Here is a 69,742-nt window from a genome sequence, read left to right as displayed (position 1 = left end):
CAATAAAATATGAACGGCATCCTTCTGAAAGTTAATTAGCAGACCCGAGGTATACTGTACGTTTCTAGTATCATCTATAATATCATATCAACTCAAAGCACAGATGCACCTACCATGGGCCTTGGGCGGCAGTAGCTCAGTCTGTAGGGACTGAGTTCAAGTCCCGGTGCGGACCAAATATGGAAGTTGGTCTGGTAGCTGGAGAGGTGCCAGATCACCTCCTGAGCACTGCCGAGGTGCCCTTGAGCAAGGCACCAAACCCCCTCCCCACCATCAGCTCAGGAGCGCCCGCTGTGGGCAGCTCCGTCACTCTGACATCTCTCCATTAGTGCATGTCCAGAGGATCCTGTTTGTGCATGTGTGTGTATTTCAGCCTATGTGTGTGTTGCATGACTTACAGAGTGTAAAAACTGAAATTTCCACTTGCGGGGATCAATCTTAATCTTAATGTCACACCTACACACTCACAGATATACTCACATACACTGATGACGGGGATGTTCCCATTCATGCGCATTCATGGAGGTTACAATGGACATGTTGGCCGCAGGAGGCCCTTCATGGTAAGGGCGCCATCTACTGGTATTCCTTTGAACAGCAACAGAGAAAAATGTAGTCAAGTCCAGTTTATTTATAGGGATATATGCCTGCCCGCAGCATCTGAGAAGTTCATAAGCAAGAAAATAAAGAAGTTATTAAGAAAACAATCAGGAATTACACTGAAGAACATTCTTAAGAATCTTCCTAAGTTTTATCTTAAGACAATGTTTGTGAATCTGGCCCCTGAGTGTCTACAGACCCACAAAATGTGAAATAAACCCACCCAGTCCTTTCTTTGTGGTCTGCATGAATCTTACAACACAGAGAAAAATGCTCTATTTCAAATTTGCTCAACTTGTGACGTCACAGTGGGATTCTGGTTTAAAAAATCCTCTCCCCTCCCCTGGTATATCCACCCATGGACTCCACCCCCAGCCTAGAGCAAAACTTTTGTGCAGGTCCACCATTTTTATTCAGAGGAGTGAAGTCTACTGGGAAAACTCAGGGGGGTGGGGGGGCTCATCGCACTTAACCCTCTGAGGTCTGAGGCTGTTTTGGCCGTTTTGCTATAATTGTCATTTTACTTTTATCTGACTACATCAAAAATGTTCATCATATAAGTGCCTGGTATCATTTTTTTCAGCACAACCTCACCTTTATGATTTGACCATTCATTAGTCACCTAGAGATACTGTATCAACACACAGGACCCAAACACACACAAAAAAATAGAGAATTCGTTTTTTAAAATTGATTACTTTTTTATTCTAAAATACACAGAGTGCTGGACGAACTGTTTTGAATTGATAAAAATGAACTTCAAATGTATAAAAGGAAAATTTTGAAAAGAATAAGAATTGATTCAATTTTTTACAAAAACAGTAGGCTTGTTTTTTGTATTCTAGCTATGCCACTGCTCCAAAAAGTCCCTACCACTACTCAAAACTGCTCCTGGGAACTGTTTTGAGCAGTGACAAAGCTAAAATAATAATAATAATTATCAAAATAATAAATGGAAATATATAAAAGGACATTTGGTATTCAAATATTTACAAAAAAGCAGGTGTGTCCATAGGCGTTTTTTGTATTTTATCTCCCAAACACATTTCAAACAACAAAAACATATGAGAGAAAACAAACACAAGTCTGTCTAACCTTGTCACACATGTTGGTTGATGAATAATAAAAAGCATGACAGCATTTCCAATGTAGGTAAGACATGGGAAAATAAATTGAAATATAATATTTTCGCCATAGGAGGCTGAAATTTGGCATGGAGTTCAACAGTGTGTGTGTGTGAGTGGTCTGGCTGTGTTGCCTGAACTGTTGCAGATCTTTCCCGACAACGCGTTGCGCTCTGTCTAGCCCTCGTTGTAGGAGGAATGGATCTCCACTGAAGACCCCTCACAGGATCAACATTGATTGTTGGGTCCCTAGGCTGGTCATCTTCCTCTCTGTGGATGTAAAATGTTAAAAGCTGGTTTACAAAGAGAGCACTGAGCAAAACCATTTCATAGTAAAATAACAAAATAGCGAAACAACAAAACATTTGCACCAAAGCAACACCTTTTCCATCAGAACATTCTACATTCTATCTAAGAAGTACCAGGAAACGCAACGACCGCGCTAAATCTCAAGAAAATGTATGTAAGACTGGAAATGTTTCATTATTTGACCCTCAGTAGAGGGACAAACCCCTCTGTCCACAGCTGCATCAAAACACTGGACTTGACTAACATGGATACATGTTAGTGGAGCTGAGATTGTGGATAAGGTGTTCATCATGTGTTCCTGTGTGTCTATGCATGTCATGCAAGAAACATTGCATCCTTTGTCTGCTCCTAGCTCTAATTCAGGCCTCCAAAATAGTTTCTTTTAACTTCAAACTGAATTCATTTCCTGTGTAAAGTATTCAAGCTTTATTTAAAATAAGTTCTGTGCTGCATCTACAGTTGTGAGGCCTGTTAGACTCCAGTTCTAATAACTGATCTAGTGTAACGCCTACTTTTACCTTTTAAGGTCAGTCGGCTTTAACAGCTGTTTATGTCCCCACAAATATGCACTGTAGGCTATTATTTTATTTTTGTAGGCTTTACCTGATAACAAACACTTCAACACACACATGAAGAACAACCTGCAGTCTGCTTATAAAAAAAACATACAGACCATTTCTACACGCAATCACTTTTAATATTAAATTATTTATTAAATATTTATTTTTACTGATAATCTGATAGTGAAGTCTTTATTTTATAAACACTAAGGATATCTCGGGATTATTGAGAATGTTTCATTAGGCTCAAAATTCCAGCAAAACAGGATGCATAACATTTCCAAACCTTAAGATCATTAAGATCATTAAAGGAGCTATATGTACCTTTCAAAAATACTACGTTTGTAGTGACACTGCAGGCCGTTAGGCGAACTGCACCAGAAACCTGCGTGCTCGTCATACGTGCTCGTACGTACACAAACGAGCATCATCATCATCGGCCGTGAAACACTGGATATTTACCCTCATAATGTTTACAGAGGAGGTAAGTGGTCATACACATGTGAAAGTCTGTGAAGGAGTCTGTGTTGTGCTAGAGGCCGGTCGTTTATTTGTACTAACAGATTCCATATTAGATTCATTCTCCATCCTACAAACGACAGTCTCCACAGGCTGAGAGCAGGAGTGTGTGATGAGTTTGTACTGTTGATCTCTGTAAGCGGAGTGAGCAGGACGTCAATACGACCCGTGGAAACTTTTTATACAGGCAACACAGATAGACAGTGAACATCTACTTTTTCACATACATTTCTACATGTAAAAAGTTACATAGCCTCTTTAACGATCATGATGAAAGTAAAACGTGTTTCTGACTGACAAGACGACTCCCACTCTGTCAGTAGCGCATTCATACGAGCAATACCGGGTTAACTGTCTTGCCCAAGGACACAACGGATATGTTACTCAGCTGGGGATCGAACCCTCGACCTTCTTGCTCCCGCTGCTTCGGTGGTGGTGTAAGGATGGATTGGTGTTGTACTTACTCTCTGATGTACATAGCTTTGGATAAAAGCGTCTGCTAAGTGAGTTGTAACACTCCCCTGCTTGTTTACTAACTGTGTTTGACTGGTGTTATGTGTTGAGCAGACCAAAGTTGGGTTCTTTTTGCTAACAACAAACTTGATGGATACAGAAAAAAGCTTTAGCCATAAAGCTAGATGATTGGTACAGCTTCTCTCATGCACCAAGTTAACCAGTAAGGCACAATAGCTCAGCTGAACACTGACAACAATATCACTTCACCTTTATAAAAGATATCACTCCGCCAAACTTTAATTTACAAAATGGGAAATAGTGATGTGTAGTTCGTGAACGATTCGTTCAAAACGAACGAATCATCTGGGTGAACGAACTGAACTGAATCACTTACTGAAAAGAGTCGTTCATTTCTCAACTTCAGTTGCGCTCTCCTCTCTCCCGTCTCGTGTCTCTCTCTCCAGACTGTAAGAGTCGCTCAAAGCCCTCCCTCCCTCTCCTGTCATGTCAGTGATACATACTGAGTGAACCAACAGGACGGAGTCGGTCGGGAGTTCTGTGTCGCTAAAGTCCGCCCCTACTTCTCCCTCTCATGTCTCCAAAATTGAGGAAGTAGCAAATATATTATTTAACATTTAGGTGTCGCGAAAATGTATGTGCTTTTTATAGCTGCTGTCAGTTTGCAAACGGCTTTTATATCCAACTTAATTTCACTCAGCTGACTGTTTTAACATCCACTAACGATCGTGTTTCAGTCAGTACAGTGTGTGTGTGACTGAGGCTGGTGACTCGCAGTCTCGCTCGTTCACGTTCAGTCAGTGTTTCATTCACTGAACAAACTGAACGAGAGCTCCGCCTCCGAGTCTCTCTCTTCCTCTGCTTGTACTGAACGTACTGAACAGAACGGTCGGGGAAAATATATGTGATTGTTTTAGCAGCTTTCAGTTTGCAAACTGTAACTTTATCCAACTAAATTCTCAGCTCATTGGTTTATTATTCACCACCGGCTGTTCTCAGTACGATCGCGAGCAGAACTAAACGTTCGGCCATGTTTCAGCTTATTAAATTCTGATTCACAGACAGAGCTGCAGAGAAGTACTGAACGATTCAGTGAACGAATCTTTTGAACGAATCACTTTACTGAACTGATTCTACTGATTCAGTACACTGAAAAGAACTGCTTTTCCCATCACTAAAAGACAGAGAAACGAAACCTAAATATATTCAGGATGTTTTTCCGCATAAGCAGGAAACAAATGGAGAAGCAAGGAAACGAAACCTAACTTCACTTTGTTTCTTTTACCTTTTGGACCTGAGCCAATAGTACGACTGAAGCCTGACAAGCCTGGCGGCTCACCTGACCTAACCCAGTCATTTATAGTCCAGCATACAGCTGCTACTGTAGAGTCGTCAGCGGCGACAATTACTTTTATTTAACGTTTTTTTGTTGTTGTTGTCCTTTTTTATTTTTTTTAATTTGCAGGAGGCAAGAAAACATCACCATGAACACTCTGAACCAGCAGTATGAGGAGAAGGTGCGTCCCTGCATCGACCTCATTGACTCTCTTCGCTCTCTGGGTGTAGAGAAGGATTTAGCGCTGCCTGCTATCGCCGTGATCGGAGACCAGAGCTCGGGGAAGAGCTCCGTGTTGGAGGCGCTGTCCGGGGTGGCTCTGCCCAGAGGAAGTGGTGAGTATGTTATAGAGAGGTCATAAAAATATAAAGACATATAAAGCGTTTGTTAGCCTGTAGGGTGAATATGGGTAAAGTGGGACAGTTAAGATTAATCATGTTTATCTTCACATGTAAATACTTCCATAACTAAAAATCAACATTGAGCTAATCATAAGGAAGTATGTGATTAAAAAATAAAGTTTATGTGTGTATTCAGCAAGCAAAGAGGGGAGTAGGGGAGAGGGGAGGGGAGGGGAGGAGAGGAGAGGAGAGGGGAGGGGAGGGGAGTAGGGGAGAGGAGAGGAGAGGAGAGGGGAGGGGAAGAGAGGAGAGGAGAGGAGATGAGAGGGGAGGGGAGGAGAGGAGAGGGGAGGGGAGGGGAGTAGGGGAGGAGAGGGGAGGAGAGTAGGGGAGGGGAGGAGAGTAGGGGAGGGGAGGAGAGGAGAGGGGAGGAGAGTAGGGGAGAGGAGAGGAGAGGAGAGGGGAGGAGAGTAGGGGAGAGGAGAGGAGAGGGGAGGGGAGGAGAGGGGAGGAGAGTAGGGGAGAGGAGAGGGGAGGAGAGGAGAGGGGAGGAGAGTAGAGGAGAGGAGAGGAGAGGGGAGGGGAGGGAGATCTGAGGAGTGATGAGCGAGGATTGCCTACACGAGAGCAGATTTCAGGAAGTCTTTTTACTGACTGCTACTTTGCCGGTTATTATTAATTGAACGCTGTAGTGGATCCGACTTCAGTTAAACTTTACAACATCAGCAGAGTTTAATAACCCAAATAGGCACTATACGGAACTTTACATAAGCTATACGTCATGATTTGTTTTTGATTCACCATAAAAATCTGTTAATATATATCAAAAGATCAAATGGATCACAAACAACTCCTATTATTATAATATAGCCTACATATTCTTTTCACCATGTTTTTTCCTCTCTTCTATATTATATAGAGAATTATTATCAAAGAGTCCCTCAGTCAGTAAATCATATTCTTTACACATCATTATGGCACTAAAGTTTCACATTAAAAGGATAAATAAGTGTCTGGTGATTACTGATCATTATATTATCAATAAAAAATATTATTAAAGCAGCAGTAAATATAAATGCTAATAAGTAATAGATCATTTAACATAATAAGGCATTGTGTCTGTCTGTATGGTTTATTTCCTACTGGGACAATAACATTGATTTGATCTTATTACAAATGGATATCGCTTTCTCTCGTGTATCTTAAAACATATATCCTTGTTTCCTGCCTCTTTTGCTGAGTTGAGTGAATTGAGTTTGCCAAGAAAACATTGACATTACCTTTGACTTTCATTGTATCTTAGATAGAACATATTTTGAAGATGTAGTTTTGGTTGGTTGATTGATTGGTATTGGTCCTACCTTTAATCAAAATTTGGCTATGAAAAGATATTTGTATTTTTGGCGAGTTAGTGCACTGCTTTTACAGTTTTTCTTAGCACACTGGATTTCATTCAGAATATATCCTCTTTGTCTTTTTTCACTCTTTATTTATTCAGGCATTGTAACAAGATGCCCTCTTGAATTGAAGATGAAGCGAAAGAGAGAAGGAGAGGAATGGTTCGGAAAGATAAGCTACCAGAACCATGAAGAAGAAATAGAAGACCCTGCAGATGTGGAGAAAAAAATAAGAGAAGGTGCAGTGTACAGTATTATTAAACCCACAATTAAAAACCGGAGTACTGTATGATGGTTATACTTTGTGCCCTGTCCTTACAGCACAGGATGAAATGGCCGGGGTCGGCGTGGGGATAAGTGATGACCTCATCAGTCTGGAAATCGCCTCTCCTGATGTTCCAGACCTGACGCTTATTGATCTGCCCGGCATCGCAAGGGTGGCTGTTAAGGGACAACCGGAGAACATCGGAGACCAGGTGAACTTGTTCAGTGTCCCATAGGAAGCTAACAGCTGTTTTTGATAGACTCTTTGGTAGACAGTTTCTTCAAGAAGAATAAAATTGACAGTGAGGTCTGTGGATTAACTTGATTGGCCAGGACATAAATCCTAACAACCCATACACAACACCTCAGCAATGACTGAAGAGCAATTGATATTGCTGTGAAAATCTAAAAAGTAAACATGCCTTACATGGCCACTAGCAAGGGTAAAAGCTTTTCAGGGATATAAAATTAACATGTATGATAAAATATAGACCTGAGGACCACAGTGATTTCATAGCTGTGAAACGAATAGGGTCATTTATCACAGTGTGAATTTATATTTTCAGATCAAGAGGCTGATCCAGAAGTTTATCAAAAGACAAGAAACCATCAGCTTGGTGGTTGTTCCGTGTAACGTGGACATAGCCACCACAGAGGCCCTGAAGATGGCCCAGGAGGTGGATCCTGATGGAGAGAGGACTCTGGGTAAACAAAGCTGATTTTGCAACAAGAGGAGGAAAATTTGTATGTAGTCTATCCAACTCTTATATAGTTTCCACCGTTGTCCCTCTTAGGTATCTTGACCAAGCCTGATCTGGTGGACAAGGGCACAGAAGAGACAGTGCTGGACATCGTCCACAACGAGGTGATCCACCTCCAGAAGGGCTACATGATCGTCAAGTGCAGGGGGCAGAAGGAGATCACTGACAAGGTGTCTCTTCCTGAAGCGATAGAAAGAGAGAAAGCCTTTTTTGAAGAACATGTGCACTTTCAGTAAGTTTGTGCATTTTAGGTTAACACACACATATATATATATTATTATGTTTTTTTCTACAGTGCTGTGGTTTGCAATTTTGCAAAATGTACTTACTGTAGTGTTATTTTAATGTTACAGAACTCTCTACAATGAAGATCATGCGACTGTTCCTAAACTGGCTGAGAAACTCACACTTGAGTTGGTGCATCATATTGAGGTGATTTACTTTATTTGACAGTTTAAGGGCATTGGTCGCCTAATGGTTAGTTTGCCTCGTATACAGATGCTCCAGTCCTCAAAGCGAGCGCCCCGGGTTTGAATTCGAACTGTGGCTCCTTTTCCCCGCATGTTATTTCCTCCTCACTCTTTCGCCAGTGTCTGACTCTATCCACTGTCCTGTCGCTTAAATAAAGGCGTCAATTAAAAAAAAAAGAATTACAATATAAATCATGATATTTCACATTTGGAGTTAAAATTTTGACCCTTGTGTGATTTGCAGAAATCTCTGCCTCGACTTGAAGAGCAGATTGAGGAGAAGCTAGAACAGACCCGTGCAGAGCTGGAGAGATATGGAAATGGACCCCCATCTGAAGCAGCTGAGAGAATCGTCTTCCTCATCGATGTGAGCTCTGACACTTTGCACAACATTTTCCCAGCCACAAAGGCTATTACTCACACAGTGATGTGCAACTTGGATATAATGAAATACAAAATGTCACTTTAGATTCTCCTAGGGGAAGCACCCAATAACGGTACACCGTTTACAACAAATAAATGTTTAATCATGTACATAAAAAAAAAAATTCAACATTTATGGCCAAAAAAACAACTCACTGACTGGTTACCGAAGGAGGAGGAGCCTGAACGCTACAGGCCAAATGTCGAAGAGGATCACAGCAGTGCTGATTTACAGCACAACAACTCAACCTCAAGTGTCATAGTTCATAGTATACAGCAGTTATGTAAGCAGAAAATAGTAGTAAATCAAAAAAATCAGAAACAGGTTATTCTTTCACTCCAAAAAGTCAATTAGTAGAGTCTTCTGTTTGTCTTTGGGGTATGATATTGATTAATAAAGAAAAACACTGTCAGCTCTAAATGTAAACTTGAAGTATTCAAACCTCCAGGCTTAAACCTGATGTACACTGTACAATTTAAGGCCGATTTAGACCCAATTTTTGAGTCGCACAACTGATTGTGAAGTTAGGCTGAATTTCAGCCTGATTGCGCCTTGTTAGCATTAACAAGGTTCCTGTTTTAAGCATACATAAATATTACTATCTATAATTACACTGATTGAAAACCTGCCAACATCACTGCTCACTACCACGTAGGAAATACAGTTATTTATGTGAAAAATATAAAACACAGTTTCTGCCTTTTACTGTTTGCTGCAGAAAGTGACGGCGTTTACTCAGGACGCCATCAGTCTGACTACAGGGGAGGAGCTCAAGTGTGGAGACAGGCTCAACGTCTTTTCTACGCTCAGAAGAGAGTTTTGGAAGTGGAATGCCCACCTGGACCTTTCAGGACAAAAGTGTGAGTGTCTTATTTAGAACTGGTCTACAGCAGTCAATCAGCAGCAGAACTCTGAATTATGCTTTCATATGTTGCAGTCAACAACAGGATTGAGAGAGAGGTGGCGAACTATGAGGAGATGTACCGAGGAAGAGAACTGCCGGGCTTCATCAACTACAAGACCTTTGAGGTCATGGTCAGGGAGCAGATCAAACAACTGGAGGAGCCTGCTGTCAAGAGACTCAAAGATATAGGAGGTACATCAATGGATTACAGCTGCATGAATATATCATTTGAGCATGTGCAATCGTCACATCTCAGGACCTGCAATGTCCAGCAAATGATCTGAAACGTGTCAGTGTGCTTATTTTTAGAGGCGTGAAACTGTTCCTGGTTTTCTTTCAGTGAATTGCAAATGAATGCAAATGATGTCACGTTAGGCAGGAGTCACTGCAGCTAGTCCAGTGAGTGGCAGAGAGCACATACTTGTGTACAGTATGAAGGAAACAGTTTTTATTCAGTTGAAAAGTACCGTCCTTTTTGGTAAATATTTCTTGACAATGTTCTCAACGTTCCTCTTAAAGATCCTCAGCTGATCTAATTTGTTTATAGAAACATTTGGAATTGTAATGTTAATTTAATAAAGGCAGATTTAAGAGCAATGCAATAACAGTAGCACATTTCCCTGTCTGGCATTTTTATTAGATTGTTTTGGGGAAAGCAAATACCTTAAATGTCAGCAGATTGGTAATACAATAAAATAACGATGAGGACAAAGCATCTAGGGTCCACAGATTATGTTTTTGTGCTAACACAAAATTCTGCAAAGCTCAATTGACACAGCTAGTTTTTAAGCAAAAGATATTAAATTGATTAGTCCATATCGACTAGATTTCACAGGCTAAGGGCGCGGTCACACTGGTAATCCGTACCGTACTCAAGCACGATTGGTCCCCCGCCGCGCCATTCCCCCGCTTGCCGGCACAGCCCGGTCACACTGCACCAGGACTAACTGTGCCTAAGCATGATAATCTTGTACATAACGTCGTAATACAGCACATGCATGCTTAATGCTATTATGTAGCGTGCTCAGTTTACAAACAGGCGGACTGAAGAAGGAGAACATTTTTAAAAAGGTACGTGCAGTCGAGTCCCCATCTGCACATCGGAGAACAACACAGAGGGCTACTTTACTGACTTTGTGGCTTATTTTGAGTCACTTTAATCAGATACAGCCATAAATAAATTAAAAATAAAAGAGACGCGAGTCGGCGTCCGCACATCGGAGAACAACACAGAGAACAACACAGAGAACATGACAGCTACTTTGTGTCTCATATTGTGTCATGTTAGTCAGATACAGCCATGAAACTCTGGATTTCTCCATAATGAAGGCTGTCAGCGTTGTGTACCCGCGTGCTCGTGCTCGTGCATTAAGTGTACCGTGCCAAAGCACACCTCTCCAAAGTGTGCCAAAGCCAAGGAAGTGTACCGTGCCTGAGCACGATACGGAGAGGTCACACTGGTCAAACGAACTGGACTTCAGGGTTGAAGTGTGGTTGGGCACAATACGGATTGCCAGTGTGACCGCGCCCTAAAACAGTAAATTAACTTCACTTCTATTTGGCCAAAGACTTCAGTTATTTCCACTTATTCTTCATGGAAAGTATCCAACCAAATAACAGTTCCTTTCTATATTACTGAAATACGTTTGACCGTGCCTTTATTCTTGTGTATTAAATAACAATTTTAATACACAATTGATTGTGTATTCTCATTATTAGCGGCACCTATTCCCTTTGCTGTTTAATACAGTTGCGTTGTATAGGGGCTATAAAAGGAGTGGATGTACCACAGAGTGAACACACCAGCAGCGCATGTACAGTGTAGTGTTGTGTGAGTAACAATAGTAGTGCCATATGACTTTTCAAGCTTATTAAACATACATTTGAGCATCATTAGACACATGTTGATTTTAGTTATACAACTGACTATTCCTAAAGTTAATAAGAAGCTGACCCTCCACCTGTTCTCTCCACCTGTTCTCTCTCCACCTCTCATCTCCCTTCTTTTTAATTTGGGTGTCCCAGAGTCAAAGGTAGAGGGCTAAACTAAGCGTGGTAGAAGGAGGAGGAAATAGAGTTGAAGTCCGAAATAACTTAAGCATGATTGCTTATTTGTAATTCAATATATAAACAGTCATTGCTATTAGAATTTTCATCTGAAATGTTTCTTTCTTCAGAAATAACTTTTTTCTGTGTTATTGTGCAGCTCTAAAATAAATAAATGACAGATTTGTTTAAGTTTTATGTTTTACACATTGAAAATCAAACCCCTGTTTTACGTTGCTTTTCCATTTCTTCTAGAGGCTGTTAGGAAGGTGTTCGTACAGCTGGCCATGAGTAGCTTCACTGGATTTCCTAACCTTGCGAAAACAGCCAAGGTAGTCTGAACTTCATAATCACTTAATGTAGTTTGATATCCATTGTTGATTTTGTTGGCTCTAAAAATGTGATTAGCTGTATTTCTTATTTGTTTGTAGACTGACCAGAATCTTTTTCTTAGGCAAAGATCGAAGCCATAAAACAAGACAAAGAATCCACTGCTGAATCCTTTCTGAGAACCCAGTTCAAGATGGAGCTGCTTGTTTACTCCCAGGACAGGACCTACAGCTGCAGTTTGAGTGACAGAAAGAAAGAGGAGAATGAGGAGAATGATGATATCGCCATACCAAAACACCCCCTACCTTTTGGATATCAAAGTCTTGTGTACCGTACGGATAATCATGCTACACTTCAGGAGCTGATGTTGCACCTAAAATCATATTACAAAGTAAGCTTTAATATAGCAGGACAATTTAGAAACAAAAAATAAAAACTAATTTATTCAAACACTGATCCTTGCTTCTCAAAATGTTGTAATTTTCTTCCTTCAGATTGCGAGCCAGCGTCTGGCAGACCAGATCCCTATGGTGATCCGTTACCAGATGTTGCAGGAGTCTGCTGTCCAGCTGCAGAGGGAGATGCTGCAGGTGCTTCAGGAAAAGAAGAATTTAGAGTTCTTTTTAAAGGAGGACGCCGACATTGGCAGCAAGAGGGCCAATTTGCAGAGCCGCCTCAAACGCCTCATGAGGGCCCGTGCATACCTGGTGGAGTTCTAGAAAAGCCTTTTACCTCCTTTTACAGCAGCAAGAATGGTGCATAGGAATTCTGACCTTGAATCCGGTCTCATTTATTTAACCTCAATCCATGCAGATACAAGGTGCTGTTCTCTTGCTATGTTCGACTTTGTTCAACTAACTGGCTCATGCCCTGAGTCTTACTGTGCACTTGGCCCCCCCTTGTGGTTTCACAGGGAAATTATGTTTAAAAAAAAAAACCTGCATCGAAGCAAAACAAATTTTCTTTTACATATTTGGATTTTGTAGATTAAAAATGATCAATGCAATCAATTAGCACATGTAGTCTTTCACTCTCAGAAGTTCTGAATTCCAGACTAGTTCGCCACCAATGATTAAGACTTTCTTCTTTCAACCATTAAAGGCAGGGTTGGTAATTTTCTCCAGATACACTCTTCTTTAATAACTTGTTTTTGTAATAATTCTTTTATGAGTGTGACATCTCTTGTGTATTACCAATGTCATTTTAGAGGGTGTTTTATCAGATACCTATGGTAAGTGTATAATCTCAAATTGAGTGACACTAACAGGCATTACATTTACACGAACATACACACACCTAAAATGTCACCATGTTGGTTAATAAATTGAATGCACATGTGATTTGAGCAAGTCAATTTTATTCAAAAACTCATACAAAAAGTAGTCCTACACACATGCACATTTTGTTTTTTTTAAAGGTTTGATTCATTGTTCTTCAGTCAGTATCTCCACGACTTCATTCATCATTCCCAGCAGGGCTCCCCTGATTGTTGTCGTCATTGTCTGATTTCTCATCATCTGTGACAGACAAAGAAGGTTAGAGAGGTACTTGCAGATTTGCTTGACTTTACAGATTAACCACTTAATATTTGGAATTTCTGGAAGAATGAGCACAACACAAAAATAGCCTTTCAGACCAACGAGCACAACACAGGGACACTCACTATCAAGAGTCTGCTGTAGTTCCTGAATAGTACTGAGTAGCACATGGAACTGCTTCTTTCTTAACTCCATCTTCGTAGGAGAAAAAGGAGATTTCAAAATTAGATATCACAAGCGGTTCAAGAAATAACAGATTTGAATCGTAAAGAATAGAATATAGTTTTAGCCTCACCTTTGCATCTACATTTTCCTTGATTCGAGACAGTTGCTGGAGCTCTTTGTCAAGCGCCTCCAATTGTCTGTAGAGGATCAAACAAAATTAAGTACATAATCATAGACAAAACAGGTTAAAAAAAAAAGGAATACAAATATAATAGAGTGACTTACTTCAGTGTTTCATGTCGGTCCGGGTGTTGCTGGATAACCTTAGCTAAAGCATCATACTCTGAAAGGAAATAATGAAAATGTGAATGTGTGACACTAACCACAAATAATACAACTCTGTATTTATATTGTTAGCATTAAATCTTAACTGATTGATACATTTGGTTTCCAACAAGAATGAAAAAATCCCTGCTAAACACTCCAATTATTTTACCTTCTCTTAAATCTCAATCTGATTTCTCATTGTTTGGCTTTTGATGCATTGTCTCTCCATCTGTGATCACTCTTTAAATCTCCTGGGTATTTTCCTTTGGCTGTTTGTACAATGTGTTGTATACGGTTTGACTTAAAAGTACTTGTATGAATTACTATTGAATAAACTTTTCGTGAGCCATAACATCTGATGTTGCTGTTCTGTGTTAAATTAAATGTTCTGTGTTAAAATTCATGTTTACATTTAAGGAAAACATTAAACCATACTTTTTCAGATTATTTTCAGTAGTGATTACTCACTATTTTCAAGACTTATCTGAATTAAATTAGTAAATAATTGCAAAGGCAAGTCCCAATAGTTCAATATTATTGATCATTACCTTGGCGATTCTTTCTTATTCTCTTTGCCCTCTGAATTTCTTTTTTGCATTCGGTTATCTTCTCATGAGCGGACGTGATGTTTTGTTCTGAAATGTCAAGGTTGAGATGAGGTTAGTTTACCACACTGATACATACTGGGATGGTTACTATAGTGGCCCAGTTCTTCAAGTTAAGAGTGATGTAGTGCATAATGAAAGAACATGAACCAAACTGTTGAACACAAGTATTCAAATAGGTTAATGATAAGATGTTAATGTGTGCAGACTTAAACAAAAAGGGGTGTGTGGATGCTAAAGACCAGGGTCATAAAATCCTCATTTCCCACCTATGTCAGAGTAGATCTTCTCATAATTCTCCATTTCCCGAAGGTTCATGTCGTATACCATTAAAGTCTTCCCCATGGAGAATTCACACTGGGCCAGTGTGCCCAACATCCTCTGGTACTGCGTGAACCTGAGAAGAGAGGCTGTTTGTGAATCACTTTAATAGGTGACAAAGTCCAGGACTTAGGTCTCATGTAACTACTAACGTACCCTTCCTCAGGGGTCCCAGGCGAGTTGCACCATTTAGTGAAACTCTTGAGCAGCAAGTTGATTTTGCGGTCATCACCAGCCCCGTCTCCGTCAATAAGAAGACATTTTCGAATAACTTCATCTGAAAGTCGGGAAACAAACAACCTTTCAGATATAGCAGAATGCTAACTGTTAGCTAGCTAACATGGCTGCTGTTCTGTAAACAGGCTGCTTTAAGTGGTAATATTACCGTCTAGGATGTGTAACTGGGTGTATATAGATCCAACAGTAGCTTCGGCACACATTTATACCAATTTATTTTACAAGTGAGTTGAAATGAATTAGTTGCAAAGTAGCTTACCATCTGTAACAGCTCCCATTTCTATAGGTATTATAACTTTATTGAACAAAATATTGTAACAATCCTGCTGTCTTTTAAAAGTCAACTATATTGTCACTAATCTTATTTAGTGCGCATGGAGAGGATCGTCCTCAACAACCTCGGCCCCCTGGTGACTTCAAATCTGGATCCTCTGCAGTTCGCCTACCAGCCGAACATCGGGGTGGATGACGCCGTCATCTACCTGCTGCAGAGATCCTGGACTCACCTGGAGAACACCGGCAGCACTGTGAGGGTCATGTTCTTTGACTTCTCCAGTGCCTTCAACACCATCCAGCCTGCACTGCTCAGGGGGAAGCTAGAGAGGGCGGGAGTGGACTGTCACCTGGCTGCATGGACAACGGACTACCTCACCAACAGACCACAGTACGTGAGGCTTCAGGACTGTGAGTCTGACATGGTGGTCTGCAGTACAGGGGTCCCGCAGGGGACAGTTCTCTCCCCTTTTCTCTTCACCCTGTACACCTCGGACTTCTGTTACAACTCTGGGAGCTGCCACCTGCAGAAGTTCTCCGATGACATGGCCATCGTGGGGTGTGTGTCTAAGGGGAGCGAACAGGAGTACAGGCAGGTCATCATGGACTTTGTCGACTGGAGTGAGCTCAACGACCTTCAGCTCAACGCCAGCAAGACAAAGGAGATGGTGATTGACTTCCACAGTCACCCCAGACTGCACCGGTGAACATCCAGGGCTTGGACATCGAGAGGGTGGAGACGTACAAATACCTGGGTGTTCACCTCAACAACAAACTGGACTGGTCACACAACACCGACGTCCTGTACAAGAAGGGCCAATGTCGACTTCACCTGCTGAGGCGACTGAGGTCCTTTGGAGTGTGCAGGACTCTGCTATGGACTTTTTATGACACTGTGGTGGCGTCTGCACTTTTTAAAGCAGTGGTCTGCTGGAGAGGAGGGAGCACAGAGAGAGACAGGAAGAGACTGAACAGACTGGTCAGGAGGGCCAGTTCTGTCCTGGACTGTCCTCTGGACTCTGTAGAGGAGGTGGGTGAGAGGAGGACATTAGTGAAGCTGACATCCATCATGGACAACCCCTCTCACCCCCTGCATGACACTGTGGGGGCCCTGAGCAGCTCCTTCAGCAGCAGACTGAGACACCCACCCTGCAAGACAGAGTGCTACCGCAGGTCGTTCATCCCACCTGCAGTCAGACTGTTTAATCAGACTCTTTAACAGCATCACCACCTCATGCTACACACTGTTTGTTTTTTTAAGAACAAAACCCTTTCCTGTGTAGTTACTGTGTCATTTTACATTATTGTAGTATTTTATTTAACTGATGTAAATATGTTTGATTTGATTTTAACTTCTATTTTTATTTTTAATAATTATATTCCCGTCCCCTGTTTTCTGGAGCTGCTGTAATGCACAAATTTCCACCACGGGGGATCAATAAAGTTTATCTTTATCTTGATCTTTATGCGTCGACCGTCCAAGCAGTCCTGTTAACAGTCGCTATATGTCGCTAAACGAACAGCAGTTTAAGACTTAACCACAACTAAACTGAGTCATTATGGCATTATACCTCATTATAACATGATAAACAATATAAAAAATACAAAATTATAAAAATAATCAGTCTTGTCACTGATGTGCAGGTATGCTTTTTTTGTTATAAAGATTTGATGCATTAGTAATAATTTCAGCCTGTTTCATAACCAGCCTGAAAGTCCTCACAGGAGCTTTAGAAAAGATTAAGATGGGATGTAAGAGAGGAGAAAAATCATGGATTAACTTGACACCTTGAAAAAAAATCAAGATTAATTAATTGGAAAGTTGAATCCCCTTGGATGAATATATAATATTATCACTGTATCTAATACAAAATAATAATAATGTTGACCATATAAATTGCAAGTATGTCTATGGAAAGACATACTTGCTGAACGAACTGAACGAGAGCTCCGCCTCCGAGTCACTCTCTTCCTCTCAGCACGTTCAGTGAACGAAACACTGACTGAACGAGCGAGACTGCGAGTCACCAGCCTCAGTCACACACACACACACACACACACACACACACACACACACACACACACACACACACACACACACACACACACACACTGTACTGACTGAGGAGAGGAGGGAGGGCGGGCTTTGAGCGACTCTTACGGTCTAGACCAGGGGTGGGCAAACTTTTTGACTCGCGGGCCACAATGGGTTCTAAAATTTGACAGAGGGGCCGGGCCAGGAACAGATGGATGGAGTGTTTGTGTGAACTAATATAAATGACATGTAAAAGCCATTACATGAAAGGATTTGGCCTTTAACAGGTAGCAAAGCATGAATATGCAAGGCTCATTGTACAAATTGATTTCCAAATGCATTAATTTAATTACACTCATTCATGTGTGAAAATATGTCCACAGCAAATGCAAAGTCACAAAGCCAGTTCTTGTCGCTTAGCTCAGGAAATTCGTCGGATTTCCCCATTAACTCCAAAAATGCGCTGATCTCCTCTTTCAGCTCCCACACTCGTTGAAACACTTTGCCCAAACTTAACCAGCGGACACGAGAGTGGTACAGTAAGTCCTGATGATCCGCATCAGTTTCCTCCAGGAACATAATAAACTGACGATGCTGAAGTCCCCTTGCTCGTATAAAGTTAACAAGTTTTACAACTGGATTCACGACATGATTAAGCTGCAATACAGACTTACACAGAGATTCCTGATGGATGATGCAGTGAAGGAAAATAACATCCTGGTCAGGGTTTTCCTCTTTCACTTTATCCTGGATTCTTTTCAGCAGCCCAACATGTTTTCCAGTTAAATTTGGCGATCCATCCGTTGTGACATTGGCAAGTTTACTCCAAGGTAGCTTCATTCTCTCGATGACAGCAGACACCTGGTTATACAAGTCCTCTCCTCGCGTTTTTCCTTTCAGGGACTCCATGGTCAAAAACTCCTCTGTTATCTCAAAACTGTCATTAATCCCTCGGATAAAAATGAGGAGCTGAGCAGTGTCTTTCACGTCATTAATTCATCCAGCTCTAGTGAATATAACTTAAAGGACTCAGCCTTTTTGTTTAATTCGCTGGCTATATCTTCATCAATCAGTTCCACACGGCGAGTCACAGTCCTGCGTGATAAACTGATTTTTTCAAACTGGCCTTGGCTCTCCGGACACAAGAGACCTGCTGTCTCTACCATGCATTCTTTTAAAAACTCGCCTTCGGAGAAAGGCTTGCTAGCCTTTGCTAATTTGAATGCCAGCAAAAAACTTGCCTTGGTAGTTGACTCTTGAATCGCAGTTTGTTGGTGAAAAAAATGTTGCTGAGTCTGTAAATTAGCCTTCAACCTCTGAGCCGCAGCCGCCCGTTCTTGCGTGGACTGCTTGCTAGCATAGTTAGCATGCTTCGTTGCAAAGTGACGGCTGATACTGTACTCTTTGAAAACTGCGACAGTTTCTTGGCATATCAGGCATACAGCCTTTGATCGGACTTCAGTGAAAAAATATTTTGTTGTCTACTCCGTATTAAACACTCGGCATTCACTGTCCACTTTTCTTTTCTTTGATCATTTTTACAGAAGGGCTCGTACGGGTTCATAGGGCAAAGCGAAAAAGTGAAGAAGGGAATAATACACCACACTCTGAAGTGCTTTGGGGAAACGCTTTGGGGAAACGCGGGCATTACAGGGGAAAACGAACGAGGTTTAATTATAATACAATTTTATTTAATAATAATATAATTTGGACAAGTTCGGCGGGCCGGATTAAAAAGCCCAACGGGCCATATACGGCCATATGCGGGCCGTAGTTTTCCCATGCCTGGTCTAGAGAGAGAGACACGAGACGGGAGAGAGGAGAGCGCAACTGAAGTTGAGAAATGAACGACTCTTTTCAGTAAGTGATTCAGTTCAGTTCGTTCACCCAGATGATTCGTTCGTTTTGAACGAATCGTTCACGAACTACACATCACTAATCAGCGTTCTGCTAAGCATCTAATGAATGAATGAACGAGCTAACGGAATTAGCATTCCCGGCATTTTAACTTACAACGATCTACTTAAACTAACATTATGAATCAAAGTAGATCTATTAAATGATCAAGTAAAGGTGATGTTTTCTTAAGTTAGACAATGCTAAATTAGTGTCCTATTGTCTCTATAATCAGTTACGCGCTTTTATACATCCATGGTAAACCGTACAGTCTATGGGTAAACCAGACAACCTACTTCAAAATAAATAAAAGAATAAAATTGTCCTAAATCGCCTATGCTAAAAGTGGGCTAAAAGAGAGGAATACAAATCAGATAAATCAAGGGAGAGCTAAATGTCCAGCAAACGTATGAGCCTAAAAGTCAGTCAGTTCCAACAAAATAAAACAGTGAGCAAATTGTCCCGATCATCTGCGACTGCTCACGCCTGCTGCTTCCCTCGCAGGGTCTCCTCTAGTCGCTCAACACGTAGACACGCTGCAGGAAGCAGAATCATTGAGAGGCAGAGGGTACTTATTCTTAACAGTAATGTTGTTTAATCCTCTAAAATCTATGCAGGATTCAGAGAGAGGAGTCCTTCTTTGAAACAAACAAAAACAACCTGCTCCCACTGGGGAAGAGGAAGGCCTGATAATACTTGCAGCAAGGGACTCCCTGCTGTTCTTCTCCACGGCCTCTCTTTCAGGCTTAGACAAGTTGTATAGGCAGCTGGAAGGCAGAGGTTGCGCAGTCATATGGCCTGTGTGGGGGCAGTGAGAAAGCCTTACTCTTGTTAAAAACTTCACCAAGATCGTGATAATCCTCAGGGATGGTTGACAGATTTGGTTGTTCCGGTTGAGTGGCTGAGAAGGTTGGGACATTTCCTGGAGGAGATAAAGCGGATTGCAGACACAGAATGACAGAGGGTGCTCCAGCTCATTATTCTTCCTGACCACCAGTCTATCTGAGGGTTGTGTTTGGACAGCCACGGGTGAGCCAGAAGCAGAGGTGTTGATGGGGCCGTTATGACATTTAATGTGATAGTTTCACGGTGGTTACCAGAATCAGTGTTAATGGTTCAGTGCAATGGGTTACCTTAGCTAGTAGTCTGCCATCCACTGCTAAGGCTGTCAAGGGTTTCTCCAAAAGTTCCACTTTAATTCCAGCCTGTAGCGACCTGCTGGTCGTGAGTTTCCTCCAGGGGAGGACTTGTGCTGACCCACCAGTACCCCCACACTTCCTGGTGGGCCCTGTCTTTTGGCTGAATGGGACAGGTGGAGAGAAAGTGTCCTAGTATGCCACAATAAAGGCACTCACCCGGCCTTCTGCATCGAAGATGCTCCTCAGGGGTTATGTGAGCTCTGCCTAGCTGCATGGGCTTCTCGTGGTGGTGAAGTCCTCAAGCTGTTCCATTTTCTGTGCAATAACCATCCTAGTCCTATCTAAATAAGCAAAAAGTATGTTTCGTGTTCATAGTTTTTCAACAAGTATTATTCCAAATATTCATACGTCTTCATTTCTCTTTCCTTTAACATTACTGTTGAGCGGCTGTTACAAGAACATTTCCTCCTTTGAGGATCATTAAGGTTTATCTGATCTTAGTTGCTTTCTCTAACAGCTTTAGTGTCGTTGTGACCTGAATAAAGTCTAACTCAAGCAGCACACAAGTCAAGCATTTCAGACTGTGTACAGAGGATGAACTCACTCATCAGACTGCCTCCAGCTACAGACACAGTGGATAAGCTCCAGTCCCCTGTTCCTCTCTGCTCCCAAGAGGCCTTACTAGGATGACTTTTCTCCAATAATATGATCCTGGAACGACTTACAAATTTACATCATCTGATGACAATGGTATGTTGATGTTTTGAAAATGTAACCAAATGATAAAAAGAGGAGATGAACAGTTTACATGACAAAGGCACTTGCGAGTTGATTTAGTAGTTGATTAAGCTACAGTTAAACTAATACAGCCTAATATAACAATCCCCCTCCAAATTCTTGTGTTCTGTATGTTCAGATTTTCTTAAACTTCTTTTGGATTGTGTTGATTTAATTAACCCTGATCTTATATGTTATATGAAATATTACTGCTGAGAAAAACTTTAGGTGTAAAATACAGGCTGGCTCTGTGGTGGGCGCAGAGCTGGACTCTCTAGTGACAGTGGCAGAGAGAAGGACCCTGAACAGAATGCTCTCCATCATGGACAACACCCACCACCCTCTGCACAGCACCTTCAGCACCTTCAGCACCTTCAGCAGGCAGAGGAGTGTGTTCAGTGGCAGACTGCTGTCACAATCCTGTTCCACAGACAGACTTAAGAACTCTTTTGTCCCCCTGGCCATACGTCTGTACAACACCTCGCGGTTATGGCAGGGGGAAAGCACACACTTGGACTAAATCTTCCTTTTTTTCCATTTCCCATCTGCACAGCTGTCCCAAGAGTCAGCCTCTAGTTGGACACTTTAATGATCACCTCAATTATTTAAATAGCATCTGTAATTTAATGTTTGCACTGCCTGTTATTTAATGTCTGTTTTTGGTAACTCTGCACGATCTGCTTTTTAAACATTGCTGTACATATATAAACAACTTCAAAAGGTCAACACTTTTTTATTTTTTTATATTCAGGTCTAATTACAGATTTTTTCCTCAACTGTTTGTAGGTTCTTGCTTTAAATTACACATATATTTTTATCCCTGCACAGGTTATGTACATTTCTTGTTATAAGTCTATTTTTAATTGCACAGTTTAAGTTTGTTTCATCTAGGGGTATTCTTTAAGTCTTTTTTCAGGTTAATATATATGTATGGGGGGGGGGGGGGGGGGGGGGTGTCGGTTTTGTGGTTAATTTGTAACAAATGTTTCATGTCATGTATGTCTTCGTAACCTGCTACTGGATGCTTTGAATTTCCCTCGGGATCAATAAAGTATCTATCTATCTACAGCTTGTTATCTTGTAGCATGTCAGTGGCCAAATTATGAATTTAAATCTTCAATAAAATATGAACGGCATCCTTCTGAAAGTTAATTAGCAGACCCGAGGTATACTGTACGTTTCTAGTATCATCTATAATATCATATCAACTCAAAGCACAGATGCACCTACCATGGGCCTTGGGCGGCAGTAGCTCAGTCTGTAGGGACTGAGTTCAAGTCCCGGTGCGGACCAAATATGGAAGTTGGTCTGGTAGCTGGAGAGGTGCCAGATCACCTCCTGAGCACTGCCGAGGTGCCCTTGAGCAAGGCACCAAACCCCCTCCCCACCATCAGCTCAGGAGCGCCCGCTGTGGGCAGCTCCGTCACTCTGACATCTCTCCATTAGTGCATGTCCAGAGGATCCTGTTTGTGCATGTGTGTATATACTTCAGCCTATGTGTGTGTTGCATGACTTACAGAGTGTAAAAACTGAAATTTCCACTTGCGGGGATCAATCTTAATCTTAATGTCACACCTACACACTCACAGATATACTCACATACACTGATGACGGGGATGTTCCCATTCTTGCGCATTCATGGAGGTTACAATGGACATGTTGGCCACCGGAGGCCCTTCATGGTAAGGGCGCCATCTACTGGTATTCCTTTGAACAGCAACAGAGAAAAATGTAGTCAAGTCCAGTTTATTTATAGGGATATATGCCTTCCCTGGCCCCTGAGTGTCTACAGACCCACAAAATGTGAAATAAACCCACCCAGTCCTTTCTTTGTGGTCTGCATGAATCTTACAACACAGAGAAAAATGCTCTATTTCAAATTTGCTCAACTTGTGACGTCACAGTGGGATTCTGGTTTAAAAAATCCTCTCCCCTCCCCTGGTATATCCACCCATGGACTCCACCCCCAGCCTAGAGCAAAACTTTTGTGCAGGTCCACCATTTTTATTCAGAGGAGTGAAGTCTACTGGGAAAACTCAGGGGGGTGGGGGGGCTCATCGCACTTAACCCTCTGAGGTCTGAGGCTGTTTTGGCCGTTTTGCTATAATTGTCATTTTACTTTTATCTGACTACATCAAAAATGTTCATCATATAAGTGCCTGGTATCATTTTTTTCAGCACAACCTCACCTTTATGATTTGACCATTCATTAGTCACCTAGAGATACTGTATCAACACACAGGACCCAAACACACACAAAAAAATAGAGAATTCGTTTTTTAAAATTGATTACTTTTTTATTCTAAAATACACAGAGTGCTGGACGAACTGTTTTGAATTGATAAAAATGAACTTCAAATGTATAAAAGGAAAATTTTGAAAAGAATAAGAATTGATTAAATTTTTTACAAAAACAGTAGGCTTGTTTTTTGTATTCTAGCTATGCCACTGCTCCAAAAAGTCCCTACCACTACTCAAAACTGCTCCTGGGAACTGTTTTGAGCAGTGACAAAGCTAAAATAATAATAATAATTATCAAAATAATAAATGGAAATATATAAAAGGACATTTGGTATTCAAATATTTACAAAAAAGCAGGTGTGTCCATAGGCGTTTTTTGTATTTTATCTACCAAACACATTTCAAACAACAAAAACATATGAGAGAAAACAAACACAAGTCTGTCTAACCTTGTCACACATGTTGGTTGATGAATAATAAAAAGCATGACAGCATTTCCAATGTAGGTAAGACATGGAAAAATGAATTGAAATATAATATTTTCGCCATAGGAGGCTGAAATTTGGCATGGAGTTCAACAGTGTGTGTTGCCTGAACTGTTGCAGATCTTTCCCGACAACGCGTTGCGCTCTGTCTAGCCCTCGTTGTAGGAGGAATGGATCTCCACCGAAGACCCCTCACAGGATCAACATTGATTGTTGGGTCCCTAGGCTGGTCATCTTCCTCTCTGTGGATGTAAAATGTTAAAAGCTGGTTTACAAAGAGAGCACTGAGCAAAACCATTTCATAGTAAAATAACAAAATAGCGAAACAACAAAACATTTGCACCAAAGCAACACCTTTTCCATCAGAACATTCTACATTCTATCTAAGAAGTACCAGGAAACGCAACGACCGCGCTAAATCTCAAGAAAATGTATGTAAGACTGGAAATGTTTCATTATTTGACCCTCAGTAGAGGGACAAACCCCTCTGTCCACAGCTGCATCAAAACACTGGACTTGACTAACATGGATACATGTTAGTGGAGCTGAGATTGTGGATAAGGTGTTCATCATGTGTTCCTGTGTGTCTATGCATGTCATGCAAGAAACATTGCATCTGAAGTGTCTTAAATATCTAGGACAGAGATATTATAATGATCTTTAAGTGTATACTGCACACATCTGTTAAAGGGGTTTCCTTTAGTGGAATGGTTGTTTAGAGGTGTTGTTCGCAGGATGAGGATGAGTGCAGGAAATGCTTAGAGCAAAGCTAGGATCCCCCACAGTGGAATGTGAACAAGTGGACCCTTATGTCCAGAGGGTTGCCCAGGGACATCTAGACAGGAGATTGTACCTGTGACCTGTGTTGGCCTTTAAAGTTTATGACATACTTATGACTAAGGCAGAAACCCCTGCTGCTGTTGAAGTAAGAGGGGTTGTCCTAAAAAACAAACAGATGTCCTCATGTGTCCTGTGACATTGTGTATAAATAGCATTCTCAGTGTATGTTCGGGAGAGATCGGTATTGGCTTCTTGTCTCTCCTGAGCAGACGTGTTCAGTGATTCTGTATCTTGTTAATAAACAATTTTGTTTGAAAGCAAGTCAGTCTCAACGGCGAATTTCTTCATCATCAAACATATCAACAACGGGAATCCACATCACATCCTTTGTCTGCTCCTAGCTCTAATTCAGGCCTCCAAAATAGTTTCTTTTAACTTCAAACTGAATTCATTTCCTGTGTAAAGTATTCAAGCTTTATTTAAAATAAGTTCTGTGCTGCATCTACAGTTGTGAGGCCTGTTAGACTCCAGTTCTAATAACTGATCTAGTGTAACGCCTACTTTTACCTTTTAAGGTCAGTCGGCTTTAACAGCTGTTTATGTCCCCACAAATATGCACTGTAGGCTATTATTTTATTTTTGTAGGCGAACTGCACCAGAAACCTGCGTGCTCGTCATACGTGCTCGTACGTACACAAACGAGCATCATCATCATCGGCCGTGAAACACTGGATATTTACCCTCATAATGTTTACAGAGGAGATAAGTGGTCATACACATGTGAAAGTCTGTGAAGGAGTCTGTGTTGTGCTAGAGGCCGGTCGTTTATTTGTACTAACAGATTCCATATTAGATTCATTCTCCATCCTACAAACGACAGTCTCCACAGGCTGAGAGCAGGAGTGTGTGATGAGTTTGTACTGTTGATCTCTGTAAGCAGAGTGAGCAGGACGTCAATACGACCCGTGGAAACTTTTTATACAGGCAACACAGATAGACAGTGAACATCTACTTTTTCACATACATTTCTACATGTAAAAAGTTACATAGCCTCTTTAACGATCATGATGAAAGTAAAACGTGTTTCTGACTGACAAGACGACTCCCACTCTGTCAGTAGCGCATTCATACGAGCAATACCGGGTTAACTGTCTTGCCCAAGGACACAACGGATATGTTGCTCAGCTGGGGATCGAACCCTCGACCTTCTTGCTCCCGCTGCTTCGGTGGTGGTGTAAGGATGGATTGGTGTTGTACTTACTCTCTGATGTACATAGCTTTGGATAAAAGCGTCTGCTAAGTGAGTTGTAACACTCCCCTGCTTGTTTACTAACTGTGTTTGACTGGTGTTGTGTGTTGAGCAGACCAAAGTTGGGTTCTTTTTGCTAACAACAAACTTGATGGATACAGAAAAAAGCTTTAGCCATAAAGCTAGATGATTGGTACAGCTTCTCTCATGCACCAAGTTAACCAGTAAGGCACAATAGCTCAGCTGAACACTGACAACAATATCACTTCACCTTTATAAAAGATATCACTCCGCCAAACTTTAATTTACAAAATGGGAAATAGTGATGTGTAGTTCGTGAACGATTCGTTCAAAACGAACGAATCATCTGGGTGAACGAACTGAACTGAATCACTTACTGAAAAGAGTCGTTCATTTCTCAACTTCAGTTGCGCTCTCCTCTCTCCCGTCTCGTGTCTCTCTCTCCAGACTGTAAGAGTCGCTCAAAGCCCGCCCTCCCTCTCCTGTCATGTCAGTGATACATACTGACTGAACCAACAGGACGGAGTCGGTCGGGAGCTCTGTGTCGCTAAAGTCCGCCCCTACTTCTCCCTCTCATGTCTCCAAAATTGAGGAAGTAGCAAATATATTATTTAACATTTAGGTGTCGCGAAAATGTATGTGCTTTTTATAGCTGCTGTCAGTTTGCAAACGGCTTTTATATCCAACTTAATTTCACTCAGCTGACTGTTTTAACATCCACTAACGATCGTGTTTCAGTCAGTACAGTGTGTGTGTGTGTGTGTGTGTGTGTGTGTGTGTGTGTGTGTGTGTGACTGAGGCTCGTGACTCGCAGTCTCGCTCGTTCACGTTCAGTCAGTGTTTCATTCACTGAACGTACTGAGAGGAAGAGAGAGCCTCCGAGTCTCTCTCTTCCTCTCAGTCAGTCAGTGGTTCGTTCAGTGAACGAGCTGAACGAGAGCTCCGCCTCCGAGTCTCTCTCTTCCTCTGCTTGTACTGAACGTACTGAACAGAACGGTCGGGGAAAATATATGTGATTGTTTTAGCAGCTTTCAGTTTGCAAACTGTAACTTTATCCAACTAAATTCTCAGCTCATTGGTTTATTGTTCACCACCGGCTGTTCTCAGTACGATCGCGAGCAGAACTAAACGTTCGGCCGTGTTTCAGCTTATTAAATTCTGATTCACAGACAGAGCTGCAGAGAAGTACTGAACGATTCAGTGAACGAATCTTTTGAACGAATCACTTTACTGAACTGATTCTACTGATTCAGTACACTGAAAAGAACTGCTTTTCCCATCACTAAAAGACAGAGAAACGAAACCTAAATATATTCAGGATGTTTTTCCGCATAAGCAGGAAACAAATGGAGAAGCAAGGAAACGAAACCTAACTTCACTTTGTTTCTTTTACCTTTTGGACCTGAGCCTATAGTACGACTGAAGCCTGACAAGCCTGGTGGCTCACCTGACCTAACCCAGTCATTTATAGTCCAGCATACAGCTGCTACTGTAGAGTCGTCAGCGGCGACAATTACTTTTATTTAACGTTTTTTTGTTGTTGTTGTCCTTTTTAATTTTAATTTTAATAGGAGAGGGGAGGAGAGGGGAGGGGAGGAGAGTAGGGGAGGGGAGGAGAGTAGGGGAGGGGAGGAGAGGAGAGGAGAGGAGAGGGGAGGAGAGGAGAGGAGAGGAGAGGAGAGGGGAGGAGAGTAGGGGAGAGGAGAGGAGAGGGGAGGGGAGGAGAGGGGAGGAGAGTAGGGGAGAGGAGAGGGGAGGAGAGGAGAGGGGAGGAGAGTAGAGGAGAGGAGAGGAGAGGGGAGGGGAGGGAGATCTGAGGAGTGATGAGCGAGGATTGCCTACACGAGAGCAGATTTCAGGAAGTCTTTTTACTGACTGCTACTTTGCCGGTTATTATTAATTGAACGCTGTAGTGGATCCGATTTCAGTTAAACTTTACAACATCAGCAGAGTTTAATAACCCAAATAGGCACTATACGGAACTTTACATAAGCTATACGTCATGATTAGTTTTTGATTCACCATAAAAATCTGTTAATATATATCAAAAGATCAAATGGATCACAAACAACTCCTATTATTATAATATAGCCTACATATTCTTTTCACCATGTTTTTTCCTCTCTTCTATATTATATAGAGAATTATTATCAAAGAGTCCCTCAGTCAGTAAATCATATTCTTTACACATCATTATGGCACTAAAGTTTCACATTAAAAGGATAAATAAGTGTCTGGTGATTACTGATCATTATATTATCAATAAAAAATATTATTAAAGCAGCAGTAAATATAAATGCTAATAAGTAATAGATCATTTAACATAATAAGGCATTGTGTCTGTCTGTATGGTTTATTTCCTACTGGGACAATAACATTGATTTGATCTTATTACAAATGGATATCGCTTTCTCTCGTGTATCTTAAAACATATATCCTTGTTTCCTGCCTCTTTTGCTGAGTTGAGTGAATTGAGTTTGCCAAGAAAACATTGACATTACCGTTGACTTTCATTGTATCTTAGATAGAACATATTTTGAAGATGTAGTTTTGGTTGGTTGATTGATTGGTATTGGTCCTACCTTTAATCAAAATTTGGCTATGAAAAGATATTTGTATTTTTGGCGAGTTAGTGCACTGCTTTTACAGTTTTTCTTAGCACACTGGATTTCATTCAGAATATATCCTCTTTGTCTTTTTTCACTCTTTATTTATTCAGGCATTGTAACAAGATGCCCTCTTGAATTGAAGATGAAGCGAAAGAGAGAAGGAGAGGAATGGTTCGGAAAGATAAGCTACCAGAACCATGAAGAAGAAATAGAAGACCCTGCAGATGTGGAGAAAAAAATAAGAGAAGGTGCAGTGTACAGTATTATTAAACCCACAATTAAAAACCGGAGTACTGTATGATGGTTATACTTTGTGCCCTGTCCTTACAGCACAGGATGAAATGGCCGGGGTCGGCGTGGGGATAAGTGATGACCTCATCAGTCTGGAAATCGCCTCTCCTGATGTTCCAGACCTGACGCTTATTGATCTGCCTGGCATCGCAAGGGTGGCTGTTAAGGGACAACCGGAGAACATCGGAGACCAGGTGAACTTGTTCAGTGTCCCATAGGAAGCTAACAGCTGTTTTTGATAGACTCTTTGGTAGACAGTTTCTTCAAGAAGAATAAAATTGACAGTGAGGTCTGTGGATTAACTTGATTGGCCAGGACATAAATCCTAACAACCCATACACAACACCTCAGCAATGACTGAAGAGCAATTGATATTGCTGTGAAAATCTAGAAAGTAAACATGCCTTACATGGCCACTAGCAAGGGTAAAAGCTTTTCAGGGATATAAAATTAACATGTATGATAAAATATAGACCTGAGGACCACAGTGATTTCATAGCTGTGAAACGAATAGGGTCATTTATCACAGTGTGAATTTATATTTTCAGATCAAGAGGCTGATCCAGAAGTTTATCAAAAGACAAGAAACCATCAGCTTGGTGGTTGTTCCGTGTAACGTGGACATAGCCACCACAGAGGCCCTGAAGATGGCCCAGGAGGTGGATCCTGATGGAGAGAGGACTCTGGGTAAACAAAGCTGATTTTGCAACAAGAGGAGGAAAATTTGTATGTAGTCTATCCAACTCTTATATAGTTTCCACCGTTGTCCCTCTTAGGTATCTTGACCAAGCCTGATCTGGTGGACAAGGGCACAGAAGAGACAGTGCTGGACATCGTCCACAACGAGGTGATCCACCTCCAGAAGGGCTACATGATCGTCAAGTGCAGGGGGCAGAAGGAGATCACTGACAAGGTGTCTCTTCCTGAAGCGATAGAAAGAGAGAAAGCCTTTTTTGAAGAACATGTGCACTTTCAGTAAGTTTGTGCATTTTAGGTTAACACACATATATATATATATACATTATTATGTTTTTTTCTACAGTGCTGTGGTTTGCAATTTTGCAAAATGTACTTACTGTAGTGTTATTTTAATGTTACAGAACTCTCTACAATGAAGATCATGCGACTGTTCCTAAACTGGCTGAGAAACTCACACTTGAGTTGGTGCATCATATTGAGGTGATTTACTTTATTTGACAGTTTAAGGGCATTGGTCGCCTAATGGTTAGTTTGCCTCGTATACAGATGCTCCAGTCCTCAAAGCGAGCGCCCCGGGTTTGAATTTCGAACTGTGGCTCCTTTTCCCCGCATGTTATTTCCTCCTCACTCTTTCGTCAGTGTCTGACTCTATCCACTGTCCTGTCGCTTAAATAAAGGCGTCAATTAAAAAAAAAAAAAATTACAATATAAATCATGATATTTCACATTTGGAGTTAAAATTTTGACCCTTGTGTGATTTGCAGAAATCTCTGCCTCGACTTGAAGAGCAGATTGAGGAGAAGCTAGAACAGACCCGTGCAGAGCTGGAGAGATATGGAAATGGACCCCCATCTGAAGCAGCTGAGAGAATCGTCTTCCTCATCGATGTGAGCTCTGACACTTTGCACAACATTTTCCCAGCCACAAAGGCTATTACTCACACAGTGATGTGCAACTTGGATATAATGAAATACAAAATGTCACTTTAGATTCTCCTAGGGGAAGCACCCAATAACGGTACACCGTTTACAACAAATAAATGTTTAATCATGTACATAAAAAAAAAAATTCAACATTTATGGCCAAAAAAACAACTCACTGACTGGTTACCGAAGGAGGAGGAGCCTGAACGCTACAGGCCAAATGTCGAAGAGGATCACAGCAGTGCTGATTTACAGCACAACAACTCAACCTCAAGTGTCATAGTTCATAGTATACAGCAGTTATGTAAGCAGAAAATAGTAGTAAATCAAAAAAATCAGAAACAGGTTATTCTTTCACTCCAAAAAGTCAATTAGTAGAGTCTTCTGTTTGTCTTTGGGGTATGATATTGATTAATAAAGAAAAACACTGTCAGCTCTAAATGTAAACTTGAAGTATTCAAACCTCCAGGCTTAAACCTGATGTACACTGTACAATTTAAGGCCGATTTAGACCCAATTTTTGAGTCGCACAACTGATTGTGAAGTTAGGCTGAATTTCAGCCTGATTGCGCCTTGTTAGCATTAACAAGGTTCCTGTTTTAAGCATACATAAATATTACTATCTATAATTACACTGATTGAAAACCTGCCAACATCACTGCTCACTACCACGTAGGAAATACAGTTATTTATGTGAAAAATATAAAACACAGTTTCTGCCTTTTACTGTTTGCTGCAGAAAGTGACGGCGTTTACTCAGGACGCCATCAGTCTGACTACAGGGGAGGAGCTCAAGTGTGGAGACAGGCTCAACGTCTTTTCTACGCTCAGAAGAGAGTTTGGGAAGTGGAATGCCCACCTGGACCTTTCAGGACAAAAGTGTGAGTGTCTTATTTAGAACTGGTCTACAGCAGTCAATCAGCAGCAGAACTCTGAATTATGCTTTCATATGTTGCAGTCAACAACAGGATTGAGAGAGAGGTGGCGAACTATGAGGAGATGTACCGAGGAAGAGAACTGCCGGGCTTCATCAACTACAAGACCTTTGAGGTCATGGTCAGGGAGCAGATCAAACAACTGGAGGAGCCTGCTGTCAAGAGACTCAAAGATATAGGAGGTACATCAATGGATTACAGCTGCATGAATATATCATTTGAGCACGTGCAATCGTCACATCTCAGGACCTGCAATGTCCAGCAAATGATCTGAAACGTGTCAGTGTGCTTATTTTTAGAGGCGTGAAACTGTTCCTGGTTTTCTTTCAGTGAATTGCAAATGAATGCAAATGATGTCACGTTAGGCAGGAGTCACTGCAGCTAGTCCAGTGAGTGGCAGAGAGCACATACTTGTGTACAGTATGAAGGAAACAGTTTTCATTCAGTTGAAAAGTACCGTCCTTTTTGGTAAATATTTCTTGACAATGTTCTCAACGTTCCTCTTAAAGATCCTCAGCTGATGTAATTTGTTTATAGAAACATTTGGAATTGTAATGTTAATTTAATAAAGGCAGATTTAAGAGCAATGCAATAACAGTAGCACATAGTGCATGGATCATATGAATGAGCGGACATACATTCAGTTAGTAATACATAGATCTGCCCCCCTTCATTTTCCCTGTCTGGCATTTTTATTAGATTGTTTTGGGGAAAGCAAAGACCTTAAATGTCAGCAGATTGGTAATACAATAAAATAACGATGAGGACAAAGCATCTAGGGTCCACAGATTATGTTTTTGTGCTAACACAAAATTCTGCAAAGCTCAATTGACACAGCTAGTTTTTAAGCAAAAGATATTAAATTGATTAGTCCATATCGACTAGATTTCACAGGCTAAGGGCGCGGTCACACTGGTAATCCGTACCGTACTCAAGCACGATTGGTCCCCCGCCGCGCCATTCCCCCGCTTGCCGGCACAGCCCGGTCACACTGCACCAGGACTAACTGTGCCTAAGCATGATAATCTTGTACATAACGTCGTAATACAGCACATGCATGCTTAATGCTATTATGTAGCGTGCTCAGTTTACAAACAGGCGGACTGAAGAAGGAGAACATTTTTAAAAAGGTACGTGCAGTCGAGTCCCCATCTGCACATCGGAGAATAACACAGAGGGCTACTTTACTGACTTTGCGGCTTATTTTGAGTCACTTTAATCAGATACAGCCATAAATAAATTAAAAATAAAAGAGACGCGAGTCGGCGTCCGCACATCGGAGAACAACACAGAGAACAACACAGAGAACATGACAGCTACTTTGTGTCTCATATTGTGTCATGTTAGTCAGATACAGCCATGAAACTCTGGATTTCTCCATAATGAAGGCTGTCAGCGTTGTGTACCCGCGTGCTCGTGCATTAAGTGTACCGTGCCAAAGCACACCTCTCCAAAGTGTGCCAAAGCCAAGGAAGTGTACCGTGCCTGAGCACGATACGGAGAGGTCACACTGGTCAAACGAACTGGACTTTAGGGTTGAAGTGTGGTTGGGCACAATACGGATTGCCAGTGTGACCGCGCCCTAAAACAGTAAATTAACTTCACTTCTATTTGGCCAAAGACTTCAGTTATTTCCACTTATTCTTCATGGAAAGTATCCAACCAAATAACAGTTCCTTTCTATATTACTGAAATACGTTTGACCGTCCCTTTATTCTTGTGTATTAAATAACAATTTTAATACACAATTGATTGTGTATTCTCATTATTAGCGGCACCTATTCCCTTTGCTGTTTAATACAGTTGCGTTGTATAGGGGCTATAAAAGGAGTGGATGTACCACAGAGTGAACACACCAGCAGCGCATGTACAGTGTAGTGTTGTGTGAGTAACAATAGTAATGCCATATGACTTTTCAAGCTTATTAAACATACATTTGAGCATCATTAGACACAGTTGATTTTAGTTATACAACTGACTATTCCTAAAGTTAATAAGAAGCTGACCCTCCACCTGTTCTCTCCACCTGTTCTCTCTCCACCTCTCGTCTCCCTTCTTTTTAATTTGGGTGTCCCAGAGTCAAAGGTAGAGGGCTAAACTAAGCGTGGTAGAAGGAGGAGGAAATAGAGTTGAAGTCCGAAATAACTTAAGCATGATTGCTTATTTGTAATTCAATATATAAACAGTCATTGCTATTAGAATTTTCATCTGAAATGTTTCTTTCTTCAGAAATAACTTTTTTCTGTGTTATTGTGCAGCTCTAAAATAAATAAATGACAGATTTGTTTAAGTTTTATGTTTTACACATTGAAAATCAAACCCCTGTTTTACGTTGCTTTTCCATTTCCTCTAGAGGCTGTTAGGAAGGTGTTCGTACAGCTGGCCATGAGTAGCTTCACTGGATTTCCTAACCTTGCGAAAACAGCCAAGGTAGTCTGAACTTCATAATCACATAATGTAGTTTGATATCCATTGTTGATTTTGTTGGCTCTAAAAATGTGATTAGCTGTATTTCTTATTTGTTTGTAGACTGACCAGAATCTTTTTCTTAGGCAAAGATTGAAGCCATAAAACAAGACAAAGAATCCACTGCTGAATCCTTTCTGAGAACCCAGTTCAAGATGGAGCTGCTTGTTTACTCCCAGGACAGGACCTACAGCTGCAGTTTGAGTGACAGAAAGAAAGAGGAGAATGAGGAGAATGATGATATCGCCATACCAAAACACCCCCTACCTTTTGGATATCAAAGTCTTGTGTACCGTACGGATAATCATGCTACACTTCAGGAGCTGATGTTGCACCTAAAATCATATTACAAAGTAAGCTTTAATATAGCAGGACAATTTAGAAACAAAAAATAAAAACTAATTTATTTAAACACTGATCATTGCTTCTCAAAATGTTGTAATTTTCCTCCTTCAGATTGCGAGCCAGCGTCTGGCAGACCAGATCCCTATGGTGATCCGTTACCAGATGTTGCAGGAGTCTGCTGTCCAGCTGCAGAGGGAGATGCTGCAGGTGCTTCAGGAAAAGAAGAATTTAGAGTTCTTTTTAAAGGAGGACGCCGACATTGGCAGCAAGAGGGCCAATTTGCAGAGCCGCCTCAAACGCCTCATGAGGGCCCGTGCATACCTGGTGGAGTTCTAGAAAAGCCTTTTACCTCCTTTTACAGCAGCAAGAATGGTGCATAGGAATTCTGACCTTGAATCCGGTCTCATTTATTTAACCTCAATCCATGCAGATACAAGGTGCTGTTCTCTTGCTATGTTCGACTTTATTCAACTAACTGGCTCATGCCCTGAGTCTTACTGTGCACTTGGCCCCCCCCTGTGGTTTCACAGGGAAATTATGTTTAAAAAAAAAAACCTGCATCAAAGCAAAACAAGTTTAAATCCTTGAATATCATGATTTTCTTTTACATATTTGGATTTTGTAGATTAAAAATGATCAATGCAATCAATTAGCACATGTAGTCTTTCATTCTCAGAAGTTCTGAATTCCAGACTAGTTCGCCACCAATGATTAAGACTTTCTTCTTTCAACCATTAAAGGCAGGGTTGGTAATTTTCTCCAGATACACTCTTCTTTAATAACTTGTTTTTGTAATAATTATTTTATGAGTGACATCTCTTGTGTATTACCAATGTCATTTTAGAGGGTGTTTTATCAGATACCTATGGTAAGTGTATAATCTCAAATTGAGTGACACTAACAGGCATTACATTTATACGAACATACACACACCTAAAATGTCACCATGTTGGTTAATAAATTGAATGCACATGTGATTTGAGCAAGTCAATTTTATTCAAAAACTCATACAAAAAGTAGTCCTACACACATGCACATTTTTTTTTTTTAAAGGTTTGATTCATTGTTCTTCAGTCAGTATCTCCACGACTTCATTCATCATTCCCAGCAGGGCTCCCCTGATTGTTGTCGTCATTGTCTGATTTCTCATCATCTGTGACAGACAAAGAAGGTTAGAGAGGTACTTGCAGATTTGCTTGACTTTACAGATTAACCACTTAATATTTGGAATTTCTGGAAGAATGAGCACAACACAAAAATAGCCTTTCAGACCAACGAGCACAACACAGGGACACTCACTATCAAGAGTCTGCTGTAGTTCCTGAATAGTACTGAGTAGCACATGGAACTGCTTCTTTCTTAACTCCATCTTCGTAGGAGAAAAAGGAGATTTCAAAATTAGATATCACAAGCGGTTCAAGAAATAACAGATTTGAATCGTAAGGAATAGAATATAGTTTTAGCCTCACCTTTGCATCTACATTTTCCTTGATTCGAGACAGTTTCTGGAGCTCTTTGTCAAGCGCCTCCAATTGTCTGTAGAGGATCAAACAAAATTAAGTACATAATCATAGACAAAACAGGTTAAAAAAAAAGGAATACAAATATAATAGAGTGACTTACTTCAGTGTTTCATGTCGGTCCGGGTGTTGCTGGATAACCTTAGCTAAAGCATCATACTCTGAAAGGAAATAATGAAAATGTGAATGTGTGACACTAACCACAAATAATACAACTCTGTATTTATATTGTTAGCATTAAATCTTAACTGATTGATACATTTGGTTTACAACAAGAATGAAAAAATCCCTGCTAAACACTCCAATTCTTTTACCTTCTCTTAAATCTCAATCTGATTTCTCATTGTTTGGCTTTTGATGCATTGTCTCTCCATCTGTGATCACTCTTTAAATCTCCTGGGTATTTTCCTTTGGCTGTTTGTACAATGTGTTGTATACGGTTTGACTTAAAAGTACTTGTATGAATTACCATTGAATAAACTTTTCGTGAGCCATAACATTAAATACATCTGATGTTGCTGTTCTGTGTTAAAATTCATGTTTACATTTAAGGAAAACATTAAACCATACTTTTTCAGATTATTTTCAGTAGTGATTACTCACTATTTTCAAGACTTATCTGAATTAAATTAGTAAATAATTGCAAAGGCAAGTCCCAATAGTTCAATATTATTGATCATTACCTTGGCGATTCTTTCTTATTCTCTTTGCCCTCTGAATTTCTTTTTTGCATTCGGTTATCTTCTCATGAGCGGACGTGATGTTTTGTTCTGAAATGTCAAGGTTAAGATGAGGTTAGTTTACCACACTGATACATACTGGGATGGTTACTATAGTGGCCCAGTTCTTCAAGTTAAGAGTGATGTAGTGCATAATGAAAGAACATGAACCAAACTGTTGAACACAAGTATTCAAATAGGTTAATGATAAGATGTTAATGTGTGCAGACTTAAACAAAAAGGGGTGTGTGGATGCTAAAGACCAGGGTCATAAAATCCTCATTTCCCACCTATGTCAGAGTAGATCTTCTCATAATTCTCCATTTCCCGAAGGTTCATGTCGTATACCATTAAAGTCTTCCCCATGGAGAATTCACACTGGGCCAGTGTGCCCAACATCCTCTGGTACTGCGTGAACCTGAGAAGAGAGGCTGTTTGTGAATCACTTTAATAGGTGACAAAGTCCAGGACTTAGGTCTCATGTAACTACTAACGTACCCTTCCTCAGGGGTCCCAGGCGAGTTGCACCATTTAGTGAAACTCTTGAGCAGCAAGTTGATTTTGCGGTCATCACCAGCCCCGTCTCCGTCAATAAGAAGACATTTTCGAATAACTTCATCTGAAAGTCGGGAAACAAACAACCTTTCAGATATAGCAGAATGCTAACTGTTAGCTAGCTAACATGGCTGCTGTTCTGTAAACAGGCTGCTTTAAGTGGTAATATTACCGTCTAGGATGTGTAACTGGGTGTATATAGATCCAACAGTAGCTTCGGCACACATTTATACCAATTTATTTTACAAGTGAGTTGAAATGTATTAGTTGCAAAGTAGCTTACCATCTGTAACAGCTCCCATTTCTATAGGTATTATAACTTTATTGAACAAAATATTGTAACAATCCTGCTGTCTTTTAAAAGTCAACTATATTGTCACTAATCTTATTTAGTGCGCATGGAGAGGATCGTCCTCAACAACCTCCGTCCCCTGGTGACTTCAAATCTGGATCCTCTGCAGTTCGCCTACCAGCCGAACATCGGGGTGGATGACGCCGTCATCTACCTGCTGCAGAGATCCTGGACTCACCTGGAGAACACCGGCAGCACTGTGAGGGTCATGTTCTTTGACTTCTCCAGTGCCTTTAACACCATCCAGCCTGCACTGCTCAGGGGGAAGCTAGAGAGGGCGGGAGTGGACTGTCACCTGGCTGCATGGACAACGGACTACCTCACCAACAGACCACAGTACGTGAGGCTTCAGGACTGTGAGTCTGACATGGTGGTCTGCAGTACAGGGGTCCCGCAGGGGACAGTTCTCTCCCCTTTTCTCTTCACCCTGTACACCTCGGACTTCTGTTACAACTCTGGGAGCTGCCACCTGCAGAAGTTCTCCGATGACACGGCCATCGTGGGGTGTGTGTCTAAGGGGAGCGAACAGGAGTACAGGCAGGTCATCATGGACTTTGTCGACTGGAGTGAGCTCAACGACCTTCAGCTCAACGCCAGCAAGACAAAGGAGATGGTGATTGACTTCCACAGTCACCCCAGACTGCACCGGTGAACATCCAGGGCTTGGACATCGAGAGGGTGGAGACGTACAAATACCTGGGTGTTCACCTCAACAACAAACTGGACTGGTCACACAACACCGACGTCCTGTACAAGAAGGGCCAATGTCGACTTCACCTGCTGAGGCGACTGAGGTCCTTTGGAGTGTGCAGGACTCTGCTATGGACTTTTTATGACACTGTGGTGGCGTCTCCACTTTTTAAAGCAGTGGTCTGCTGGAGAGGAGGGAGCACAGAGAGAGACAGGAAGAGACTGAACAGACTGGTCAGGAGGGCCAGTTCTGTCCTGGACTGTCCTCTGGACTCTGTAGAGGAGGTGGGTGAGAGGAGGACATTAGTGAAGCTGACATCCATCATGGACAACCCCTCTCACCCCCTGCATGACACTGTGGGGGCCCTGAGCAGCTCCTTCAGCAGCAGACTGAGACACCCACCCTGCAAGACAGAGCGCTACCGCAGGTCGTTCATCCCACCTGCAGTCAGACTGTTTAATCAGACTCTTTAACAGCTTCACCACCTCATGCTACACACTGTGTGTGTTTTTTAAAGAACAAAACCCTTTCCTGTGTAGTTACTGTGTCATTTTACATTATTGTAGTTTTTTATTTAACTGATGTAAATATGTTTGATTTGATTTTAACTTCTATTTTTATTTTTAATAATTATATTCCCGTCCCGTTTTCTGGAGCTGCTGTAATGCACAAATTTCCACCACGGGGGATCAATAAAGTTTATCTTTATCTTTATCTTGATCTTTATGCGTCGACCGTCCAAGCAGTCCTGTTAACAGTCGCTATATGTCGCTAAACGAACAGCAGTTTAAGACTTAACCACAACTAAACTGAGTCATTATGGCATTATACCTCATTATAACATGATAAACAATATAAAAAATACAAAATTATAAAAATAATCAGTCTTGTCACTGATGTGCAGGTATGCTTTTTTTGTTATAAAGATTTGATGCATTAGTAATAATTTCAGCCTGTTTCATAACCAGCCTGAAAGTCCTCACAGGAGCTTTAGAAAAGATTAAGACAGGATGTAAGAGAGGAGAAAAATCATGGATTAACTTGACACCTTGAAAAAAAATCAAGATTAATTAATTGGAAAGTTGAATCCCCTTGGATGAATATATAATATTATCACTGTATCTAATACAAAATAATAATAATGTTGACCATATAAATTGCAAGTATGTCTATGGAAAGACATACTTGCTGAACGAACTGAACGAGAGCTCCGCCTCTGAGTCACTCTCTTCCTCTCAGCACGTTCAGTGAACGAAACACTGACTGAACGAGCGAGACTGCGAGTCACCAGCCTCAGTCACACACACACACACACACACACACACACACACACACACACTGTACTGACTGAGGAGAGGAGGGAGGGCGGGCTTTGAGCGACTCTTACGGTCTAGACCAGGGGTGGGCAAACTTTTTGACTCGCGGGCCACAATGGGTTCTAAAATTTGACAGAGGGGCCGGGCCAGGAACAGATGGATGGAGTGTTTGTGTGAACTAATATAAATGACATGTAAAAGCCATTACATGAAAGTATTTGGCCTTTAACAGGTAGCAAAGCATGAATATGCAAGGCTCATTGTACAAATTGATTTCCAAATGCATTAATTTAATTACACTCATTCATGTGTGAAAATATGTCCACAGCAAATGCAAAGTCACAAAGCCAGTTCTTGTCGCTTAGCTCAGGAAATTCGTCGGATTTCCCCATTAACTCCAAAAATGCGCTGATCTCCTCTTTCAGCTCCCACACTCGTTGAAACACTTTGCCCAAACTTAACCAGCGGACACGAGAGTGGTACAGTAAGTCCTGATGATCCGCATCAGTTTCCTCCAGGAACATAATAAACTGACGATGCTGAAGTCCCCTTGCTCGTATCAAGTTAACAAGTTTTACAACTGGATTCACAAAATGATTAAGCTGCAATGCAGACTTACACAGAGATTCCTGATGGATGATGCAGTGAAGGAAAATAACATCCTGGTCAGGGTTTTCCTCTTTCACTTTATCCTGGATTCTTTTCAGCAGCCCAACATGTTTTCCAGTTAAATTTGGCGATCCATCCGTTGTGACATTGGCAAGTTTACTCCAAGGTAGCTTCATTCTCTCGATGACAGCAGACACCTGGTTATACAAGTCCTCTCCTCACGTTTTTCCTTTCAGGGACTCCATGGTCAAAAACTCCTCCGTTATCTCAAAACTGTCATTAATCCCTCGGATAAAAATGAGGAGCTGAGCAGTGTCTTTCACGTCATTACTTTCATCCAGCGCTAGTGAATATAACTTAAAGGACTCAGCCTTTTTGTTTAATTCTCTGGCTATATCTTCATCAATCAGTTCCACACGGCGAGTCACAGTCCTGTGTGATAAACTGATTTTTTCAAACTGGCCTTGGCTCTCCGGACACAAGAGACCTGCTGTCTCTATCATGCAAACTCGCCTTCGGAGAAAGGCTTGCTAGCCTTTGCTAATTTGAATGCCAGCAAAAAACTTGCCTTGGTAGTTGACTCTTGAATTGCAGTTTGTTGGTGAAAAAAATGTTGCTGAGTCTGTAAATTAGCCTTCAACCTCTGAGCCGCAGCCGCCCGTTCTTGCGTGGACTGCTTGCTAGCATAGTTAGCATGCTTCGTTGCAAAGTGACGGCTGATACTGTACTCTTTGAAAAGTGCGACAGTTTCTTGGCATATCAGGCATACAGCCTTTGATCGGACTTCAGTGAAAAAATATTTAGTTGTCCACTCCGTATTAAACACTCGGCATTCACTGTCCACTTTTCTTTTCTTTGATCATTTTTACAGAAGGGCTCGTACGGGTTCATAGGGCAAAGCGAAAAAGTGAAGAAGGGAATAATACACCACACTCTGAAGTGCGCCATCTATTGGGGAAACGCGGGCATTACAGGGGAAAACGAACGAGGTTTAATTATAATAAAATTGTATTTAATAATAATATAATTTGGACAAGTTCGGCGGGCCGGATTAAAAAGCCCAACGGGCCGTATATGGCCCGCGGGCCGTAGTTTTCCCATGCCTGGTCTAGAGAGAGAGACACGAGACGGGAGAGAGGAGAGCGCAACTGAAGTTGAGAAATGAACGACTCTTTTCAGCAAGTGATTCAGTTCAGTTCGTTCACCCAGATGATTCGTTCGTTTTGAACGAATCGTTCACGAACTACACATCACTAATCAGCGTTCTGCTAAGCATCTAATGAATGAATGAACGAGCTAACGGAATTAGCATTCCCGGCATTTTAACTTACAACGATCTACTTAAACTAACATTATGAATCAAAGTAGATCTATTAAATGATCAAGTAAAGGTGATGTTTTCTTAAGTTAGACAATGCTAAATTAGTGTCCTATTGTCTCTATAATCAGTTACGCGCTTTTATACATCCATGGTAAACCGTACAGTCTATGGGTAAACCAGACAACCTGCTTCAAAATAAATAAAAGAATAAAATTGTCCTAAATCGCCTATGCTAAAAGTGGGCTAAAAGAGAGGAATACAAGTCAGATAAATCAAGGGAGAGCTAAATGTCCAGCAAACGTATGAGCCTAAAAGTCAGTCAGTTCCAACAAAATAAAACAGTGAGCAAATTGTCCCGATCATCTGCGACTGCTCACGCCTGCTGCTTCCCTCGCAGGGTCTCCTCTAGTCGCTCGACACGTAGACACGCTGCAGGAAGCAGAATCATTGAGAGGCAGAGGGTACTTATTCTTAACAGTAATGTTGTTTAATCCTCTAAAATCTATGCAGGGTCAGAGAGAGGAGTCCTTCTTTGAAACAAACAAAAAAAACCTGCTCCCACTGGGGAAGAGGAAGGCTTGATAATACTTGCAGCAAGGGACTCCCTGCTGTTCTTCTCCACGGCCTCTCTTTCAGGCTTAGACAAGTTGTATAGGCGGCTGGAAGGCAGAGGTTGCGCAGTCATATGGCCTGTGTGGGGGCAGTGAGAAAGCCTTACTCTTGTTAAAAACTTCACCAAGATCGTGATAATCCTCAGGGATGGTTGACAGATTTGGTTGTTCCGGTTGAGTGGCTGAGAAGGTTGGGACATTTCCTGGAGGAGATAAAGCGGATTGCAGACACAGAATGACAGAGGGTGCTCCAGCTCATTATTCTTCCAGACCACCAGTCTATCTGAGGGTTGTGTTTGGACAGCCACGGGTGAGCCAGAAGCAGAGGTGTTGATGGGGCCGTTATGACATTTAATGTGATAGTTTCACGGTGGTTACCAGAATCAGTGTTAATGGTTCAGTGCAATGGGTTACCTTAGCTAGTAGTCTGCCATCCACTGCTAAGGCTGTCAAGGGTTTCTCCAAAAGTTCCACTTTAATTCCAGCCTGTAGCGACCTGCTGGTCGTGAGTTTCCTCCAGGGGAGGACTTGTGCTGACCCACCAGTACCCCCACACTTCCTGGTGGGCCCTGTCTTTTGGCTGAATGGGACAGGTGGAGAGAAAGTGTCCTAGTATGCCACAATAAAGGCACTCACCCGGCCTTCTGCATCGAAGATGCTCCTCAGGGGTTATGTGAGCTCTGCCTAGCTGCATGGGCTTCTCGTGGTGGTGAAGTCCTCAAGTTGTTCCATTTTCTGTGCAATAACCATCCTAGTCCTATCTAAATAAGCAAAAAGTATGCTTCGTGTTCATAGTTTTTCAACAAGTATTATTCCAAATATTCATACGTCTTCATTTCTCTTTCCTTTAACATTACTGTTGAGCGGCTGTTACAAGAACATTTCCTCCTTTGAGGATCATTAAGGTTTATCTGATCTTAGTTGCTTTCTCTAACAGCTTTAATGTCATTGTGACCTGAATAAAGTCTAACTCAAGCAGCACACAAGTCAAGCATTTCAGACTGTGTACAGAGGATGAACTCACTCATCAGACTGCCTCCAGCTACAGACACAGTGGATAAGCTCCAGTCCCCTGTTCCTCTCTGCTCCCAAGAGGCCTTACTAGGATGACTTTTCTCCAATAATATGATCCTGGAACGACTTACAAATTTACATCATCTGATGACAATGGTATGTTGATGTTTTGAAAATGTAACCAAATGATAAAAAGAGGAGATGAACAGTTTACATGACAAAGGCACTTGCGAGTTGATTTAGTAGTTGATTAAGCTACAGTTAAACTAATACAGCCTAATATAACAATCCCCCTCCAAATTCTTGTGTTCTGTATGTTCAGATTTTCTTAAACTTCTTTTGGATTGTGTTGATTTAATTAACCCTGATCTTATATGTTATATGAAATATTACTGCTGAGAAAAACTTTAGGTGTAAAATACAGGCTGGCTCTGTGGTGGGCGCAGAGCTGGACTCTCTAGTGACAGTGGCAGAGAGAAGGACCCTGAACAGAATGCTCTCCATCATGGACAACACCCACCACCCTCTGCACAGCACCTTCAGCACCTTCAGCACCTTCAGCAGGCAGAGGAGTGTGTTCAGTGGCAGACTGCTGTCACAATCCTGTTCCACAGACAGACTCAAGAACTCTTTTGTCCCCCTGGCCATACGTCTGTACAACACCTTGCGGTTATGGCAGGGGGAAAGCACACACTTGGACTAAATCTTCCTTTTTTTCCATTTCCCATCTGCACAGCTGTCCCAAGAGTCAGCCTCTAGTTGGACACTTTAATGATCACCTCAATTATTTAAATAGCACCTGTAATTTAATGTTTGCACTGCCTGTTATTTAATGTCTGTTTTTGATAACTCTGCACGATCTGCTTTTTAAACATTGCTGTACATATATAAACAACTTCAAAAGGTCAACACTTTTTTATTTTTTTATATTCAGGTCTAATTACAGATTTTTTCCTCAACTGTTTAAAGGTTCTTGCTTTAAATTACACATATATTTTTATCCCTGCACAGGTTATGTACATTTCTTGTTATAAGTCTATTTATAATTGCACAGTTTAAGTTTGTTTCATCTAGGGGTATTCTTTAAATCTTTTTTCAGGTTAATATATATGTATGGGGGGGGGGGGGGGGGGGGGGGGGGGGGGGTCGGTTTTGTGGTTAATTTGTAACAAATGTTTCATGTCATGTACGTCTTCGTAACCTGCTACTGGATGCTTTGAATTTCCCTCGGGATCAATAAAGTATCTATCTATCTACAGCTTGTTATCTTGTAGCATGTCAGTGGCCAAATTATGAATTTAAATCTTCAATAAAATATGAACGGCATCCTTCTGAAAGTTAATTAGCAGACCCGAGGTATACTGTACGTTTCTAGTATCATCTATAATATCATATCAACTCAAAGCACAGATGCACCTACCATGGGCCTTGGGCGGCAGTAGCTCAGTCTGTAGGGACTGAGTTCAAGTCCCGGTGCGGACCAAATATGGAAGTTGGTCTGGTAGCTGGAGAGGTGCCAGATCACCTCCTGAGCACTGCCGAGGTGCCCTTGAGCAAGGCACCAAACCCCCTCCCCACCATCAGCTCAGGAGCGCCCGCTGTGGGCAGCTCCGTCACTCTGACATCTCTCCATTAGTGCATGTCCAGAGGATCCTGTTTGTGCATGTGTGTGTATTTCAGCCTATGTGTGTGTTGCATGACTTACAGAGTGTAAAAACTGAAATTTCCACTTGCGGGGATCAATCTTAATCTTAATGTCACACCTACACACTCACAGATATACTCACATACACTGATGACGGGGATGTTCCCATTCATGCGCATTCATGGAGGTTACAATGGACATGTTGGCCGCAGGAGGCCCTTCATGGTAAGGGCGCCATCTACTGGTATTCCTTTGAACAGCAACAGAGAAAAATGTAGTCAAGTCCAGTTTATTTATAGGGATATATGCCTGCCCGCAGCATCTGAGAAGTTCATAAGCAAGAAAATAAAGAAGTTATTAAGAAAACAATCAGGAATTACACTGAAGAACATTCTTAAGAATCTTCCTAAGTTTTATCTTAAGACAATGTTTGTGAATCTGGCCCCTGAGTGTCTACAGACCCACAAAATGTGAAATAAACCCACCCAGTCCTTTCTTTGTGGTCTGCATGAATCTTACAACACAGAGAAAAATGCTCTATTTCAAATTTGCTCAACTTGTGACGTCACAGTGGGATTCTGGTTTAAAAAATCCTCTCCCCTCCCCTGGTATATCCACCCATGGACTCCACCCCCAGCCTAGAGCAAAACTTTTGTGCAGGTCCACCATTTTTATTCAGAGGAGTGAAGTCTACTGGGAAAACTCAGGGGGGTGGGGGGGGGGGGGCTCATCGCACTTAACCCTCTGAGGTCTGAGGCTGTTTTGGCCGTTTTGCTATAATTGTCATTTTACTTTTATCTGACTACATCAAAAATGTTCATCATATAAGTGCCTGGTATCATTTTTTTCAGCACAACCTCACCTTTATGATTTGACCATTCATTAGTCACCTAGAGATACTGTATCAACACACAGGACCCAAACACACACAAAAAAATAGAGAATTCGTTTTTTAAAATTGATTACTTTTTTATTCTAAAATACACAGAGTGCTGGACGAACTGTTTTGAATTGATAAAAATGAACTTCAAATGTATAAAAGGAAAATTTTGAAAAGAATAAGAATTGATTCAATTTTTTACAAAAACAGTAGGCTTGTTTTTTGTATTCTAGCTATGCCACTGCTCCAAAAAGTCCCTACCACTACTCAAAACTGCTCCTGGGAACTGTTTTGAGCAGCGACAAAGCTAAAATAATAATAATAATTATCAAAATAATAAATGGAAATATATAAAAGGACATTTGGTATTCAAATATTTACAAAAAAGCAGGTGTGTCCATAGGCGTTTTTTGTATTTTATCTCCCAAACACATTTCAAACAACAAAAACATATGAGAGAAAACAAACACAAGTCTGTCTAACCTTGTCACACATGTTGGTTGATGAATAATAAAAAGCATGACAGCATTTCCAATGTAGGTAAGACATGGGAAAATAAATTGAAATATAATATTTTCGCCATAGGAGGCTGAAATTTGGCATGGAGTTCAACAGTGTGTGTGTGTGAGTGGTCTGGCTGTGTTGCCTGAACTGTTGCAGATCTTTCCCGACAACGCGTTGCGCTCTGTCTAGCCCTCGTTGTAGGAGGAATGGATCTCCACCGAAGACCCCTCACAGGATCAACATTGATTGTTGGGTCCCTAGGCTGGTCATCTTCCTCTCTGTGGATGTAAAATGTTAAAAGCTGGTTTACAAAGAGAGCACTGAGCAAAACCATTTCATAGTAAAATAACAAAATAGCGAAACAACAAAACATTTGCACCAAAGCAACACCTTTTCCATCAGAACATTCTACATTCTATCTAAGAAGTACCAGGAAACGCAACGACCGCGCTAAATCTCAAGAAAATGTATGTAAGACTGGAAATGTTTCATTATTTGACCCTCAGTAGAGGGACAAACCCCTCTGTCCACAGCTGCATCAAAACACTGGACTTGACTAACATGGATACATGTTAGTGGAGCTGAGATTGTGGATAAGGTGTTCATCGCACCAGACAAAAATGCTGCTATGTGTTCCTGTGTGTCTATGCATGTCATGCAAGAAACAGTGCATCCTTTGTCTGCTCCTAGCTCTAATTCAGGCCTCCAAAATAGTTTCTTTTAACTTCAAACTGAATTCATTTCCTGTGTAAAGTATTCAAGCTTTATTTAAAATAAGTTCTGTGCTGCATCTACAGTTGTGAGGCCTGTTAGACTCCAGTTCTAATAACTGATCTAGTGTAACGCCTACTTTTACCTTTTAAGGTCAGTCGGCTTTAACAGCTGTTTATGTCCCCACAAATATGCACTGTAGGCTATTATTTTATTTTTGTAGGCTTTACCTGATAACAAACACTTCAACACACACGAAGAACAACCTGCAGTCTGCTTATAAAAAAAACATACAGACCATTTCTACACGCAATCACTTTTAATATTAAATTATTTATTAAATATTTATTTTTACTGATAATCTGATAGTGAAGTCTTTATTTTATAAACACTAAGGATATCTCGGGATTATTGAGAATGTTTCATTAGGCTCAAAATTCCAGCAAAACAGGATGCATAACATTTCCAAACCTTAAGATCATTAAGATCATTAAAGGAGCTATATGTACCTTTCAAAAATACTGCGTTTGTAGTGACACTGCAGGCCGTTAGGCGAACTGCACCAGAAACCTGCGTGCTCGTCATACGTGCTCGTACGTACACAAACGAGCATCATCATCATCGGCCGTGAAACACTGGATATTTACCCTCATAATGTTTACAGAGGAGGTAAGTGGTCATACACATGTGAAAGTCTGTGAAGGAGTCTGTGTTGTGCTAGAGGCCGGTCGTTTATTTGTACTAACAGATTCCATATTAGATTCATTCTCCATCCTACAAACGACAGTCTCCACAGGCTGAGAGCAGGAGTGTGTGATGAGTTTGTACTGTTGATCTCTGTAAGCGGAGTGAGCAGGACGTCAATACGACTCGTGGAAACTTTTTATACAGGCAACACAGATAGACAGTGAACATCTACTTTTTCACATACATTTCTACATGTAAAAAGTTACATAGCCTCTTTAACGATCATGATGAAAGTAAAACGTGTTTCTGACTGACAAGACGACTCCCACTCTGTCAGTAGCGCATTCATACGAGCAATACCGGGTTAACTGTCTTGCCCAAGGACACAACGGATATGTTGCTCAGCTGGGGATCGAACCCTCGACCTTCTTGCTCCCGCTGCTTCGGTGGTGGTGTAAGGATGGATTGGTGTTGTACTTACTCTCTGATGTACATAGCTTTGGATAAAAGCGTCTGCTAAGTGAGTTGTAACACTCCCCTGCTTGTTTACTAACTGTGTTTGACTGGTGTTATGTGTTGAGCAGACCAAAGTTGGGTTCTTTTTGCTAACAACAAACTTGATGGATACAGAAAAAAGCTTTAGCCATAAAGCTAGATGATTGGTACAGCTTCTCTCATGCACCAAGTTAACCAGTAAGGCACAATAGCTCAGCTGAACACTGACAACAATATCACTTCACCTTTATAAAAGATATCACTCCGCCAAACTTTAATTTACAAAATGGGAAATAGTGATGTGTAGTTCGTGAACGATTCGTTCAAAATGAACGAATCATCTGGGTGAACGAACTGAACTGAATCACTTACTGAAAAGAGTCGTTCATTTCTCAACTTCAGTTGCGCTCTCCTCTCTCCCGTCTCGTGTCTCTCTCTCCAGACTGTAAGAGTCGCTCAAAGCCCTCCCTCCCTCTCCTGTCATGTCAGTGATACATACTGACTGAACCAACAGGACGGAGTCGGTCGGGAGCTCTGTGTCGCTAAAGTCCGCCCCTACTTCTCCCTCTCATGTCTCCAAAATTGAGGAAGTAGCAAATATATTATTTAACATTTAGGTGTCGCGAAAATGTATGTGCTTTTTATAGCTGCTGTCAGTTTGCAAACGGCTTTTATATCCAACTTAATTTCACTCAGCTGACTGTTTTAACATCCACTAACGATCGTGTTTCAGTCAGTACAGTGTGTGTGTGACTGAGGCTGGTGACTCGCAGTCTCGCTCGTTCACGTTCAGTCAGTGTTTCATTCACTGAACAAACTGAACGAGAGCTCCGCCTCCGAGTCTCTCTCTTCCTCTGCTTGTACTGAACGTACTGAACAGAACGGTCGGGGAAAATATATGTGATTGTTTTAGCAGCTTTCAGTTTGCAAACTGTAACTTTATCCAACTAAATTCTCAGCTCATTGGTTTATTGTTCACCACCGGCTGTTCTCAGTACGATCGCGAGCAGAACTAAACGTTCGGCCATGTTTCAGCTTATTAAATTCTGATTCACAGACAGAGCTGCAGAGAAGTACTGAACGATTCAGTGAACGAATCTTTTGAACGAATCACTTTACTGAACTGATTCTACTGATTCAGTACACTGAAAAGAACTGCTTTTCCCATCACTAAAAGACAGAGAAACGAAACCTAAATATATTCAGGATGTTTTTCCGCATAAGCAGGAAACAAATGGAGAAGCAAGGAAACGAAACCTAACTTCACTTTGTTTCTTTTACCTTTTGGACCTGAGCCAATAGTACGACTGAAGCCTGACAAGCCTGGCGGCTCACCTGACCTAACCCAGTCATTTATAGTCCAGCATACAGCTGCTACTGTAGAGTCGTCAGCGGCGACAATTACTTTTATTTAACGTTTTTTTGTTGTTGTTGTCCTTTTTTATTTTTTTTTATTTGCAGGAGGCAAGAAAACATCACCATGAACACTCTGAACCAGCAGTATGAGGAGAAGGTGCGTCCCTGCATCGACCTCATTGACTCTCTTCGCTCTCTGGGTGTAGAGAAGGATTTAGCGCTGCCTGCTATCGCCGTGATCGGAGACCAGAGCTCGGGGAAGAGCTCCGTGTTGGAGGCGCTGTCCGGGGTGGCTCTGCCCAGAGGAAGTGGTGAGTATGTTATAGAGAGGTCATAAAAATATAAAGACATATAAAGCGTTTGTTAGCCTGTAGGGTGAATATGGGTAAAGTGGGACAGTTAAGATTAATCATGTTTATCTTCACATGTAAATACTTCCATAACTAAAAATCAACATTGAGCTAATCATAAGGAAGTATGTGATTAAAAAATAAAGTTTATGTGTGTATTCAGCAAGCAAAGAGGGGAGTAGGGGAGAGGGGAGGGGAGGGGAGGAGAGGAGAGGAGAGGAGAGGAGAGGGGAGGGGAGGGGAGTAGGGGAGAGGAGAGGAGAGGAGAGGGGAGGGGAAGAGAGGAGAGGAGAGGAGATGAGAGGGGAGGGGAGGAGAGGAGAGGGGAGGAGAGTAGGGGAGGGGAGGAGAGTAGGGGAGGAGAGGGGAGGAGAGTAGGGGAGGGGAGGAGAGGAGAGGGGAGGAGAGTAGGGGAGAGGAGAGGAGAGGAGAGGAGAGGGGAGGAGAGTAGGGGAGAGGAGAGGGGAGGGGAGGAGAGGGGAGGAGAGTAGGGGAGAGGAGAGGGGAGGAGAGGAGAGGGGAGGAGAGTAGAGGAGAGGAGAGGAGAGGGGAGGGGAGGGAGATCTGAGGAGTGATGAGCGAGGATTGCCTACACGAGAGCAGATTTCAGGAAGTCTTTTTACTGACTGCTACTTTGCCGGTTATTATTAATTGAACGCTGTAGTGGATCCGACTTCAATTAAACTTTACAACATCAGCAGAGTTTAATAACCCAAATAGGCACTATACGGAACTTTACATAAGCTATACGTCATGATTAGTTTTTGATTCACCATAAAAATCTGTTAATATATATCAAAAGATCAAATGGATCACAAACAACTCCTATTATTATAATATAGCCTACATATTCTTTTCACCATGTTTTTTCCTCTCTTCTATATTATATAGAGAATTATTATCAAAGAGTCCCTCAGTCAGTAAATCATATTCTTTACACATCATTATGGCACTAAAGTTTCACATTAAAAGGATAAATAAGTGTCTGGTGATTACTGATCATTATATTATCAATAAAAAATATTATTAAAGCAGCAGTAAATATAAATGCTAATAAGTAATAGATCATTTAACATAATAAGGCATTGTGTCTGTCTGTATGGTTTATTTCCTACTGGGACAATAACATTGATTTGATCTTATTACAAATGGATATCGCTTTCTCTCGTGTATCTTAAAACATATATCCTTGTTTCCTGCCTCTTTTGCTGAGTTGAGTGAATTGAGTTTGCCAAGAAAACATTGACATTACCGTTGACTTTCATTGTATCTTAGATAGAACATATTTTGAAGATGTAGTTTTGGTTGGTTGATTGATTGGTATTGGTCCTACCTTTAATCAAAATTTGGCTATGAAAAGATATTTGTATTTTTGGCGAGTTAGTGCACTGCTTTTACAGTTTTTCTTAGCACACTGGATTTCATTCAGAATATATCCTCTTTGTCTTTTTTCACTCTTTATTTATTCAGGCATTGTAACAAGATGCCCTCTTGAATTGAAGATGAAGCGAAAGAGAGAAGGAGAGGAATGGTTCGGAAAGATAAGCTACCAGAACCATGAAGAAGAAATAGAAGACCCTGCAGATGTGGAGAAAAAAATAAGAGAAGGTGCAGTGTACAGTATTATTAAACCCACAATTAAAAACCGGAGTACTGTATGATGGTTATACTTTGTGCCCTGTCCTTACAGCACAGGATGAAATGGCCGGGGTCGGCGTGGGGATAAGTGATGACCTCATCAGTCTGGAAATCGCCTCTCCTGATGTTCCAGACCTGACGCTTATTGATCTGCCTGGCATCGCAAGGGTGGCTGTTAAGGGACAACCGGAGAACATCGGAGACCAGGTGAACTTGTTCAGTGTCCCATAGGAAGCTAACAGCTGTTTTTGATAGACTCTTTGGTAGACAGTTTCTTCAAGAAGAATAAAATTGACAGTGAGGTCTGTGGATTAACTTGATTGGCCAGGACATAAATCCTAACAACCCATACACAACACCTCAGCAATGACTGAAGAGCAATTGATATTGCTGTGAAAATCTAGAAAGTAAACATGCCTTACATGGCCACTAGCAAGGGTAAAAGCTTTTCAGGGATATAAAATTAACATGTATGATAAAATATAGACCTGAGGACCACAGTGATTTCATAGCTGTGAAACGAATAGGGTCATTTATCACAGTGTGAATTTATATTTTCAGATCAAGAGGCTGATCCAGAAGTTTATCAAAAGACAAGAAACCATCAGCTTGGTGGTTGTTCCGTGTAACGTGGACATAGCCACCACAGAGGCCCTGAAGATGGCCCAGGAGGTGGATCCTGATGGAGAGAGGACTCTGGGTAAACAAAGCTGATTTTGCAACAAGAGGAGGAAAATTTGTATGTAGTCTATCCAACTCTTATATAGTTTCCACCGTTGTCCCTCTTAGGTATCTTGACCAAGCCTGATCTGGTGGACAAGGGCACAGAAGAGACAGTGCTGGACATCGTCCACAACGAGGTGATCCACCTCCAGAAGGGCTACATGATCGTCAAGTGCAGGGGGCAGAAGGAGATCACTGACAAGGTGTCTCTTCCTGAAGCGATAGAAAGAGAGAAAGCCTTTTTTGAAGAACATGTGCACTTTCAGTAAGTTTGTGCATTTTAGGTTAACACACATATATATATATATACATTATTATGTTTTTTTCTACAGTGCTGTGGTTTGCAATTTTGCAAAATGTACTTACTGTAGTGTTATTTTAATGTTACAGAACTCTCTACAATGAAGATCATGCGACTGTTCCTAAACTGGCTGAGAAACTCACACTTGAGTTGGTGCATCATATTGAGGTGATTTACTTTATTTGACAGTTTAAGGGCATTGGTCGCCTAATGGTTAGTTTGCCTCGTATACAGATGCTCCAGTCCTCAAAGCGAGCGCCCCGGGTTTGAATTTCGAACTGTGGCTCCTTTTCCCCGCATGTTATTTCCTCCTCACTCTTTCGTCAGTGTCTGACTCTATCCACTGTCCTGTCGCTTAAATAAAGGCGTCAATTAAAAAAAAAAAAAATTACAATATAAATCATGATATTTCACATTTGGAGTTAAAATTTTGACCCTTGTGTGATTTGCAGAAATCTCTGCCTCGACTTGAAGAGCAGATTGAGGAGAAGCTAGAACAGACCCGTGCAGAGCTGGAGAGATATGGAAATGGACCCCCATCTGAAGCAGCTGAGAGAATCGTCTTCCTCATCGATGTGAGCTCTGACACTTTGCACAACATTTTCCCAGCCACAAAGGCTATTACTCACACAGTGATGTGCAACTTGGATATAATGAAATACAAAATGTCACTTTAGATTCTCCTAGGGGAAGCACCCAATAACGGTACACCGTTTACAACAAATAAATGTTTAATCATGTACATAAAAAAAAAAATTCAACATTTATGGCCAAAAAAACAACTCACTGACTGGTTACCGAAGGAGGAGGAGCCTGAACGCTACAGGCCAAATGTCGAAGAGGATCACAGCAGTGCTGATGTACAGCACAACAACTCAACCTCAAGTGTCATAGTTCATAGTATACAGCAGTTATGTAAGCAGAAAATAGTAGTAAATCAAAAAAATCAGAAACAGGTTATTCTTTCACTCCAAAAAGTCAATTAGTAGAGTCTTCTGTTTGTCTTTGGGGTATGATATTGATTAATAAAGAAAAACACTGTCAGCTCTAAATGTAAACTTGAAGTATTCAAACCTCCAGGCTTAAACCTGATGTACACTGTACAATTTAAGGCCGATTTAGACCCAATTTTTGAGTCGCACAACTGATTGTGAAGTTAGGCTGAATTTCAGCCTGATTGCGCCTTGTTAGCATTAACAAGGTTCCTGTTTTAAGCATACATAAATATTACTATCTATAATTACACTGATTGAAAACCTGCCAACATCACTGCTCACTACCACGTAGGAAATACAGTTATTTATGTGAAAAATATAAAACACAGTTTCTGCCTTTTACTGTTTGCTACAGAAAGTGACGGCGTTTACTCAGGACGCCATCAGTCTGACTACAGGGGAGGAGCTCAAGTGTGGAGACAGGCTCAACGTCTTTTCTACGCTCAGAAGAGAGTTTTGGAAGTGGAATGCCCACCTGGACCTTTCAGGACAAAAGTGTGAGTGTCTTATTTAGAACTGGTCTACAGCAGTCAATCAGCAGCAGAACTCTGAATTATGCTTTCATATGTTGCAGTCAACAACAGGATTGAGAGAGAGGTGGCGAACTATGAGGAGATGTACCGAGGAAGAGAACTGCCGGGCTTCATCAACTACAAGACCTTTGAGGTCATGGTCAGGGAGCAGATCAAACAACTGGAGGAGCCTGCTGTCAAGAGACTCAAAGATATAGGAGGTACATCAATGGATTACAGCTGCATGAATATATCATTTGAGCATGTGCAATCGTCACATCTCAGGACCTGCAATGTCCAGCAAATGATCTGAAACGTGTCAGTGTGCTTATTTTTAGAGGCGTGAAACTGTTCCTGGTTTTCTTTCAGTGAATTGCAAATGAATGCAAATGATGTCACGTTAGGCAGGAGTCACTGCAGCTAGTCCAGTGAGTGGCAGAGAGCACATACTTGTGTACAGTATGAAGGAAACAGTTTTCATTCAGTTGAAAAGTACCGTCCTTTTTGGTAAATATTTCTTGACAATGTTCTCAACGTTCCTCTTAAAGATCCTCAGCTGATGTAATTTGTTTATAGAAACATTTGGAATTGTAATGTTAATTTAATAAAGGCAGATTTAAGAGCAATGCAATAACAATAGCACATTTCCCTGTCTGGCATTTTTATTAGATTGTTTTGGGGAAAGCAAAGACCTTAAATGTCAGCAGATTGGTAATACAATAAAAGAACGATGAGGACAAAGCATCTAGGGTCCACAGATTATGTTTTTGTGCTAACACAAAATTCTGCAAAGCTCAATTGACACAGCTAGTTTTTAAGCAAAAGATATTAAATTGATTAGTCCATATCGACTAGATTTCACAGGCTAAGGGCGCGGTCACACTGGTAATCCGTACCGTACTCAAGCACGATTGGTCCCCCGCCGCGCCATTCCCCCGCTTGCCGGCACAGCCCGGTCACACTGCACCAGGACTAACTGTGCCTAAGCATGATAATCCTGTACATAACGTCGTAATACAGCACATGCATGCTTAATGCTATTATGTAGCGTGCTCAGTTTACAAACAGGCGGACTGAAGAAGGAGAACATTTTTAAAAAGGTACGTGCAGTCGAGTCCCCATCTGCACATCGGAGAATAACACAGAGGGCTACTTTACTGACTTTGCGGCTTATTTTGAGTCACTTTAATCAGATACAGCCATAAATAAATTAAAAATAAAAGAGACGCGAGTCGGCGTCCGCACATCGGAGAACAACACAGAGAACAACACAGAGAACAACACAGAGAACATGAAAGCTACTTTGTGTCTCATATTGTGTCATGTTAGTCAGATACAGCCATGAAACTCTGGATTTCTCCATAATGAAGGCTGTCAGCGTTGTGTACCCGCGTGCTCGTGCATTAAGTGTACCGTGCCAAAGCACACCTCTCCAAAGTGTGCCAAAGCCAAGGAAGTGTACCGTGCCTGAGCACGATACGGAGAGGTCACACTGGTCAAACGAACTGGACTTTAGGGTTGAAGTGTGGTTGGGCACAATACGGATTGCCAGTGTGACCGCGCCCTAAAACAGTAAATTAACTTCACTTCTATTTGGCCAAAGACTTCAGTTATTTCCACTTATTCTTCATGGAAAGTATCCAACCAAATAACAGTTCCTTTCTATATTACTGAAATACGTTTGACCGTCCCTTTATTCTTGTGTATTAAATAACAATTTTAATACACAATTGATTGTGTATTCTCATTATTAGCGGCACCTATTCCCTTTGCTGTTTAATACAGTTGCGTTGTATAGGGGCTATAAAAGGAGTGGATGTACCACAGAGTGAACACACCAGCAGCGCATGTACAGTGTAGTGTTGTGTGAGTAACAATAGTAATGCCATATGACTTTTCAAGCTTATTAAACATACATTTGAGCATCATTAGACACAGTTGATTTTAGTTATACAACTGGCTATTCCTAAAGTTAATAAGAAGCTGACCCTCCACCTGTTCTCTCCACCTGTTCTCTCTCCACCTCTCGTCTCCCTTCTTTTTAATTTGGGTGTCCCAGAGTCAAAGGTAGAGGGCTAAACTAAGCGTGGTAGAAGGAGGAGGAAATAGAGTTGAAGTCCGAAATAACTTAAGCATGATTGCTTATTTGTAATTCAATATATAAACAGTCATTGCTATTAGAATTTTCATCTGAAATGTTTCTTTCTTCAGAAATAACTTTTTTCTGTGTTATTGTGCAGCTCTAAAATAAATAAATGACAGATTTGTTTAAGTTTTATGTTTTACACATTGAAAATCAAACCCCTGTTTTACGTTGCTTTTCCATTTCCTCTAGAGGCTGTTAGGAAGGTGTTCGTACAGCTGGCCATGAGTAGCTTCACTGGATTTCCTAACCTTGCGAAAACAGCCAAGGTAGTCTGAACTTCATAATCACATAATGTAGTTTGATATCCATTGTTGATTTTGTTGGCTCTAAAAATGTGATTAGCTGTATTTCTTATTTGTTTGTAGACTGACCAGAATCTTTTTCTTAGGCAAAGATTGAAGCCATAAAACAAGACAAAGAATCCACTGCTGAATCCTTTCTGAGAACCCAGTTCAAGATGGAGCTGCTTGTTTACTCCCAGGACAGGACCTACAGCTGCAGTTTGAGTGACAGAAAGAAAGAGGAGAATGAGGAGAATGATGATATCGCCATACCAAAACACCCCCTACCTTTTGGATATCAAAGTCTTGTGTACCGTACGGATAATCATGCTACACTTCAGGAGCTGATGTTGCACCTAAAATCATATTACAAAGTAAGCTTTAATATAGCAGGACAATTTAGAAACAAAAAATAAAAACTAATTTATTTAAACACTGATCATTGCTTCTCAAAATGTTGTAATTTTCCTCCTTCAGATTGCGAGCCAGCGTCTGGCAGACCAGATCCCTATGGTGATCCGTTACCAGATGTTGCAGGAGTCTGCTGTCCAGCTGCAGAGGGAGATGCTGCAGGTGCTTCAGGAAAAGAAGAATTTAGAGTTCTTTTTAAAGGAGGACGCCGACATTGGCAGCAAGAGGGCCAATTTGCAGAGCCGCCTCAAACGCCTCATGAGGGCCCGTGCATACCTGGTGGAGTTCTAGAAAAGCCTTTTACCTCCTTTTACAGCAGCAAGAATGGTGCATAGGAATTCTGACCTTGAATCCGGTCTCATTTATTTAACCTCAATCCATGCAGATACAAGGTGCTGTTCTCTTGCTATGTTCGACTTTATTCAACTAACTGGCTCATGCCCTGAGTCTTACTGTGCACTTGGCCCCCCCCTGTGGTTTCACAGGGAAATTATGTTTAAAAAAAAAAACCTGCATCAAAGCAAAACAAGTTTAAATCCTTGAATATCATGATTTTCTTTTACATATTTGGATTTTGTAGATTAAAAATGATCAATGCAATCAATTAGCACATGTAGTCTTTCATTCTCAGAAGTTCTGAATTCCAGACTAGTTCGCCACCAATGATTAAGACTTTCTTCTTTCAACCATTAAAGGCAGGGTTGGTAATTTTCTCCAGATACACTCTTCTTTAATAACTTGTTTTTGTAATAATTATTTTATGAGTGACATCTCTTGTGTATTACCAATGTCATTTTAGAGGGTGTTTTATCAGATACCTATGGTAAGTGTATAATCTCAAATTGAGTGACACTAACAGGCATTACATTTATACGAACATACACACACCTAAAATGTCACCATGTTGGTTAATAAATTGAATGCACATGTGATTTGAGCAAGTCAATTTTATTCAAAAACTCATACAAAAAGTAGTCCTACACACATGCACATTTTTTTTTTTTAAAGGTTTGATTCATTGTTCTTCAGTCAGTATCTCCACGACTTCATTCATCATTCCCAGCAGGGCTCCCCTGATTGTTGTCGTCATTGTCTGATTTCTCATCATCTGTGACAGACAAAGAAGGTTAGAGAGGTACTTGCAGATTTGCTTGACTTTACAGATTAACCACTTAATATTTGGAATTTCTGGAAGAATGAGCACAACACAAAAATAGCCTTTCAGACCAACGAGCACAACACAGGGACACTCACTATCAAGAGTCTGCTGTAGTTCCTGAATAGTACTGAGTAGCACATGGAACTGCTTCTTTCTTAACTCCATCTTCGTAGGAGAAAAAGGAGATTTCAAAATTAGATATCACAAGCGGTTCAAGAAATAACAGATTTGAATCGTAAGGAATAGAATATAGTTTTAGCCTCACCTTTGCATCTACATTTTCCTTGATTCGAGACAGTTTCTGGAGCTCTTTGTCAAGCGCCTCCAATTGTCTGTAGAGGATCAAACAAAATTAAGTACATAATCATAGACAAAACAGGTTAAAAAAAAAGGAATACAAATATAATAGAGTGACTTACTTCAGTGTTTCATGTCGGTCCGGGTGTTGCTGGATAACCTTAGCTAAAGCATCATACTCTGAAAGGAAATAATGAAAATGTGAATGTGTGACACTAACCACAAATAATACAACTCTGTATTTATATTGTTAGCATTAAATCTTAACTGATTGATACATTTGGTTTACAACAAGAATGAAAAAATCCCTGCTAAACACTCCAATTCTTTTACCTTCTCTTAAATCTCAATCTGATTTCTCATTGTTTGGCTTTTGATGCATTGTCTCTCCATCTGTGATCACTCTTTAAATCTCCTGGGTATTTTCCTTTGGCTGTTTGTACAATGTGTTGTATACGGTTTGACTTAAAAGTACTTGTATGAATTACCATTGAATAAACTTTTCGTGAGCCATAACATTAAATACATCTGATGTTGCTGTTCTGTGTTAAATTAAATGTTCTGTGTTAAAATTCATGTTTACATTTAAGGAAAACATTAAACCATACTTTTTCAGATTATTTTCAGTAGTGATTACTCACTATTTTCAAGACTTATCTGAATTAAATTAGTAAATAATTGCAAAGGCAAGTCCCAATAGTTCAATATTATTGATCATTACCTTGGCGATTCTTTCTTATTCTCTTTGCCCTCTGAATTTCTTTTTTGCATTCGGTTATCTTCTCATGAGCGGACGTGATGTTTTGTTCTGAAATGTCAAGGTTAAGATGAGGTTAGTTTACCACAATGATACATACTGGGATGGTTACTATAGTGGCCCAGTTCTTCAAGTTAAGAGTGATGTAGTGCATAATGAAAGAACATGAACCAAACTGTTGAACACAAGTATTCAAATAGGTTAATGATAAGATGTTAATGTGTGCAGACTTAAACAAAAAGGGGTGTGTGGATGCTAAAGACCAGGGTCATAAAATCCTCATTTCCCACCTATGTCAGAGTAGATCTTCTCATAATTCTCCATTTCCCGAAGGTTCATGTCGTATACCATTAAAGTCTTCCCCATGGAGAATTCACACTGGGCCAGTGTGCCCAACATCCTCTGGTACTGCGTGAACCTGAGAAGAGAGGCTGTTTGTGAATCACTTTAATAGGTGACAAAGTCCAGGACTTAGGTCTCATGTAACTACTAACGTACCCTTCCTCAGGGGTCCCAGGCGAGTTGCACCATTTAGTGAAACTCTTGAGCAGCAAGTTGATTTTGCGGTCATCACCAGCCCCGTCTCCGTCAATAAGAAGACGTTTTCGAATAACTTCATCTGAAAGTCGGGAAACAAACAACCTTTCAGATATAGCAGAATGCTAACTGTTAGCTAGCCAACATGGCTGCTGTTCTGTAAACAGGCTGCTTTAAGTGGTAATATTACCGTCTAGGATGTGTAACTGGGTGTATATAGATCCAACAGTAGCTTCGGCACACATTTATACCAATTTATTTTACAAGTGAGTTGAAATGAATTAGTTGCAAAGTAGCTTACCATCTGTAACAGCTCCCATTTCTATAGGTATTATAACTTTATTGAACAAAATATTGTAACAATCCTGCTGTCTTTTAAAAGTCAACTATATTGTCACTAATCTTATTTAGTGCGCATGGAGAGGATCGTCCTCAACAACCTCCGTCCCCTGGTGACTTCAAATCTGGATCCTCTGCAGTTCGCCTACCAGCCGAACATCGGGGTGGATGACGCCGTCATCTACCTGCTGCAGAGATCCTGGACTCACCTGGAGAACACCGGCAGCACTGTGAGGGTCATGTTCTTTGACTTCTCCAGTGCCTTTAACACCATCCAGCCTGCACTGCTCAGGGGGAAGCTAGAGAGGGCGGGAGTGGACTGTCACCTGGCTGCATGGACAACGGACTACCTCACCAACAGACCACAGTACGTGAGGCTTCAGGACTGTGAGTCTGACATGGTGGTCTGCAGTACAGGGGTCCCGCAGGGGACAGTTCTCTCCCCTTTTCTCTTCACCCTGTACACCTCGGACTTCTGTTACAACTCTGGGAGCTGCCACCTGCAGAAGTTCTCCGATGACACAGCCATCGTGGGGTGTGTGTCTAAGGGGAGCGAACAGGAGTACAGGCAGGTCATCATGGACTTTGTCGACTGGAGTGAGCTCAACGACCTTCAGCTCAACGCCAGCAAGACAAAGGAGATGGTGATTGACTTCCACAGTCACCCCAGACTGCACCGGTGAACATCCAGGGCTTGGACATCGAGAGGGTGGAGACGTACAAATACCTGGGTGTTCACCTCAACAACAAACTGGACTGGTCACACAACACCGACGTCCTGTACAAGAAGGGCCAATGTCGACTTCACCTGCTGAGGCGACTGAGGTCCTTTGGAGTGTGCAGGACTCTGCTATGGACTTTTTATGACACTGTGGTGGCGTCTGCACTTTTCTATGCAGTGGTCTGCTGGAGAGGAGGGAGCACAGAGAGAGACAGGAAGAGACTGAACAGACTGGTCAGGAGGGCCAGTTCTGTCCTGGACTGTCCTCTGGACTCTGTAGAGGAGGTGGGTGAGAGGAGGACATTAGTGAAGCTGACATCCATCATGGACAACCCCTCTCACCCCCTGTATGACACTGTGGGGGCCCTGAGCAGCTCCTTCAGCAGCAGACTGAGACACCCACCCTGCAAGACAGAGCGCTACCGCAGGTCGTTCATCCCACCTGCAGTCAGACTGTTTAATCAGACTCTTTAACAGCTTCACCACCTCATGCTACACACTGTGTGTGTTTTTTAAAGAACAAAACCCTTTCCTGTGTAGTTACTGTGTCATTTTACATTATTGTAGTTTTTTATTTAACTGATGTAAATATGTTTGATTTGATTTTAACTTCTATTTTTATTTTTAATAATTATATTCCCGTCCCGTTTTCTGGAGCTGCTGTAATGCACAAATTTCCACCACGGGGGATCAATAAAGTTTATCTTTATCTTGATCTTTTATCTTTATGCGTCGACCGTCCAAGCAGTCCTGTTAACAGTCGCTATATGTCGCTAAACGAACAGCAGTTTAAGACTTAACCACAACTAAACTGAGTCATTATGGCATTATACCTCATTATAACATGATAAACAATATAAAAAATACAAAATTATAAAAATAATCAGTCTTGTCACTGATGTGCAGGTATGCTTTTTTTGTTATAAAGATTTGATGCATTAGTAATAATTTCAGCCTGTTTCATAACCAGCCTGAAAGTCCTCACAGGAGCTTTAGAAAAGATTAAGACGGGATGTAAGAGAGGAGATAAATCATGGATTAACTTGACACCTTGAAAAAAAATCAAGATTAATTAATTGGAAAGTTGAATCCCCTTGGATGAATATATAATATTATCACTGTATCTAATACAAAATAATAATAATGTTGACCATATAAATTGCAAGTATGTCTATGGAAAGACATACTTGCTGAACGAACTGAAGGAGAGCTCCGCCTCTGAGTCACTCTCTTCCTCTCAGCACGTTCAGTGAACGAAACACTGACTGAACGAGCGAGACTGCGAGTCACCAGCCTCAGTCTCTCTCTCACACACACACACACACACACACACACACACACACACACACACACACACACACACACACACACACACACACACACAGTACTGACTGAGGAGAGGAGGGAGGGCGGGCGGGCTTTGAGCGACTCTTACGGTCTAGACCAGGGGTGGGCAAACTTTTTGACTCGCGGGCCACAATGGGTTCTAAAATTTGACAGAGGGGCCGGGCCAGGAACAGATGGATGGAGTGTTTGTGTGAACTAATATAAATGACATGTAAAAGCCATTACATGAAAGGATTTGGCCTTTAACAGGTAGCAAAGCATGAATATGCAAGGCTCATTGTACAAATTGATTTCCAAATGCATTAATTTAATTACACTCATTCATGTGTGAAAATATGTCCACAGCAAATGCAAAGTCACAAAGCCAGTTCTTGTCGCTTAGCTCAGGAAATTCGTCGGATTTCCCCATTAACTCCAAAAATGCGCTGATCTCCTCTTTCAGCTCCCACACTCGTTGAAACACTTTGCCCAAACTTAACCAGCGGACACGAGAGTGGTACAGTAAGTCCTGATGATCCGCATCAGTTTCCTCCAGGAACATAATAAACTGACGATGCTGAAGTCCCCTTGCTCGTATCAAGTTAACAAGTTTTACAACTGGATTCACAAAATGATTAAGCTGCAATGCAGACTTACACAGAGATTCCTGATGGATGATGCAGTGAAGGAAAATAACATCCTGGTCAGGGTTTTCCTCTTTCACTTTATCCTGGATTCTTTTCAGCAGCCCAACATGTTTTCCAGTTAAATTTGGCGATCCATCCGTTGTGACATTGGCAAGTTTACTCCAAGGTAGCTTCATTCTCTCGATGACAGCAGACACCTGGTTATACAAGTCCTCTCCTCGCGTTTTTCCTTTCAGGGACTCCATGGTCAAAAACTCCTCCGTTATCTCAAAACTGTCATTAATCCCTCGGATAAAAATGAGGAGCTGAGCAGTGTCTTTCACGTCATTACTTTCATCCAGCGCTAGTGAATATAACTTAAAGGACTCAGCCTTTTTGTTTAATTCGCTGGCTATATCTTCATCAATCAGTTCCACACGGCGAGTCACAGTCCTGTGTGATAAACTGATTTTTTCAAACTGGCCTTGGCTCTCCGGACACAAGAGACCTGCTGTCTCTATCATGCAAACTCGCCTTCGGAGAAAGGCTTGCTAGCCTTTGCTAATTTGAATGCCAGCAAAAAACCTGCCTTGGTAGTTGACTCTTGAATTGCAGTTTGTTGGTGAAAAAAATGTTGCTCAGTCTGTAAATTATCCTTCAACCTCTGAGCCGCAGCCGCCCGTTCTTGCGTGGACTGCTTGCTAGCATAGTTAGCATGCTTCGTAGCAAAGTGACGGCTGATACTGTACTCTTTGAAAAGTGCGACAGTTTCTTGGCATATCAGGCATACAGCCTTTGATCGGACTTCAGTGAAAAAATATTTAGTTGTCCACTCCGTATTAAACACTCGGCATTCACTGTCCACTTTTCTTTTCTTTGATCATTTTTACAGAAGGGCTCGTACGGGTTCATAGGGCAAAGCGAAAAAGTGAAGAAGGGAATAATACACCACACTCTGAAGTGCGCCATCTATTGGGGAAACGCGGGCATTACAGGGGAAAACGAACGAGGTTTAATTATAATAAAACTGTATTTAATAATAATATAATTTGGACAAGTTCGGCGGGCCGGATTAAAAAGCCCAACGGGCCGTATATGGCCCGCGGGCCGTAGTTTTCCCATGCCTGGTCTAGAGAGAGAGACACGAGACGGGAGAGAGGAGAGCGCAACTGAAGTTGAGAAATGAACGACTCTTTTCAGTAAGTGATTCAGTTCAGTTCGTTCACCCAGATGATTCGTTCGTTTTGAACGAATCGTTCACGAACTACACATCACTAATCAGCGTTCTGCTAAGCATCTAATGAATGAATGAACGAGCTAACGGAATTAGCATTCCCGGCATTTTAACTTACAACGATCTACTTAAACTAACATTATGAATCAAAGTAGATCTATTAAATGATCAAGTAAAGGTGATGTTTTCTTAAGTTAGACAATGCTAAATTAGTGTCCTATTGTCTCTATAATCAGTTACGCGCTTTTATACATCCATGGTAAACCGTACAGTCTATGGGTAAACCAGACAACCTGCTTCAAAATAAATAAAAGAATAAAATTGTCCTAAATCGCCTATGCTAAAAGTGGGCTAAAAGAGAGGAATACAAATCAGATAAATCAAGGGAGAGCTAAATGTCCAGCAAACGTATGAGCCTAAAAGTCAGTCAGTTCCAACAAAATAAAACAGTGAGCAAATTGTCCTGATCATCTGCGACTGCTCACGCCTGCTGCTTCCCTCGCAGGGTCTCCTCTAGTCGCTCGACACGTAGACACGCTGCAGGAAGCAGAATCATTGAGAGGCAGAGGGTACTTATTCTTAACAGTAATGTTGTTTAATCCTCTAAAATCTATGCAGGGTCAGAGAGAGGAGTCCTTCTTTGAAACAAACAAAAAAAACCTGCTCCCACTGGGGAAGAGGAAGGCTTGATAATACTTGCAGCAAGGGACTCCCTGCTGTTCTTCTCCACGGCCTCTCTTTCAGGCTTAGACAAGTTGTATAGGCGGCTGGAAGGCAGAGGTTGCGCAGTCATATGGCCTGTGTGGGGGCAGTGAGAAAGCCTTACTCTTGTTAAAAACTTCACCAAGATCGTGATAATCCTCAGGGATGGTTGACAGATTTGGTTGTTCCGGTTGAGTGGCTGAGAAGGTTGGGACATTTCCTGGAGGAGATAAAGCGGATTGCAGACACAGAATGACAGAGGGTGCTCCAGCTCATTATTCTTCCAGACCACCAGTCTATCTGAGGGTTGTGTTTGGACAGCCACGGGTGAGCCAGAAGCAGAGGTGTTGATGGGGCCGTTATGACATTTAATGTGATAGTTTCACGGTGGTTACCAGAATCAGTGTTAATGGTTCAGTGCAATGGGTTACCTTAGCTAGTAGTCTGCCATCCACTGCTAAGGCTGTCAAGGGTTTCTCCAAAAGTTCCACTTTAATTCCAGCCTGTAGCGACCTGCTGGTCGTGAGTTTCCTCCAGGGGAGGACTTGTGCTGACCCACCAGTACCCCCACACTTCCTGGTGGGCCCTGTCTTTTGGCTGAATGGGACAGGTGGAGAGAAAGTGTCCTAGTATGCCACAATAAAGGCACTCACCCGGCCTTCTGCATCGAAGATGCTCCTCAGGGGTTATGTGAGCTCTGCCTAGCTGCATGGGCTTCTCGTGGTGGTGAAGTCCTCAAGCTGTTCCATTTTCTGTGCAATAACCATCCTAGTCCTATATAAATAAGCAAAAAGTATGCTTCGTGTTCATAGTTTTTCAACAAGTATTATTCCAAATATTCATACGTCTTCATTTCTCTTTCCTTTAACATTACTGTTGAGCGGCTGTTACAAGAACATTTCCTCCTTTGAGGATCATTAAGGTTTATCTGATCTTAGTTGCTTTCTCTAACAGCTTTAGTGTCATTGTGACCTGAATAAAGTCTAACTCAAGCAGCACACAAGTCAAGCATTTCAGACTGTGTACAGAGGATGAACTCACTCATCAGACTGCCTCCAGCTACAGACACAGTGGATAAGCTCCAGTCCCCTGTTCCTCTCTGCTCCCAAGAGGCCTTACTAGGATGACTTTTCTCCAATAATATGATCCTGGAACGACTTACAAATTTACATCATCTGATGACAATGGTATGTTGATGTTTTGAAAATGTAACCAAATGATAAAAAGAGGAGATGAACAGTTTACATGACAAAGGCACTTGCGAGTTGATTTAGTAGTTGATTAAGCTACAGTTAAACTAATACAGCCTAATATAGCAATCCCCCTCCAAATTCTTGTGTTCTGTATGTTCAGATTTTGGATTGTGTTGATTTAATTAACCCTGATCTTATATGTTATATGAAATATTACTGCTGAGAAAAACTTTAGGTGTAAAATACAGGCTGGCTCTGTGGTGGGCGCAGAGCTGGACTCTCTAGTGACAGTGGCAGAGAGAAGGACCCTGAACAGAATGCTCTCCATCATGGACAACACCCACCACCCTCTGCACAGCACCTTCAGCACCTTCAGCACCTTCAGCAGGCAGAGGAGTGTGTTCAGTGGCAGACTGCTGTCACAATCCTGTTCCACAGACAGACTCAAGAACTCTTTTGTCCCCCTGGCCATACGTCTGTACAACACCTCGCGGTTATGGCAGGGGGAAAGCACACACTTGGACTAAATCTTCCTTTTTTTCCATTTCCCATCTGCACAGCTGTCCCAAGAGTCAGCCTCTAGTTGGACACTTTAATGATCACCTCAATTATTTAAATAGCACCTGTAATTTAATGTTTGCACTGCCTGTTATTTAATGTCTGTTTTTGATAACTCTGCACGATCTGCTTTTTAAACATTGCTGTACATATATAAACAACTTCAAAAGGTCAACACTTTTTTATTTTTTTATATTCAGGTCTAATTACAGATTTTTTCCTCAACTGTTTAAAGGTTCTTGTTTAAATTACACATATATTTTTATCCCTGCACAGGTTATGTACATTTCTTGTTATAAGTCTATTTTTAATTGCACAGTTTAAGTTTGTTTCATCTAGGGGTATTCTTTAAATCTTTTTTCAGGTTAATATATATGTATGGGGGGGGGGGGGGGGGGGGGGGTCGGTTTTGTGGTTAATTTGTAACAAATGTTTCATGTCATGTACGTCTTCGTAACCTGCTACTGGATGCTTTGAATTTCCCTCGGGATCAATAAAGTATCTATCTATCTACAGCTTGTTATCTTGTAGCATGTCAGTGGCCAAATTATGAATTTAAATCTTCAATAAAATATGAACGGCATCCTTCTGAAAGTTAATTAGCAGACCCGAGGTATACTGTACGTTTCTAGTATCATCTATAATATCATATCAACTCAAAGCACAGATGCACCTACCATGGGCCTTGGGCGGCAGTAGCTCAGTCTGTAGGGACTGAGTTCAAGTCCCGGTGCGGACCAAATATGGAAGTTGGTCTGGTAGCTGGAGAGGTGCCAGATCACCTCCTGAGCACTGCCGAGGTGCCCTTGAGCAAGGCACCAAACCCCCTCCCCACCATCAGCTCAGGAGCGCCCGCTGTGGGCAGCTCCGTCACTCTGACATCTCTCCATTAGTGCATGTCCAGAGGATCCTGTTTGTGCATGTGTGTGTATTTCAGCCTATGTGTGTGTTGCATGACTTACAGAGTGTAAAAACTGAAATTTCCACTTGCGGGGATCAATCTTAATCTTAATGTCACACCTACACACTCACAGATATACTCACATACACTGATGACGGGGATGTTCCCATTCATGCGCATTCATGGAGGTTACAATGGACATGTTGGCCGCAGGAGGCCCTTCATGGTAAGGGCGCCATCTACTGGTATTCCTTTGAACAGCAACAGAGAAAAATGTAGTCAAGTCCAGTTTATTTATAGGGATATATGCCTGCCCGCAGCATCTGAGAAGTTCATAAGCAAGAAAATAAAGAAGTTATTAAGAAAACAATCAGGAATTACACTGAAGAACATTCTTAAGAATCTTCCTAAGTTTTATCTTAAGACAATGTTTGTGAATCTGGCCCCTGAGTGTCTACAGACCCACAAAATGTGAAATAAACCCACCCAGTCCTTTCTTTGTGGTCTGCATGAATCTTACAACACAGAGAAAAATGCTCTATTTCAAATTTGCTCAACTTGTGACGTCACAGTGGGATTCTGGTTTAAAAAATCCTCTCCCCTCCCCTGGTATATCCACCCATGGACTCCACCCCCAGCCTAGAGCAAAACTTTTGTGCAGGTCCACCATTTTTATTCAGAGGAGTGAAGTCTACTGGGAAAACTCAGGGGGGTGGGGGGGGGGGGGGCTCATCGCACTTAACCCTCTGAGGTCTGAGGCTGTTTTGGCCGTTTTGCTATAATTGTCATTTTACTTTTATCTGACTACATCAAAAATGTTCATCATATAAGTGCCTGGTATCATTTTTTTCAGCACAACCTCACCTTTATGATTTGACCATTCATTAGTCACCTAGAGATACTGTATCAACACACAGGACCCAAACACACACAAAAAAATAGAGAATTCGTTTTTTAAAATTGATTACTTTTTTATTCTAAAATACACAGAGTGCTGGACGAACTGTTTTGAATTGATAAAAATGAACTTCAAATGTATAAAAGGAAAATTTTGAAAAGAATAAGAATTGATTCAATTTTTTACAAAAACAGTAGGCTTGTTTTTTGTATTCTAGCTATGCCACTGCTCCAAAAAGTCCCTACCACTACTCAAAACTGCTCCTGGGAACTGTTTTGAGCAGCGACAAAGCTAAAATAATAATAATAATTATCAAAATAATAAATGGAAATATATAAAAGGACATTTGGTATTCAAATATTTACAAAAAAGCAGGTGTGTCCATAGGCGTTTTTTGTATTTTATCTCCCAAACACATTTCAAACAACAAAAACATATGAGAGAAAACAAACACAAGTCTGTCTAACCTTGTCACACATGTTGGTTGATGAATAATAAAAAGCATGACAGCATTTCCAATGTAGGTAAGACATGGGAAAATAAATTGAAATATAATATTTTCGCCATAGGAGGCTGAAATTTGGCATGCAGTTCAACAGTGTGTGTGTGTGAGTGGTCTGGCTGTGTTGCCTGAACTGTTGCAGATCTTTCCCGACAACGCGTTGCGCTCTGTCTAGCCCTTGTTGTAGGAGGAATGGATCTCCACCGAAGACCCCTCACAGGATCAACATTGATTGTTGGGTCCCTAGGCTGGTCATCTTCCTCTCTGTGGATGTAAAATGTTAAAAGCTGGTTTACAAAGAGAGCACTGAGCAAAACCATTTCATAGTAAAATAACAAAATAGCGAAACAACAAAACATTTGCACCAAAGCAACACCTTTTCCATCAGAACATTCTACATTCTATCTAAGAAGTACCAGGAAACGCAACGACCGCGCTAAATCTCAAGAAAATGTATGTAAGACTGGAAATGTTTCATTATTTGACCCTCAGTAGAGGGACAAACCCCTCTGTCCACAGCTGCATCAAAACACTGGACTTGACTAACATGGATACATGTTAGTGGAGCTGAGATTGTGGATAAGGTGTTCATCATGTGTTCCTGTGTGTCTATGCATGTCATGCAAGAAACATTGCATCTGAAGTGTCTTAAATATCTAGGACAGAGATATTATAATGATCTTTAAGTGTATACTGCACACATCTGTTAAAGGGGTTTCCTTTAGTGGAATGGTTGTTTAGAGGTGTTGTTCGCAGGATGAGGATGAGTGCAGGAAATGCTTAGAGCAAAGCTAGGATCCCCCACAGTGGAATGTGAACAAATGGACCCTTATGTCCAGAGGGTTGCCCAGGGACATCTAGACAGGAGATTGTACCTGTGACCTGTGTTGGCCTTTAAAGTTTATGACATACTTATGACTAAGGCAGAAACCCCTGCTGCTGTTGAAGTAAGAGGGGTTGTCCTAAAAAACAAACAGATGTCCTCATGTGTCCTGTGACATTGTGTATAAATAGCATTCTCAGTGTATGTTCGGGAGAGATCGGTATTGGCTTCTTGTCTCTCCTGAGCAGACGTGTTCAGTGATTCTGTATCTTGTTAATAAACAATTTTGTTTGAAAGCAAGTCAGTCTCAATGGCGAATTTCTTCATCATCAAACATATCAACAACGGGAATCCACATCACATCCTTTGTCTGCTCCTAGCTCTAATTCAGGCCTCCAAAATAGTTTCTTTTAACTTCAAACTGAATTCATTTCCTGTGTAAAGTATTCAAGCTTTATTTAAAATAAGTTCTGTGCTGCATCTACAGTTGTGAGGCCTGTTAGACTCCAGTTCTAATAACTGATCTAGTGTAACGCCTACTTTTACCTTTTAAGGTCAGTCGGCTTTAACAGCTGTTTATGTCCCCACAAATATGCACTGTAGGCTATTA

At 41.3% G+C, this 69,742-nt stretch overlaps 6 protein-coding genes across 10 annotated transcripts; 3 read left to right on the top strand and 3 right to left on the bottom strand.

The window, feature by feature from the left end:
* The first annotated feature begins 5,028 nt into the window (after positions 1 to 5,028).
* LOC132977528 (interferon-induced GTP-binding protein Mx) lies at positions 5,029 to 12,977 on the top strand. Its single transcript, XM_061042153.1, has 12 exons — positions 5,029 to 5,257; positions 6,762 to 6,899; positions 6,982 to 7,136; positions 7,491 to 7,629; positions 7,719 to 7,917; positions 8,039 to 8,117; positions 8,400 to 8,522; positions 9,298 to 9,439; positions 9,517 to 9,675; positions 11,785 to 11,861; positions 11,984 to 12,250; positions 12,354 to 12,977. Exons 1-12 carry the CDS (start codon positions 5,071 to 5,073, stop codon positions 12,576 to 12,578), a joined length of 1,890 nt encoding a protein of 629 aa, XP_060898136.1. The 5' UTR covers positions 5,029 to 5,070; the 3' UTR covers positions 12,579 to 12,977.
* A 222-nt stretch (positions 12,978 to 13,199) lies between these two features.
* On the bottom strand, positions 13,200 to 15,349 carry LOC132977529 (THO complex subunit 7 homolog). Its single transcript, XM_061042154.1, has 8 exons — positions 15,312 to 15,349; positions 14,972 to 15,092; positions 14,764 to 14,891; positions 14,438 to 14,524; positions 13,848 to 13,905; positions 13,693 to 13,759; positions 13,523 to 13,592; positions 13,200 to 13,376 (listed from the first exon to the last, which is right to left on the bottom strand). Exons 1-8 carry the CDS (start codon positions 15,328 to 15,330, stop codon positions 13,315 to 13,317), a joined length of 612 nt encoding a protein of 203 aa, XP_060898137.1. The 5' UTR covers positions 15,331 to 15,349; the 3' UTR covers positions 13,200 to 13,314.
* Positions 15,350 to 28,534: 13,185 nt separating this feature from the next.
* On the top strand, positions 28,535 to 36,240 carry LOC132977526 (interferon-induced GTP-binding protein Mx-like). 2 transcript variants are annotated; one of them, XM_061042149.1, is made up of 11 exons: positions 28,535 to 28,805; positions 28,888 to 29,042; positions 29,397 to 29,535; positions 29,625 to 29,823; positions 29,949 to 30,027; positions 30,312 to 30,434; positions 31,210 to 31,351; positions 31,429 to 31,587; positions 33,759 to 33,835; positions 34,051 to 34,224; positions 34,328 to 36,240. In XM_061042149.1, exons 1-11 carry the CDS (start codon positions 28,550 to 28,552, stop codon positions 34,550 to 34,552), a joined length of 1,728 nt encoding a protein of 575 aa, XP_060898132.1. In that variant the 5' UTR covers positions 28,535 to 28,549; the 3' UTR covers positions 34,553 to 36,240. The 2 variants fall into 2 exon arrangements, with proteins under 2 accessions (XP_060898132.1, XP_060898131.1); XM_061042148.1 differs by having other exon boundaries at positions 28,649 to 28,805; positions 33,958 to 34,224.
* On the bottom strand, positions 35,194 to 37,332 carry LOC132977527 (THO complex subunit 7 homolog). 2 transcript variants are annotated; one of them, XM_061042152.1, is made up of 8 exons: positions 37,294 to 37,332; positions 36,954 to 37,074; positions 36,746 to 36,873; positions 36,420 to 36,506; positions 35,840 to 35,897; positions 35,686 to 35,752; positions 35,516 to 35,585; positions 35,194 to 35,369 (listed from the first exon to the last, which is right to left on the bottom strand). In XM_061042152.1, exons 1-8 carry the CDS (start codon positions 37,310 to 37,312, stop codon positions 35,308 to 35,310), a joined length of 612 nt encoding a protein of 203 aa, XP_060898135.1. In that variant the 5' UTR covers positions 37,313 to 37,332; the 3' UTR covers positions 35,194 to 35,307. The 2 variants fall into 2 exon arrangements, with proteins under 2 accessions (XP_060898135.1, XP_060898134.1); XM_061042151.1 differs by having other exon boundaries at positions 35,194 to 35,585.
* Positions 37,333 to 49,288: 11,956 nt separating this feature from the next.
* On the top strand, positions 49,289 to 58,538 carry LOC132977524 (interferon-induced GTP-binding protein Mx). Of its 2 annotated transcripts, none has more exons than XM_061042145.1 (12): positions 49,289 to 49,513; positions 51,023 to 51,160; positions 51,243 to 51,397; positions 51,752 to 51,890; positions 51,980 to 52,178; positions 52,304 to 52,382; positions 52,667 to 52,789; positions 53,565 to 53,706; positions 53,784 to 53,942; positions 56,057 to 56,133; positions 56,349 to 56,522; positions 56,626 to 58,538. In XM_061042145.1, exons 1-12 carry the CDS (start codon positions 49,327 to 49,329, stop codon positions 56,848 to 56,850), a joined length of 1,797 nt encoding a protein of 598 aa, XP_060898128.1. In that variant the 5' UTR covers positions 49,289 to 49,326; the 3' UTR covers positions 56,851 to 58,538. The 2 variants fall into 2 exon arrangements, with proteins under 2 accessions (XP_060898128.1, XP_060898127.1); XM_061042144.1 differs by having other exon boundaries at positions 56,256 to 56,522.
* Positions 57,492 to 59,651, bottom strand: LOC132977525 (THO complex subunit 7 homolog). Of its 2 annotated transcripts, XM_061042147.1 has the most exons (8): positions 59,611 to 59,651; positions 59,271 to 59,391; positions 59,063 to 59,190; positions 58,737 to 58,823; positions 58,138 to 58,195; positions 57,984 to 58,050; positions 57,814 to 57,883; positions 57,492 to 57,667 (listed from the first exon to the last, which is right to left on the bottom strand). In XM_061042147.1, the coding sequence occupies exons 1-8, from the start codon at positions 59,627 to 59,629 to the stop codon at positions 57,606 to 57,608; spliced, it is 612 nt and encodes a 203-aa protein (XP_060898130.1). In that variant the 5' UTR covers positions 59,630 to 59,651; the 3' UTR covers positions 57,492 to 57,605. The 2 variants fall into 2 exon arrangements, with proteins under 2 accessions (XP_060898130.1, XP_060898129.1); XM_061042146.1 differs by having other exon boundaries at positions 57,492 to 57,883.
* Between the last annotated feature and the right edge of the window lie 10,091 nt (positions 59,652 to 69,742).

The sequence above is a fragment of the Labrus mixtus genome, chromosome 7 (assembly GCF_963584025.1).
Source record: "Labrus mixtus chromosome 7, fLabMix1.1, whole genome shotgun sequence".
Classification (NCBI taxonomy): Eukaryota; Metazoa; Chordata; class Actinopteri; order Labriformes; family Labridae; genus Labrus; species Labrus mixtus.
Note: the sequence above shows the minus strand (reverse complement) of the source record. Positions and strands in the feature narration are given on the sequence as shown.

Coding starts and splice junctions, on each gene's coding strand:
- LOC132977524 (XM_061042144.1), top strand. CDS start 49,327: ATGAACACTCTGAACCAGCAGTATGAGGAGAAGGTGCGTCCCTGCATC. Junction 51,398..51,751: donor CGGAGAACATCGGAGACCAG/GTGAACTTGTTC, acceptor TTATATTTTCAG/ATCAAGAGGCTGATCCAGAA. Junction 56,523..56,625: donor ACCTAAAATCATATTACAAA/GTAAGCTTTAAT, acceptor TTCCTCCTTCAG/ATTGCGAGCCAGCGTCTGGC.
- LOC132977525 (XM_061042146.1), bottom strand. Junction 58,824..59,062: donor GAAGATCTACTCTGACATAG/GTGGGAAATGAG, acceptor TTGACATTTCAG/AACAAAACATCACGTCCGCT. Junction 57,884..57,983: donor AGGAAAATGTAGATGCAAAG/GTGAGGCTAAAA, acceptor TCTCCTACGAAG/ATGGAGTTAAGAAAGAAGCA.
- LOC132977528 (XM_061042153.1), top strand. CDS start 5,071: ATGAACACTCTGAACCAGCAGTATGAGGAGAAGGTGCGTCCCTGCATC. Junction 7,630..7,718: donor TGATGGAGAGAGGACTCTGG/GTAAACAAAGCT, acceptor TGTCCCTCTTAG/GTATCTTGACCAAGCCTGAT. Junction 11,862..11,983: donor ACCTTGCGAAAACAGCCAAG/GTAGTCTGAACT, acceptor TCTTTTTCTTAG/GCAAAGATCGAAGCCATAAA.
- LOC132977529 (XM_061042154.1), bottom strand. Junction 13,760..13,847: donor GACCGACATGAAACACTGAA/GTAAGTCACTCT, acceptor GATCCTCTACAG/ACAATTGGAGGCGCTTGACA. Junction 13,377..13,522: donor ACTACAGCAGACTCTTGATA/GTGAGTGTCCCT, acceptor TGTCTGTCACAG/ATGATGAGAAATCAGACAAT.
- LOC132977527 (XM_061042151.1), bottom strand. Junction 35,753..35,839: donor GACCGACATGAAACACTGAA/GTAAGTCACTCT, acceptor GATCCTCTACAG/ACAATTGGAGGCGCTTGACA. Junction 35,586..35,685: donor AGGAAAATGTAGATGCAAAG/GTGAGGCTAAAA, acceptor TCTCCTACGAAG/ATGGAGTTAAGAAAGAAGCA.
- LOC132977526 (XM_061042149.1), top strand. CDS start 28,550: ATGAAAAGATATTTGTATTTTTGGCGAGTTAGTGCACTGCTTTTACAG. Junction 28,806..28,887: donor GGAGAAAAAAATAAGAGAAG/GTGCAGTGTACA, acceptor CTGTCCTTACAG/CACAGGATGAAATGGCCGGG. Junction 31,352..31,428: donor GGACCTTTCAGGACAAAAGT/GTGAGTGTCTTA, acceptor CATATGTTGCAG/TCAACAACAGGATTGAGAGA.